Genomic DNA, 72089 nt, shown 5'->3' with positions numbered 1-72089 from the left:
GAAACAATGGGCAATACTATTGAAATATTTGAAATGTGAATGGTTGTCCATGGAGCCCCACATCAACCTACCACTCCGATAGTTTGTAGAAGTAATAGATAGAAAATTAATTGTGGGTAGGTGAGTTTTAAATTTGAAATGAGAGGAAAAATTTTTGAAGCCAGACAAAATGAATGAAGCTCATTTTTTAGCAGATGAAGATAGAGGAGAAGAAGCAGAGTAGAGAGCGGAGAAAGGATGAAGATCAATAGATCAGAGTAGAGGAGAAGGAAATATTTAGAGTTAAGAGGATAGAAGGAAGGTGCTGTTTTAGTGTATGCAATTGCACATGTTCGAATCTCTTTGTCATTTTGTAAGTTTGTTCTTGTTTTTATTGTGAAGCAGTAATTGCTCTAGGCATTATTGTTTATAGCCTTTAGTGTTGTAAGTTTAAGATTAGTTCTATCAGTTGAAGTATTTGGTATTTTTTTGTTGAAGTTAAATGCTCCCAAATTTTGTAATAGTTTTAACCTAGTTGAATAGAAAGAAAACAAGGAGGCATACTAATCGATTGAGTCATGTTGGCTCATTTTTCTCTCCTTTCTATTTGTCATTGCATGGTGTCTAGTATTTGAGAAGTTTATATTTGCAAGTTTCATTATTATCTTCTCTATTCTTTAATGGTGGAAAATCTCAGACTATAAATTTGTAGTTAGCTTACTCAGTTCACTCTTTAACCAATCTCCTCCTCTATCAACTTGGTTGGTGTAAGATGTGTTTTCTATACTGAGGTCACTAGGCATCTATCTTTCATTCTTTTCAAGTTTACTCAATTCCTTTATTGACCGAGTTCACCTAGTCTTAGTGTTGGTTGAGTGTTGACCCTTGTGAGCTCCACCTTCCTTTGGTGACTAAGCTCACTTAGCATCTAGTATGTGAAGCCCCACTACTATTGAGCTCACTCAACACCTTGCCTATCACTCAACACCCCTTGTTGTCAAGAAAAACTACCACTTGAAATCTTCTACTCACAATCAAATTTTTAAAGTTGTGAAGTTAAATTATTTACATGGTATCAGAGCTTTGAGAACCCACATCCACAATGAGTGAGGGCATTTTTTTCTAGGTATTTGACATGGTAGGAGATACATGAAAGATATGGAAGTAGCCATTTTCCTTCAATGGATATAATTATGATACATGGGAAAAGAAGATGAGAACCATAATGGTTGCCAATGATTTGTGAGAATTTGTGATCAATGAGATCAATGATGTAACCAACCCAACACAGTATGCTACCCTCACAAACCCAGATAAGACTTAGTTGAAATAGTTAAGGAGGAAGATGTAAAAGCATTAAGTTTGATTGAGGTAGCAATGACAGAGACTATTTTTTCCAAGATTGCAACAAAAAACTACTCAAAAGAAGCATGAAATATCCTTGAGATGAACTTTAAGGGAACTAATAAGGTTAGAGTAGTAAATCTATAGATGATCGGAAGGGATTTTGAGAACCTTCAAGTGAAGGACAATGAACCTATTGTAGAGTTTAGCTCACAAATCTCCACTTGATAAACCAACTCAAATCAAATGGACAAGAGTTTACCTTAGATATATGACAATCTTGTGATGACCATTGAGGAAGACAAGGACCTCACCACATTGACCATGGATGAATTGATGTGAACTCTTCAAACCCATGAGCACCAAATCATCAAATCAACAACTTCCCAAGAGTAGTCTTTCAAGGCTCAAGAGAATTCAAGAGGTGGGGGATGAGGAAGAAATGGCTCTAGTAGAGGCTCAAGAAGCAGAGGTCATGGAAGGAATGGTCAAAGGAAAGTTAGTACATAAATCTTAGGATGAGTTGGCAAACAAGAGGGAGCAAGCACCTTTCAAAATAGCTCTAGAGGAGGCAAGAAGAATTAAAACTCTAATAAGAGCAATGTAGAATGCTACTTCTTTCATAAGTATGGGCATTATTCTAGTGAATGCTAGAAGAACCAGGGTGATCAGTCAAGACAAAATGTAAATGTGGCTAATGTTAACATGGGAAATGCAAATAATCCCACAACCTTCATCATTTCTAACATTGGTGAAGAAGGTATCCTTGAGATATGGTACTTGGATGGTGGTTGTAGCAATGACATGAGTGGTAATGAAAGTTTATTTTCTTTCCTTAATAGGACTTTCGAGTCTAAAATTAAGATGGGAAATAATGGAACCATTCCCATAGTGGGAAAAGAATCTATCATGGTCTATACCAAGAAAGGTGAGAACAAGGAGCTACAGAATGTATATTTTTCCCTGGGCATGAAGTACAATTTGATGAGTGTCAGACAACTCATTCAAAATGGTTACAAGGTACTAATCTAAAATGACAAGTGTGTCATTCATGAGAAGGATGGGAGTAATAGATCTCTTGTAGTAGTCCAAATAATAAAGAACTAGATGTTCCCTTTAAGGATAGGGACATGTTTCTCTTCTCAAGTCAATGTTGCACCTCGCAAGCATGCATGTACAATAATACATCAACAACTAGCTCTTAGGAGCCTAATTGAAGACCTCTCCAAGCTTTGGCATCTTAGGTATGGACATCTTGGCTTTTCTAGTTTAAATTTTTTGTCCAAGAAAAGAATGGTAGATCTTTTTCCAAGCATTATAGATTCATATGACAAGTGTGAGGCTTGCATTTTGAGTAAGCAACATAAGCTTCCCTTTAATTTTGGTAATTCTAGAAGGATTGGGGCACCATTAGAATTGGTGCATTTTAATTTAGTTGGCCCTATACTAACTAATTCTATTAGGGGGAGTACTTATCTAATTAAATTTATAAATGATTTCAGTCGTAGGACATGGGTGTAATTCTTGAAGAACAAATCTGAACCTTTTGACAAATTTGATGAATTTAAAGCCCTGGCTGAAAAAGAATGTGGATACTATGTAATGGTCCTTAGTTCAGACAAAGGATGGGAATATACCTCCAATTTAATTATAAATTTTTTTACGAAGAATGGAATTAAGATGGAGCTTACAACTAGTTATAGTCCATAGAAAAATGGAGTGGCTAAGAGGAAGAATAGGACCATTGTTGAAATGACAAGAATCATAATAAAAGTGTTGTTGTTGCAGTAAATTGTACAAATATTGTATGGATCAAATAGCTACTCAAAGGTATGAAGTAGGAAATCATTGAACCTATGATACTTTATTGTGGCAATACAAGTGCTATAAATATAACAAAGAACCCTATTATGTATACAAATACTAAACACATTGCAATTAAGTATAATTACTTGAGTGAGTTAGTTCAAGATAAAGAGGTGAAGATGGAAAATGTGAATACAAAAGATTAAATAGCTAATATCTTCACAACAACATTACTTAAGGATGTTCATGAGTATTTAAGAGGTAAGCTAGGGGTGATACCCCTATCCAAGGATATTTAAGAAGCATGAGAAGTGCCCTGCATCAACTGAGATGATTGACATATATTACACATGGATGCAATGGATCTTACTTTAGGAGCTACCTAAAGTAGTCAAAGATTTGGAGCTATAGATTAGTCATAAGCTAAGTGATAGAGGGAGAAAATAAAAATGTTCATATCTACATATTAAGATGGCAAGTCTTTGCCATTATTGTCAAAGAGGGAGAAATACAGAAAGGGAGAAAGACATAATACCAAACACAGTGAGAATAAGGAAGAAACATGGAATATCTACTCAGAGGGAGATAGATAGTGTTGAGGGAGATACAAGAATATAATAGGCAAAGATAGAAACCTAAATATTAAAAAGAGGAAGTGATCAAGAGGGAGTCATAAGGATGAGTTGATTGTCTATTGATTAGAACATAATTTTGTAACCTATATAGAATAGGAAAGCTATTGATAGAGGGAGAGATTTCAATACAAGGAATCATTTTCATTTTGGTATTATTGTTGGTACCAATTTGCCATCAATGCCAAAGAGGGAGATTTTTAAAAATAGATTTATACAAGTATGAGAATGTGTTTTAATCATTGTTTAGTTACTGATGTAAAACCTACTACTCGTTGGTAAGATAATTATTTATTTGATGCAGAGGATTTGATCAAATGAGACAACAAAATCACTAGAGAAAAGGTTGAGTTATGGTATGAAAAAGGAGTACAAATATTGGTTAAGATAGTGATGATATAGTGCGTTGATTATCTACTTAAGGTTGCTATGGTTGGATACACTGACTAAGTCTAGAAGAACAAGTAAGAAGAAATGAGTCTGCCAAGCTTCACTAAGTGAAAAGTAGATGCCAAGAAAAGTTAGTGCAAGTCGAGCATAAAATTAGTTGGAGCTGAGAAAAGTCAAAGTTTAGTGTATGCCAAGTCATACAGTGGAATTCGAGAAAAGTTGAGTTGATGTTGAGCACCAGTAAACTTTAGTGTTTGTTGAGTGATCTAGTTGAAGATGAGTGGAAAAATAGTTTGGAAGTTGAGAGACAACATATTGATGTTGAGTGTCAGTATTCATGTTAAATCATATATTTCACAAATTTGAGCTGACTATTTAATTTTCTTGAATTTTGTGAAGTGTGTGAAAGATAACTATGATGACTTGGTGGCACAGAACTCATGGTAAACTATTTTGTGGTGAATTTAAAGAGGATTGATATATAAGTTTCTAGAAGGGACTAAAATGAAAAGATGGGTAGATTCATTGAATCCTACCTAATCCTACCTAACCCTAAAATGGACGATAGAGGATGAATGACAAAAGATCTTAATTTTCTATTTATAGAGATGGCTAGTTAGAAGCAAGGTTGGCCAATGTTTGAGAACCTAATTTAGACAATAGGTCTAAGGTATTGCTTCATTCAATGACCAAACTGAAGAGACTTCTATTAGCAAGCAAAGCAAGAAGGCTTAAAAGTATGAATTCTTGAAGGGTGAACAAGCTATGAAAGCTAAAGTGTGTGAAAGAAAAGTAGAATGAAGGACTGAAATAGAGATTTTTAATCTACAAGTGAGTTGTAATTTGTTATCAGATCAAGCCTTAATATTACTTCTTAATTGTTGTACCAATCTAGGGTAAATCCTTTGGATTAAGTTTGACCTAATAGTCATTTGTAAATCCTTTAACTGGGTGACATTCCAAGTGAATGGTCTAAAGTCCTATAACAAGGATCAATCCTAACAAGATGATTGAAATCCTCTAACCATGTTACATTTAATAATGTGTATTGTAACCTTTAACAGGGTTGGCCTTTCATAGGGCATCACTTCAAAAGAGTGAGAACGAGTAGCATGTTATTGGTGGTTTTTCCCAAATTCAATTTCAACATAAAATCATTGTGTCAAATGTGTTATTGAATCTATTATGTTTCATGCTTACATTTTTGCAAAGTTGATTTGATAGTAATCTACAAAGTTTAAGTGATTGTATGATCTAATGGATGCATGCATGAATATGCTTTATGAATATGGGTTCACCAAGTTGTGAAAATTTTCCAAAATAAATAGGAAATGCAAGTGAATATAGGGAAAAATCATTCATATGTGTGCTACATATGAAAGGCATAAGATATGATTTGAAATACCATTTTGTAACTGGTTCGAACTTTTGCCTATTAGTCTGGTGGTTAGTGTTGCTTTCATGTTGCCTTGTTGAGAGCCTTGTTTTTATGGTTCATTGGCATCACTCCCAATCTTTATATTGGTTGTGATGTTTTCTGAGTGCTCCATTTTGAGCCAAACTCTAGATTTAAGGGTGACTTGAAATAGGTGTTATTGTGTTTGTGATTAATTATTGTAACAAAATCTTAAAAATGAAAATTTAATTATGTACATAGAATAAATTATCATGTGTTTTACTTTTTAATTTCTTATATATGTACAAATATTTTTTCATTATATTTAATATAAATGCATTGTAAGGTTAATTTTTCCTAAATGTTAGAAGAAATAATAGTGAAACATAAAACTATTAGTTGGAATTGGAATGGTTTGTACAATAGAAGGATGGGAAGTGTTTGGCTTAGAAGTAAAATCCTGCAATAGAAGACTTGTGGTGGACCATTTTTAATGTGCACCAATTTATAGACAATTACGAAGTGATTAAAATACTATTTTCTAGTAGTAAAATAAAATTTCTTGATAATGCAAAAAAAGGTCAATAAAATGTAGGTAAAATATGTGAAAACTATTCATTTTATCTAAGTGATGGAATTGTAGTAATTTGTTAGATATAGTTGGAATGAATTTTAAATAAGTTGGGACACAATAATTTTGTATAGCAGTATGAAAGCATTGTACTTGTTGGTTATTTTGAGTGAAGCAAAATGAAGTTGTGAAAGCTGGAGTTTAATGCATAGAGATATTGCAAAGTGATCTAACCAATATGTAACTAGAACATTGAATTTTGCAGATAGAAGATCAATATTATGGACCAAAAAAATAACCCAATAAACTACCAAACTCCATTGTTGGTTAGTCAGTGAGAAGAGATAATATGTTATCGATGGGTGTACCTAGTGAAATATAAACATTTGCAATGTGAAAAGTATCGTCATGGTGCAAAATATCAATGGTCAAGGATTCTAGACATTTAGTTGCAAAGGTACTAATTTTCAACATTATGGTAGTCTTTGCACACCAAGTCAATAGACCATGAATAGACAACACAGAATAAGAATTGTACATTCCATGTAGCAAGTGAAGGTGTTCATTTGTCTTGTATCTTGTTTCTTGAAAGTATACAATAGTTCCTTTTAGAAAATAGTGGTCATAGACAATTTCTAGTGCGTACAATGTGAAGCTTTGAGTATTCAAAGAGAATATAATGAGATGGTCCTTTGCTACAAAAGAAAGGATATATTTAATTTTCTAGGGTCTATATTTTGTAAATGTTGCATTTCATTTTCTACTTTGTGTGATACTGTAAAGTTTTGGTGTTGCAATTTGTTCATAAAAAAATAATGTTTCAATATTTATTACACAAGATAAAGTAGTGTAGTTCAGACCATGTTGATAGACTTTGGAAGGATCAAAAGAAAGTGTGTCCATTGTTAAGCCTTGTGCTCTATGGATGCTTTCTGCAAATGCTAGTTCAAGAGGAAATTTCTTTCAAGTAATAATTTTTGAAGATATTTTCACTTTCCTAGCTATTTTCATTATTGATGTCTAAGAAGGAAGAATTGAATTTGAATAAAACCTTTGCATTTTGTTACATCATGATTTACCAATTGCATTGTTATTAAATTCAATCAATAATATGTCTTCATGGTTAGTTGTATGCATTTGAAAAAAATGGTCAACAAAATTGACTAGTCCATCTTATGTATCTAGGTTTCCATCTATTAGTTCAACTAGAATTCTAGGTTTTACAAAGATTACAATAGGTAGTGCATTTTTCTCAAATTTGTAATGGATATTGTAAATTTGATATTTGCTTCCATCAACAACTTCAAAGACATAAATTTTACTTGGTAAGAATTCTAACTTTCTTCTATTGTGTTCATCAACAATTGAATTTATGTGAAACAAAAATGACACTTTTGGATCCTTAGGTGGAGTATTATAGCATGTTCTATTCAAGTAAGAAATGTCTTGATCATTTTGTTGTCTTATTATTGTATGGTTTAGGACTGAAATGAAGTGTTGATCTGAGGACACTATGTAATTTGAAGCATACTATGTTTTCAAGTCAAAATGTGTATAGAATTTGTTCACCACATATTTTTGGCTCCTCAAATATCCAAGTATGACAAGCAAGTTGTGCCTCCAATACAAGTCACTAGAAATTATGATGTCAACATTGCCAAATGGTCTTGTTGGTGTATGTTTTATTTGGAAAAGCCTTTTTCCAATATTGTATAGCATTCTAGAACCAATAAGGGAGACCTTGTTAATGAGCAATACTTGTAGCTGATCTAATTTTTTGCTCAAATTGTCAAGTATGTTTGAATCCAAAGCTAGCATCTTAGAAGAGTTACATAGTATGTGGAATATTGAATGTGCAATGATGCCACCTCCATTGAATGTATCTTTCCCTATGGAGGTCATTGTTAGTTTGTGGTGATTGATTAGGGAAGTACTGTACATACTTCATAATTCTTTGGGGTTCAAGATTGTGCCTAATGTATGGCCAACATATGATTCACGTTGTAACCCTAAAGTGGCAAAAATACTTGTATAAAAGGGCTTAGGGTTAGGTATCTTTTTTATAATGTGTGATGCAAAATTTCTTCTTGTGGCGGTATTGAGTTGTAAGGGATTATGGATTGTAATTAGGTTGTAATCACTGAATCGTAATAATATTGTAATTAGGTTGTAAGGTATTATGGATTGTACAAAAACAAAAGAGAGTGAGTTTTTTGAAGAGTGGGAAGGAAAATAAAAGTGAGAGATTAGAGCTTGTGCATATAGATATATGAGGACCAACTCAGGTATCTTTCCTTGGTGGTTTTCATTATTATGTTACAGTTATTGATCATGCAACTATAAAAGTATGAATTTATTTCTTTAGATAGAAATCTAACATATTTCAAACTTTTAAGAAATGGAAAGGCTTTATTGAAAATGAGATTGGTAAGAAATTAAAATGTCTTAGATTTGATAATGGTGGTGAGTATTGCAATCATAAATTTGAAGATTATTACTCCACTAATGGTATTTGTAGATAGAAAATTGTTCCAAGGACTCCATAGGAAAATGGAGTGGTTAAATGCATGAACAAGACTATAGTGCAGTGTACAAGAAGCATGATGTTGCATGGAGGGTTTCCCTTAAACATGTGAGCAGAGGTTGTCAATATTGTTGTATATTTGATTAATAGAAGTCCCTCTATTGCCTTTGGCTATGATATTCTAGAGGAGGCATGGACTGGTAAGAAGCTGAGTTACTATTTTCCCAGAACCTTTGGTTGTGAGGTATTTGTGCATGTTGATTCTAAAAATAGAACCAAGTTGGAAGCTAAGTCAAAGAATTGTATATTTGTTGGATATGGCATTAATGAATTTGGTTATAGTCTTTGGGATTTTGAAAATTGTAAAATTGTAAGAAGGGTTGTCATAGTCCATGATAAAGTGTTATACAAAGATTTGTTGCAAAAACATGAGAAGAAAGAAGATGATTATGTAGTGTTGGATGATACTCCAAAAGATGATGTTCCAAAAATTCCTCATGATCTGCAACAACCGTAACAAAAAATTTCACACACTCTAGTGAATGTTAGACAATCAACAAGGCTAAATACACCTTCAAAAATATTTTCTTCCTCTTTGTATTATATTTTACTTATTGATGTTGGTGAACCAGAATGTTATGATGAACCTATGCAAGTGGATACTAAGATTCAGTTGGAGTCTACAATAACAGACGAAATGGACACCTTACTGAAAAGTAAGACTTGGGATTTATGCAAATTGTCTGCAAGTAAACTAACTTTATAGAATAAATGGGTTTACAAGTTGAAAGAAGAGGATATAGGTAAGAAAATATTTAAAGCTAGTTTAGTTGTAAAAGGATTTTCATAGAAAAAGGGCATTGATTTTGATGAGATATTCTCTCCTGTTGTAAAAATGACTTTTATTCACACTATTTTAAGTATTGTGGCTACTAAATATTTTCATATGGAGTAGCTTGATGTTAAAAAAACCTTCCTTCATGGTAATTTGGATGAAGAGATATATATGGCATAGCCATAGGGATTGGAGGTTAGAGGTAAGGAAAACTTAGTGTGCAGATTGAAGAAAAGTTTATATGGCTTGAAGTAAGCACCTCGGCTATGGTATTTGAAATTTGATAGTTTTATGCATGAGCATGGATATAGTAGGTGTCATTTAGATCAGTTTTATTATTTTAAGAGGTTGGAGTATGACATATACATTATTTTATATTTATATGTTGATAATATGCTTGTAGCTAGGTCTAACATGGATCACATTAAGGGGTTAAAACGCCAGTTAGGACATGCATTTTCTATGAAGGATTTGGAGGTAGAAAAAAAAATCCTTAGTATGAATATTTTTATGAAGAACATAAAATTGACTTTATCTCAAGTTGATTATATTGTGAATTTATTGCAACATTTCTCTATGAAGAATGCTAAAGCTACCAACACACCTTTACCTAGTCGTTTGAAGTTGACTAAGGAGATGTGTCCAAAGACACAAGAAGAGGAGGATAAGATGTCCAAGGTACCTTATACTTCAACTATAGGAAGCTCAATGTATGCTATGGTATGTATAAAGCCAAATATTGCACATGCAATGGGATTTGTTAGTATGTATATGAGTCATCCAAGAATTGAGCAGTGGAATGAAGGCAAATGGATTCTTATATATTTGAGAGGAACATCCATTAAGTGTTCACACTTTGCGGGCTCTACTACTGACTTATAGGGCTATATTGACTCAAATTTGGTAGGGGTAGCTTTGAGCTAGGTTTTTAGGTTACTGAAGGTGTATGCTTTATCCACTATAGAGGTAAAGTATGTTGCTACTATAGAGGTAGCCAAGGAGATGATATGGCTTCATTTCTTCCTAGAAGAATTAGTAAAACCTCAAAAGGATAATTATTTGTTTATAGATAGTTAGAGTGTCATTCATCTTGCGATGAATTAAGCACTGCATTCAAAGACAAAACACATGCAGTTGCAGTACCATTTCATTTGGTCAATTTTGGATTATTGACAATTAAAGCTAGACAAGATACATATAGATGACAATCTAGCAGATATATTTACAAAGGTAATGACAAGGGAGAAGTTAAACTCCTCTTAGCTTTGGTTGGTCTTCTAGACTGAACAAAATAAAAGAACAATGAAGTCTAGGGTGGTTTGATCTAGTAGGAGCCTCATGTGGTAGCAATATTGCTACAAGATCAGTCTCCAAGTGGGAGATTTTTGTTTAGTGTGGAGTTTGGTCAATCTCCAAGTGGAAGATTGTTAGTTTGTGGTGACTGATTAGGGAAGTATTGTACAAGGAGATTGTTAGTTTTTTGTGGCCAACATATGGCCAACATTTTGTAACCCTAAAGTAGAAAAATACTTGTATAAAAGGGCTTAGGGATAGGTATCTTTTAATAATGTGTGATGCAAAATTTCTTCTTGCAGTTGTATTGAGGTGTAAGAGATTATGGATTGTAATCAAGTTGTAAGCACTGGATAAAAATAATATTGGACTTGTTATTTGGTAGATGTAGCCTAGGGTTTGGATGAACCATGTTAAATCTTGGTGTCATGTGTTCTCTTCTGTGCAATTTATTATTTTTTGATATAGTTTATATTTGCATGTTATGTATGTCTATGGTTAATCCTAACAAATATAATAATTATTTTAGGCTTTAAAGGGTCAGTATCTAGTAGCTTGTCATATATTCAAATCATTCCTTGAAAGAGAACTTTTTCTATAAATGTTTTCCCTATGCCAGACCCTCCAAACAAGAATAAATATATTGGTTTGTCAAGTTCAAGTCTCTTTCCCATAAGAACATCTTTGACTATTGATTGTTGCCTTTGTTCAATTATTTGTGCAAACTAAAACATTTTTCATTGTCGAGCAAGAATGGATGTGCTATTTCAAAAAATAGTTTATAGCCAATAGAATAATTATTTTTGGGTTTAATTGTATTTCTTAGGTCATTTATGATGTCATATTTTTTTGTTTCATTTTCCTTTTCATTTTGGGCATGTTCATTGTAAAGGTCTATTGCTGGGTGATTATCATTATTAGCTTCTATTGCAGCTTTGTTAATGTCACCCCGTTTATTATGTGCTTGTGAGTTAAATATTTTTTCAATATTTTGTATATGTTCTTTGTTTGCACTGAATGTTGCACTCCATGTTTCATGTCCTTGTAGCAATGATTTTTCATTGTTTCTAAAGGGGACATAAAGCATAATTTTTTCTCTACAATAATTTTCATGATCAATATCTAAGTTGTATCTTACATAATGAATGATATATGCCTTTTCCCATTTTATTTTGTTTTAAATGGGTTGTTCAAGTAGAAAGCTGCATATTTAGTCAGTGATAATGTGTCTAGAACTTTTGAGTGTTTTATGTATTTTTCTACTATAGAGGCATACATGATATTTTGAGTCATCTTTCTCTCTTACAAAAAGCTGAGGACTTTTCAACATAAGAATTCAATTTTTTGGTGGTGAAGTGTTGATAAATATGGTTCTCGATGAGCATTTGCATAGCGTCAATGAGAGTGCAATATGAACTGCTTGGCAATTGGACATTTGTTGATATTTTAGCAATACATTTCCTAGTTTGCATATGAAATGTATATTATCGTTATAATCATTTGTACATTGTTTTTGTATTTGGTGGAATGCAAGTGACAATGTTCTATCTTATTTTTTCATGTACAAACTACAGTACAATGCAACAACATATGCATCTAATATAAATTGTCTATAATGGCATACCATAGTGTTGGAACTTTTTTTGCAAATATATTTATCCATATATCGATAGGTCATCTTTCTAGCAAGGCAATTTTTTTGCGACAATGTTGCTTGCAAAATGACAATGTAATCATTTTCTAAAGTTGGATTTCATTTAAAAAATCATCAAATGTAACATCTTTTTTGTAGTTCTTCTTTTCCAATTATTTGAAAAAATAAATTACTCTATCCTTTATCATAGGATCAGCATTCAATAAGGGCTCTAAAACTATTGTGGGCCTCATTAGAGGCAAGGGAAAACTAAATCAACAGTTAGATGTTTTGTACTTTTTGCATGTTTTTGTATGATGATGTGTATTCATTTTAGCAATGTTTACATCTAATAGTGTGGAGTCACATGAAATGTACTTTTTGAAAAAGTCCTCAATTTCATTGTTTGTGCATTATCCAAAGATAGGTGCATTTGTTATCCACAACATGAAGTGTACATGTAAATTTCCTTGGTTTTGAAATTCTGTAACAATTTTTTGTTTTGTTACTTTTCTAAAGATTTCTTAGTTTGTAAGCATCATCTTTCTAAAAGAATTTATCCTATGATTAAAATAATGGCTACAAAGTATTGGATTTTTCCTGATTTCAAAGTCCAAGTCTTTGTCTTCTATAGTTTCATTTCCTCTACTCGGTTGTGTGTTTGATATATGTTGCAATACTTTACATAATGGTTACCAAAACTACTAAGCATTTGTTAGTGTTACAAAGAAAGTTGGGGGCCCCAAATGTTGTATCATTGAAAATATATTTTTTATTGTGTTTTCTAAATAATTAGGGGATGTTCGTATACTCTTCAATGATCTGAACCCTATTGGATATTTCAATATTTTTTCTACGTTTGTCAGATTGTGAATATATTTTGCATATAGTTTTTCACCTTTAATTTCATCTTTTCTTATACAGGCCCATTCCAATGAGGATATTTGATGGATAATTATTTTTATAGCTTTGAAAAACATATTTGTTATATGTGTTGAGAAGTCATTGTCTCTATGCATGAGCTCCCACTTTACTATTTCATGGTAGGTAAAAAAATTTCTAATTTCTTCTAGTCATGGGAATCCATAAAACAATATGGGGAAATTCATTTATTCTAAGTAAATGTCCCTAAATATGCCAAGAGGTTTAAAACCTTCAGATTGTGCAATTTCAATAATCATCGTACTAAGGTTGTTGATTGAATGTGATTCATTAAACCAATGAATAAATGATTTAGATATAGTTTCTTGATCATGGTTAGGTAGGACATCATTCATATTTGTATCAGTGTCTATATCATTCTCTGTGTGTATTTTTTTTAATTTTCCTAGAAGAAGATCTTTCCAATCCTTATTTATTGTAATATTTTTCTTTAAATACAATGGTGTTTTTTGATAAGATTGTTAAAGCATTCATCACATGGGAAGGTCTCACATTTTCATTAGTAGCTTACATTTAATTTGACTGCAATTATTTGTGTCTCATCTATATGTCTAGGAAATGCATGTTGCACTCTATCAAAATTGATAGGGACATTGATGATTGCTCCATTCAATCCATATTGTGCTCTTTTGTATCTCAATTATTTGATTTGCGCAAAAGAAATATGCAAAGATTCAAGCCTTTCTTTAAGGCTAGTCAATCCATGGACAACATTTATTCTCTTATTGCATCTTATATTGCATGGTGCAGCAAACATGAGGACTTTTCCAAGGACAGTGGCATATATACATTGTTTGCAAATCAATTGACCAACTATAAGTGTTTTCTTATGGTTGGCAATAGGAAGAAAAGAGAAGGCATGGAAAAATGAAATATTGACTTTGTAGACATCTTTTTGGAAGCATAACATTTCACAAATAGTACATGCTTGAGTAGGTGTGTCACTAATTTGTTGTAGATATTGCATAATAGATTTATGATTTTCATTATTTAGTAGAGTTACATGTGCATGACTTGTTCATTGGTGTGTTGTATGTGCCTTGCGAAACCCATACCTTGTCCTTGGTTGGTTTGGTATATTGTTAGTTTCATTTTTTTAATCTTTCGCCATATTTTCTTATAACTTTTCTTTATTGTGTATTATTTTTTTTAAGTCGTTACAATGAACAATCAAAATTGAGACTTTTCACTAGAATAGTTATTATTTTTGTTTATTTTGAGCTTTGTTTAGAGCAAGCTAATAACATGTTGTTAGCTTCAATTTTTTTTCTTTGGTCATGTTTGCTAAGATCTTTTCTTTATTGTGTACTGTTTGTTTTAGATGTCGTAATGAACGATCATTATTGAAACTTTTTCCAAAAATAGTTATTTTTTATTGATTTTGATTTTTGTTCATAGCAAGGTATTGGCATGTTTGTTGCAAATTCAATTTCACTAGATTTTTGTAAATTGTGATTGTTTCTTTGTATTTTAGTAAATATTTGTTGTTGGTGTAGCGGCTCATAATGACAGTGCCCTAAGCTAATTTTGCAACAAATTAAGTTAATGTTTCTTATTTGTTGTGTGCAATTGCAATACATTTCAAATTGATTCAAAGGAATTGGTTTCCATACATATATAGCTATGTGAAATATGTATGAAATCCAAAGAAAGAAAAATTCAGAGTCTTCTACCTTGCTTTCAACATATGGTATTCCAATTCTAGAAACCAACATTCATATTTGTGACATTGATTCATTAATTAACATTATAGATTGCTCAAACATACTGAAGAAATTCAATGAATTTTTTTTCTTACTATCAGTACATTGGCTAATGATTGTGCAATTTGAATAGGTGTAAGACAATTGTATCAAATTGATTATCAGTCAAGAATGCAATAGAAACGAACATACTTTTGACACATATATATAGTAGCTTTGTCTAATTTTCTTTTTAAAAAAGAATTAGAACTTACCTAGAGTAGTATAGAAGAGATAGTCCTTGGATATATTGTGTGTTGTTGAGGTCCTGAAAGAAAGAAAAAGAAAATTAGCAATGAGCTTTACTAAGTTATTTTGAAGCTTTAATGACAAGACAAACTAATTACGAATAAATAACATGAGGTTATTTTACACACTACATTTTGTAGGTATAAGATAATAACTACTAAAATTTTAATTTTGGTAATAATGTTTATAATTTTTTATTGATTCAAAGGTGAAAACAATACAAAACATTTTAATGTACATATGTATTTACATCATGCCTCTAACTAAGTTTAATATTTAGTAACAATGTAACACTCAACTTCTATATTTGAAGGAAAACGTAGATTTAAAAAATTACATTAAATTAATATAAAAATGCATATCTTTAATACTTTTAAATTTGATGAAACATTGGCACAATCATATTTTATTATTAAAAAACCATATTAAGGCTATTCCACAATTTCAGTGGGAATAAATCTTAACCCTAATCTGCTCTATTCTCCATTCAAAATCATTATAATATGAAGTGTTGTCATTATTCAATTTGAAATTCTCTTATGTTGCTAGTGTTTTAGCAACTACAATTCCTATATTCAATTCTTGCACCAAACTGTATGAGTTTGTCTTATCATACTTATTCTTCCCTTCACACCATAATACTTACATTATATGTTGGCAGGGTGAGAATTATTAGAAGACATTTTGCTTAGTCAGCATACAACATATTGCATAACATACACATCGAGGAGATTGGCTTGTGGAAAAGGTGGTAATTGCATGTGCAAGAGTGTTGTGATTGTATAATTATTATGTAGTTGTGTGTGAACAAATGGAAGATAATACCCAATCCAATTACTATAGTTCATTCTTCCAATTCCTTAACAGATACCAAATCATAGAAGAAAATTTCACAATTGAAAACTAAACAGTCACTAAGATTACTAACAAGTTTATTCTATATTTCATATGTTTGTTCTTCTGAATAGATCATTGCTTTATGCCTCATTATATTTATATAAGATAATGCGTACAATTTTTAAAAAAATATATTTTTATCATATTAAAAAGTTAGTCTGGCCTAACTTTAGGTTATGTGGAACTTGACTTAAAATTTCTATCCAATATGAAAATCGTGCCCAGTAAGGAGGGTTTCCTCTATGGACGGGTTTCTCATTAATTCTTCCTATAAACTTTGTTAAACCATTTCCGTCATTCATCACATAGTTGGGCATTCGAAACAGTTCACTGTGTGAGAGACATAGAGACCTCTTATCATGTTCACAAATATAACCAACAACTGTATCTAATGGAACATATTAGAAATTCACAGTTCATGCCAAACATTTTCTTGAAATACATTAAGAATTGATTAGCTTGGAGTTCTTACAAATTAGTCAATAAATGAGAAAATTAGTGTGTATTGGTAGATTGTGAGCTGTAAACCTTAAGTTTAACCAATGCTCATGTTGCAATCAACAAATTATAATTTAGGAAGAATATTATTTGATTATGTATTTGATGTTACTCCTTATGCTATCTTTATTCCATGGGTGAAAAATAGATTTGATTAGCTATAATCGTGTGTGTTGGTAAGTGTTGTGACTTCTACTTGGACCATATCAAATATGGTTAACCTATTTATTTCAATTACCCTTACAATAGTTTGTTTACTAAGTTATAGAGAAAACACAATCACCTATATACTAAGCTATTGTACAATTAAATAATCATTTTCTTACATATCATCTTTTAATCTAGTGTTAGTGCCTTGATTAGTTTGTCCATGCTTATATGAATTTCACTTGGGCATGTGTTATTCATTCGAGCTATTTATTAATTCAGTCAGTAGAGTTTTGGCAAGGTTTTAATTTTAATATAGCTCAATGTTTTAATATCTTTTCCAGTAAAATAGAATATTTATTTTGTGTTGTACCCTAAAAGTATTTCTACAACATACCACAATATCTTATATACCTATTAAATGATCTGGTCCATCAGTGATTTGGTTTAGTCACAGTTACACATAATAATCACTACCAAATAGTGAGTTTAAACTATTTTAGAACAAAATGGTTATTAGATTATATTATTAAAATCTGAATATGTAGACAAAGTCTAAAATTCCAATCAGATATATAAAAATATTCTAATATAAACAATTTTGACCTTTTCAGGGGAGCCAATTCCAACTTCACATTCAACTAAGAACATGGAAACAAAATGCAGTGAAAACCACTTTCGTCCTCTTACCTGAAATTTCAGTATTTTTCACAATCATATGCCAATTGTAGTTACAAATTCTATACTTAAACCATGAACTAAAAATGTTTACAATAAAATGATTTATGTTTGATTGTTAGCAAGTTTTTATGTCTAATTTTTAATGTTTTATGGATAAAGATTGGATTTCTTCTGACGTTTTGTCTACATGCATCTAACCATTCCATGTATTGTTATTTTTACCTATAATTAGTTCTCCATTAATGTTAACTCTAAGGCATTTCATTTTCATGAAACAAACTTCTAAAAAAATTGATATTTGTAAGGCTCAAAGCTATATATTATAATGACTATGGGAAAAAACTATATATTATAATGATTTCAGAAAGATAAGTAAAAATCATCAATAAGACGTTAAAAAAATATGTAGCAATGTTTTAATTTGTGTAACAACAAGTTGTAACAATTGGAACTCACCTTGACTAGTACAAAAGAGAGAGTTCTTGGATGTAGTGTGTGTTGTCAAGCCCCTCCAAGAGAAATGAAAAGGTATTTACATACAATGTCAATACATATGATACTTTCTAATTAAAAATAAAAGTTTGTAAAAAATTATTGAAAGAATGAGCAAAGTTGACAATGTGATTCCTATATTTCTCTTCTAGTTGTCTGTCCAAAATTTAGGACCAAATGTCTTTCTGATTCAAATAAAACATCACTTAAGATATTAATTCAATAATTATTTGATCTTTTAAATATTTCAAAGTTGCATTCAAAAGAAATGAACTTCTAGACTTCTGTTGTCAAAAAAATTTGAAAAAGTTTTGCAAAAATATCTTTAAAAAATTATTTCAAATGTAACCTATGAAGGTTCTAGGTTAAGTATCTGATAATATTTTTCTTCATTAATATTAATGGTTCGCTACTATATTTTTTTACAAACTTTGAAACATTAGCAAAGTTTTCTAGTAACAAAAGAGAAGAAAGAAATGGATCTCTATCTATCTGCTATACAAAGCTATAAATACTAAAATGTGACCACGTGTCTTGCAGTTATAGTTGTTTCATTGTCTACTGCTAGTACCAATTCTTGTTCTAATTGTTATCATTCATTACCTTTCTTGTTACTCAAGAATAAATGGCTTGGCATCATTTTGTCTTGTAACCAATTTTAAAACGGTCAATTATGAAATATCATTGAGTGGGATGCAGGTGTTCAAAATGGGAGGGCTCCATTAAAGAGGTATAGATCCAAACACAATGATTCTAATGCCCTAGGAAGCTTGTAGAGGGAAATATCAGATGAAAATTCACAAAATATATTATTAATGATCCTCATTAGACAATTGACAAGTGTGAGTTTGTTAGGAATCAAATTAGATACAACAAAGAAATAGTCTTCAGCTTCTTGCCTCGCAATCTTTTTGACCATTTTCACTAGGTTGCTTATATCTATTTCCTTTTGCTTATTGTATCCAATCAACTTCTATCACTAGAACTTTTGGCAAAATCTCTTCTTTTCTTTCACTTACATTTATTTTTCTTGTTAATAATGTCAAAGATAGATACCAAGATTAGTGCAAGCAAAAAAATATTTATAATTACTGTATGATTTTCAAATTTTGAAAAATAAAAATCACTCCTCATGTCTGTGAACTATGAAATAGTTCATTTATATGGTATATCTTCAATATGAATGTAAATTTGTAAATTGGGAAACTGAAAACCTAGCACAAAAAGAAAAAGAAAAAGGAAAACCAACAAATCTATAAATTGGAAACTAAGAAGCTTTCGCTAGTGAAGCAACAAGAAAAAATAAGTTTCTTTCAAAAAAATATACATAGTTGCTTGCAAAATATAACTATAAATCAAGACCACCATACATGAGGTAGTTTTTTTAAGCTTCTAATTGGCGAAAAAATAGGGAGAGACAGTTGCTACCATTTTGGAGATCATGCAACAAAGGAAGACATGTACCATTTTGGAGATCATGCAACAAAGGAAGACACGTTTGTATTGGCTCAACATTAATGTCTAGGTTGTTATGGTTTCAAATATTCTTATATATTCTTATTAAAATCAATTAAAATCACTAGAAAAAAATAAACAACCAATAAAAAATAGTATTGAATAATACGAAATTTTGTACTGGCTCAACATTAATGTCTAGGTTATTATGGTTTCAAATATTCTTATATATTCTTATTAAAATCAATTAAAACCACTAGCAAAAAAATAAATAACCAACCAAAAATAGTATTGAATGATACAAATTTTAATTAAATTAATGAATTTTAGTTAATGCTATAGTTAAAGCTATAGATTCACAATTTTTGAAAATAAAATAATAGGCATAAATGAGGTCGAAACATAAGTCTTCTTATAAGGCAGGGACTAATAAAAAGTGATATGCAATATGAAGAGGTTAGAGAAGCATGTGAAAAAAAGGGATATTTATTGAAGAGTAAGTGATGCATATAAAAGAGAGGCGAATTGAAAAGTTGAAAACATTTTAGAAAAAATATTTTGGGATGTTTTAAGTCTAATATCTATATTTGTATAAAGATGTTAAAAAAAAGAAGAAGAAAATATATAAGTCACAAATATGTATTTTCAGGTTGAAATAAAAGAAAAATAAGAAGGGTGTGTGTAAGAAGATATTAAATAGATCATAAGTATCATATTGAAGAAGAAAAGATTGTACACTTACAGTATCCATCATCAATTGAGTTAGCAACACTATTTAGGTGGAAAAGAATGTTTGTGTGCAATGGGTTTGTGCTCACGAAGATAGAAGTGGGTGTTGGTGCTTCTAGTAGGTCAAAGCCTATGAAGTGTGGGATTTGGAGCTTCCAATGAGTTGGTGCTCATAAACATAGAGGTTGTAGCCTTTAGTAGGTTAGAGCCTACAAACCATTTTGTAAAAGAATGAGTTTATATATAAAGTAATTATTTGTCATGGTTTTCTCATGTATTGGGCTTCCACATAAACATTACGTTATTGTGTTCATGTGCATATTATTTGATTTCATCATTTAATGTAATTAAGGAAATTGTTGGTATAAAAGTTTTAAAATGCAAAAGTTGGTATTTTATTGTTTCAACACCTGCCCCCCACCCCCCGCTCTCCCCCCCCCCTCAATTGGTATTAGAGCTAGTTCCTTCTATAAAGCCTAATTGCTTGAAGATAGATCTATTGAGCACACATGGGAAAAAGGAAAGGAAATTCAAAGAAGAACATATTAACAATGCACCAACTGCTAGAGTTGAAGTGACCAATAATGAATTCTTTGAAAAATTAGATGAATCTATATATAGTGATGTTTGTATTAATAATATAGAAGAAAATACAACTGATAAAATGGAATTGAATATATGTGATGAAGTGACCCTTGGAATGCATGAATAAATAGACAATGATAATGTAACAGATCAAGACAATATTGTGAATGATGGAAAAGAGATGATAGAAGAAGATAATGAATTAGACACAAAAGAAGTCCTTGATGATGGAAAACTCAAAGGAGAATCCACTACAAAAGATGAAGAAGATACAAACAATGAGGAAGAAGATGTTAACATCATGGAAGAACTCTACTATGCTTATGAAAAAAATGGAAACCTTAAGAAAAATAATGAAAAACCGAAAACACAAATTCAAGAATTATATGAATCCCAAAAGAAATCAAGCAAAGTAATTGAAACTTTGAAAAAATAGTTAGAGGAAACCAAGCAATTTCAATATGAAATGATGAGAAATTTAAATGTAAGACAAGAGGATTATGTCAGATTAAAGGAAGAAGTCATCATGTTGAAAAGTGATTTGGAGAAAACTAATATAAAATTGAATACCAGTCTTAAGTTTAAAAATATTTTTGAAATCTTAACTAATATCAGTGATAGCCAAAGGCCATCTTCCAGCAAGATAGGAGTAGGATGTGAAAGAAGTTTAAAGCATCATGATTGTACATTCAAAGGCTTCATCAAAGAAGGAAGTAGTATGACATATTCATTTATGAAAGAAGAAGAACTTGAAAGATACATTGAAGTGTTGATAAATCCTTTTAGAGATGAAGATAGAGAGAAATATCAAAAGTCAAGCACATCTTCAAAGGAGAAGAAGAACAAGACTAGAAAATGTTTTACATTTGAACTCCGATATAACTTATATGGATATTGCCAATTATGCAATTATTTTGGTCATAGAGCGAGAGAATGTAGAACATAAAATGGATGCAAAAAAAAAAATTGTCATGGGCACTTAGCACAAAATTACAGATATGGGAAGAGGAAATCATATGAAGGATACAAAAGAAATCATACAAAGATCAAACAAAAAGAACCTGTGTTTGTTTGGAGAAAGAAACTTGGAAAAGTAAGAGAAGATAATAAAATGTTATTGATTTTGAGGCAAAATAATCATATGGGAAGAACTAAAAATGTATGGAGAAAAAATATTACTAAAGAAGAAGATGAAATCATTACAAGTATATCTTGCAATTTATACACCTAGTCCATAGGAGAAGTATGAGTCCAGGGGGAGATTCAAATGAGATATTTTTTAGTTCCTTGATTAAAAGTGTGAGATGGTCATTGTGTTGAAAATTACGTTTAGGAAATTTCTTACATTAATGTCAAATTTTTGAAGAGGAATATTCAAGGAGTTGGATGCATTAAGAATAATGCTAGAGCATGTAGGAGCATTTAAGAATCCTTCTCAGGTGGGGGGTATGAGAGAAATTCCATAGGGAGAGGATTTAATGACTAGATTATAGGTGGAAGCCAAATAATTATCCATTTTCCATTTATGTCAAAAGGGGAGAGAGTTTGAAAGGATGAGATTCACAAAATTTTTTATTGCCACCAATGACAAAGGGGGAGATTTTTGAGATATTGCCAGTGATGTCAAGGGAATAATAAGAAACATTGTCATTGATGCCAAAGTTAGAGCATGAGATTATTACAATCTAATCAGTGCAACATTGGTCTAGAAAATTATTATTACTACCAAAGATATATAAATACCCAGATGAGGATACAAAAGGAAAAGTTGATAGTGAGTTTGTATAAATAAGAAAAGAAGAAAGATAATGTATTTTCATTTAATAAGATGGAAAAATAATAATTATTCATCAGTAATGATGTGTATTGAAAAAGTATACAAAAAAATTATCAACGACAACATACAGGGCCAAGGTCAAAGACTAGACAACATACACTTACCTGGCAACATTTTTAGTAAATTATATATTACAAAGATATCTTGTCAAAATTAAGTAAAAGATATTGGGTGAGATAACATGAATAAGGTTTGATATGTTATGATCATGCACACCCACTGACAATAGCATGCTACTTCAAAGATTTGGAGTGTGGAGTAGACTTTTTGCAGTGTCCATAGTAACCATTATCATAGGATGATTCATCTTCCAAGATAGCAATTAAAATTAAATAAAAATAATGTGTGTGTTGAGGAAAAGATAGTATTTGTGCAAATATTCAGCAATAAGTCACGGTGAAGTTTGAATATTTAAAACATTGGAATAAAGCTCAAATAGAATGGAATATGATTGTGGAACAAGGGCCCGATTGTGAAAAAAATTTCAATTTTTTTTCTTTGCAATCAAGTGAATAGTGAGTTTTGAGATGCTTAGAACCTTAAGTATCCAAGCGATAGGAAGTGTCAAGTTTCTTAGCAACAATGGGACCTAAGTGACTCAGTTTCCAAAGGAAAGAGCTCATAAATAATGGGCTCAGACAACACTACACCGAGTAAGATCGGCTGACTAAAGAACTGAGTGCGCTCGATCAGCTTAAATAGGGAGGGGATTGAGTGAGCTTGAATAATATAGTTACTGAGTGAGTTTGGTCGGCATTAATACCAAATAGTTTGGTAAATACGGGAAGAAATCAATCACCACTATAACTAAGTTGGAGCAGAGAAATTGGTTAATAGGGATATTGAGTTACTTGGTGACTGACCTATAGTCTAGTTTCTTCCACCATTAAAACAAAAAGAAAACAACAAGAACTTGCAACCTTTTTCTTTCACATATACTAAACACAATTTGAAATGGATAGAAAGGAGACAACAATAAGACAAATGACTAGATCCACTAATATGCCTATTTGTTTGCTTTCTATTCAAAAAAATGATTCAAATATTACAAATCTAGGAGCATATGGCTTTAACCAGAATCAAAATACTTTAACCTAAAACTTCTATTTGTAATAAAAAATTACAACATTAGAAGGTTGCATACAATAAAGCCTGGAGCAATCACTACTTCAACAGGATAAACAAAATGAACATACAAAGAAAAAAAGATCAAGACCTATGTTGTTGTAACCTCTGATCTTATTGCTGATTTCTTGAACCTTCCTTCTTCTATCTGAAAGATTTTCTCTCTTCAACTAATCTATATACCCGTATGGAATGAATGAACATTCTTTCCTTTTAGCTTGTCTCAAAAACTTTTCCTCTTATTTTGATGCAAGGTGCTCCCCTTAATACCATAAACTCATAATAGAAACAAAGAAACAACAACAAATGTGAGAACAAAATGTGGACTTCTTATTTGTGCCACAAATGTGGAATTAAAAAATTTCATAAGTACAATATGCTAACCAACATGGGTACCTTCATGATAATAATTTGCAAGACAAGCTACAAACTATCACCCAGAGCTGTCCTAGTCAATGTTTGAGCCTTTCTTAAATAGGCAATTTTATGCTTCCTAGAAAGGTTTTTGACATTAAAACTTAATACCTAAGGCCAATAGACCCTAACAATACATATAGAGTCAACCAAATACACCTTTGACAATTATTGTAGACATTTTAGGTAGCCCAACTTTGAAAGGCCATAACTCAAAAACCGTTGCTCTGATTTGCTATTATAACCACTTTTCAGAAATGTTGGCTCTTGATCTATAGAAGCAGAATGGTGCTAGTGCCCTTCTGTTGAGTTTTCAGACCTCATCTGGGAACTCTAAAGCCTCCAATGGTGAGCCTAGAGATTTTTCTACAAGAAGTTCTCTGAAAATCCATAATAACTTCTCCAATGCTTATGCTTGAGCAATGAGATTTTTTTATGGTAGGCTTACAAATCTAAAATGAACCTTCCTATAGAAAATGAGAACATTTTGAGCTCATATGAAAAATTTACTAAAAATATTAGGTTTCCATAAATAGTAACCACCCTATCTACTAGTCCTTATTAAAATAGAAAAGACTGAAAATAAAATTATTTTGGGTGATGCAAGAGTGCCCTTTCACCTAGGATGCTCCTGCATCAAACACCCAGGGTAATTTGAGAAGTGACCCCACCACATCTCAAGTGTTCAAAGGAAAACCAAGATGGTTAACCTTCTCCTTTGCTAGCCATGATGAATCCTCAACTAGTCTCCCTTTCCATTTGACTAGATATTCCACATAAGTTCTATTTCTAGTACTTTTTCCAACATGATTGTCTAGTATCTCCTCAATCTCCTTTGCAACTGAACTAGCTGTTGAATGCTCCACCGCACTTCTACAACTTCATCACCATCACCTCCTTCATAATACTCTGTCAATTCTAAAATGTTAAATACTTGAGAAATATTCAATTCAATAGGAAACTCCACTTCATATGTATTTCTAGAATCATGACTCTTCACTATCTTCCACGATCCAGACTTCTTCATCTTCAACTTATTATATGTACCCACTAGAAAATGCTCCTTTCTGAAATGAACCATGACTTCATCTCTAATCTAAAATTCCTTATATCTTATTTTCACATTTTCCTTAGCCTTATACTATGTATTCATCTTTATGATGTGCTTCCTCACCTCCTCATGGATGTTCTTCAAATGTTCAACAAAATCTTCCGCTTCAACACTACTTATCTCTCCTTTATCCAAATGCCTCAATTCAGAAGCATTTCTGGAAATACTCCCATATACAATCTAGAATGGTGATTTACTAGTACTCCTATTGCTAGAATTATTATATGCAAATTCTACCTATGGTAAAATCTATCCCATCCTTTTGGTTTATCTCCAACAAGCATCTCGGCAAATTTCCCAAACTGGGATTCACAGCTTCTGTCTGCCCATCAGTTTGTGGATGATGTGATGAACTAAACTTCAAATCTATCTTCAACTTCTTCCACAATGTATGCCAGAAATATCCAACAAATTTGGTATCTCGATCTAAAACTATACTCTTTGGCAGACCATGTAATCTCACCACTTCTTTGAAAAACAACTCTACTACATGAACAACATCACTAGTCTTCTTGCAAGGAATAAAATGTGTCATCTTTGAACACCTATCAACCACCACAAAAATAGAATCATGCTCGCGATGTGTCCTCGATAATACAAGAACAAAATCCATGTTGATATCCTCCCATGGTTTCTTTGGTAAAGGTAATGGTTGATACAATCCTATATTCTGCTTCAATCCTTTCACCATTTGACATACTCTGCAACTTTGTACAAATTTCACCACATCTTGCTGCAACTATGGCCAGTAGTAATTTTTAGCAACCAAAACTATGGTTTTATCTCTTCCAAAATGTCCAACCAATCCTCTACTATGCTTCTCCTTAATGAGATTCTCTCTCATCGAACTTCTAGGAATGCACAGCTAGCTTCCTTTGAACAACATATTATATTGGATCATGAAATCCAACCATTTGTCCTATCAAGTGTAATAGGTTTTGTACAAGCCTTCCATGCTTCACCAAAATTAGGATCATCTAGATACAATGTACTGAGTTCCTTGAACCCAACCACCTCTATCTGCATTTTTGTTAGCAAAATTTGTCTTCTACTAAGAGCATCTGCAACTTTGTTAGACTTCCGCACTCCTATGTTTCAAAACAAATGTATAACTTTGCAAAAAATCAACCCACTTTAAATGCCTTTGGTTCAATTTTCCTTGACTATTTAAATATTGCAAAGCTTGATTATCAGTATACAAAAAAACTCCTTAGGAAGAAGATAGTGTCTTCAGTTCTTCAATGCTTGAACTATAGCATAAAATTTATGACCATAAATAGAATATTTTATTTTTGCATCATTCAACTTCTCACTAAAATAAGCAAAAAGTCTACCTTCTTGGGCCATAATAGCTCCTCTTGTAGTACCTCTAGCATCACAGCCTACTTGAAACACCTTTTTAAAATCGGGAAGTACTAAAACAAGTTGCTCAGTAATTTTTTGTTTCAACAAATTAAAACTCTTATCTACTCCTACAGTCCACTGAAACTCTTTCTTATCCCCTCTCATTGTTTCAGTCAAGGGTCCACAAGTATTGCTTAAACTTCTTATAAAATTTCTATAAAATATAGCTAGTCCATGAAAAGATCTTACCTTTATCACACTCCTTGGAGTAGGCCATTCAAGGATAGCCTTCACTTTCTCTGGATCCATTTTTAGACCTTCTCCTGAGACGACAAATCCCAAGTACACCAACTCTTTCTTTACAAATATGCACTTCTTTAGGTTTATCAACAACTTTTCTTCCCTCAACTTATCAAACATCTTGCAAATATGAATCAAATGCTCCTCTAATGTCTTACTAAAGATCAATATATCATCTAGGTAAACAATGACAAACTTACCTAGAAACTCTTTCAGTACCTCATTCATGAGCCTCATGAAAGTGCTTGGTGCATTGGTTAGCCCAAAAGGCATGACTAACCACTCATATAGTCCTTCCCTTATCTTGAAAGTAGTCTTCCACTCATCACCTTCTCTAATACAAATCTAATGGTACCCACTCTTTAGATCTATCTTTGTGAAATACTTAGCTCCACTCAAATAGTCCATAATATCATCTAGCCTTGGCAATAGAAATCTATACTTTATTGTGATCTTATTGATAGTGCAAGAAACTGTGCACATCCTCCATTCTCTATTCTTATTTGGTGCTAATACTACTGGTGCAACACATGGACTTAGACTCTCTCAAATCAACCTCTTCTGTAACAACTCATGAACTTACGTGTTCAACTCTTCACTTTCCGTCGGTGTCATTCTATGCGTTGCCTTGTTTGGCAAACTGGCTCATAGAACCAGATCCATCTGGTGACTAATCTTCCTCATTGAGTGCAATCCATTAGGTACATTATCTAATACAAGTAGAAGCTCTTCAAGTAGAAGCTCTTTGTATGTAATCTCTTGTAAGGAAGTTCAAGAAATGGAAGTTCTTGCGTTGTAAGCTCTTCAAATGTAATCTCTTCTAATGGATTTCAAGTATTAATGAATGCTTTATGAAGCATTTTTGTCATCTCTCTATCTCCATATTGTTGCATATTTGGTTGTGAGTTGGTAAGGGTGGTGTTGGCCCTTCATCAGATTGGTAAGGGTGGTGTTGGCCCTTCATCAGTGGTATCAGAGCATACCTTTGTTAGTGGTAGGAGAGCGTACCTTCATCACTAACTCCTACAAATGAAGAAAATATATGAAATAAAATCCAAAAATAATGATAATATCATAATGAGAAAATGCATTCAACATCACCATGACTCTCTCTTTCTTCTCTCTTATTTGTGTTGTTGGTCGCACATTTTCTCTTTGTATTGATAGCACAAAGAGTCAAGAAATACAATAAACCAAATTACAAAGAACGAACTTCATTTTATTGATCAATTCAAATCAAATGAGACTAATTGGAAATAAGAGGACATGATTATTTAAAATTGAATTGATTAAAGAAAAATGACTTTAAAGATCTATTGGTAGATGATTGGGTGCATGATAGAAATAACTAATGAGTTAGTAGATCTCATTGATAGATGACTAGATTGAAGGAATAGAATACTAAATAGATTGAATAGTAAGTGGATTGATTGGGGAGATGACCAAATAGATTGAATAGTTAGATTGGAAGTCATTGACAATTTTTGAAGGTAAGATAGGAATAATAAATAGCATTAAATAATTGAAAATTTATTTAGTTGTGCACATATGGAATAAATAAAAATAATTATTATATTATTTGTTTAAGAAGAATATTCCTTTTTGGAAAGGGATAATAATTAAACAAATCAAATAATTTATTTAATTATTAGAAGAATTTTTACTGAATTGATTAATTAGAATAATTATTTGGTCATAATGGTTGAAGAATTAGGAAGAAGATTCTATTAAATAATGAGCTATCATTTATTGAAAATTTAAAAATAAGAATTACTCAAATAGAAAAAATTGTTTGATTAATATAATTAGAAGAAAAAATAGATAGATTAAAAGAAGGGTTGGTAAAAGCCAATTTGTGTAGGAATATAAGGGGGGATTAGGGCATGGATGTGTAAGTTTTTATGTATGGGGGTTCTTTGATGTAGTGAGTTACTGTTGAAAGTTTAGCAATTTTTGGATTAAGTAGAGGTGGCATATAGACCACATTTTACAATGTCTACGAGCATTTGATTTTACTTATCTTATTAGTAAAATATAATATTTTACAAAGAAAAAATATTATTAGATAAGTTAAATAATTTCAAACTATTTAATTAGAAAAAAAAAGGGAAAACGATGATTTTTGAATTTTGAATTAGAAGAATGACTCAGATTAGTTAGATAATAGAGATTATTTAACTAACAAGGAAGAATCTAGTAAAATATTTCTCACTGGCGATGGGACAATCGTAAAAATCTGTACACAAAAGTAAAGATTAGAATTTTAAATTTAACACTTTTTAAAAGGCTCACACTTGCATTGGCTACAACTTGGGGAATTTTGGTAAGAAATGGTTGTTGGATGCCCCAATCTCACCAATGCAAGGCCTCAAAAAGTGAGATGTGAGTGACTATACTTTCGATGTTAGGTCTAGCCCTAATTTAAGCACAATAGTTAAATTGCAAAATTAATTATTAAATTATATGTTAGGATATGGCCTAAATAGACTTGAAATGATCTAAGAAAAAGAATACTAAATTAGGTGCCTAATAAAGTACAAATTTGCAAAGGATTATTTTAACTATGTACACCACCAATAGAGCCCTGTTAACAAAGTTCTACTCATGAATATATACATGATGGATATATTGGTCAAATTATTTGAAACACAATATATGCAATGATTAAGACACAACTCCAAAATTATCCTAAGTAAAACTCATTGGAATAGCAATCACTTGAAATCCAAAGAGAAATGTATTATTGAGATAAGCCAATACCCATAAGTGGGGCATTGTATTTTAATTGTAAGCATGGATGAGGTTTTATAAAACTTGAGGTACACAAATAAGGACAAAAATTAACATTTGGAACATATTTCTTCTTTCAAAAGTTTTTCTTTGCAAAAGGCATTACCTAATTAAAGGGGTTATAAGAATTCTTATGTCCTTAGAAAAATTTCCTTTCCTCGTGCAAATCCACCACCATAATGTTTGTTGTTATTGTCATGGATATTATAAAACGTTATACATTTTTGTAAATAGATGATGCAATCATAAATGTATGATCTAATTAAAAATGACCCAATCATGTAGCTTAACACAAACACCCACAAATATCATATAACAAACTTCACATCCTCCATTTTCCAACGTCATATAAAAACTATCCTTGAGATGCTAAGTTTTATTGATTTGAAATCTAAATATGCTTATTATATACTTTATTAGGAGATAACATACCATCTGAGAAAAGACTTGTGTTTTAAATTGCAATTGCAAGTAAACACAAAGAGTGGAAGAATGGATGAATGGAAGATGCTAATAATGTCCACAAGACTAAACAAAAAAGACTAAACAAACTATGTAGTCGAGAAAGAAAGCACCCTTAGCTCATCTCCGTACTCTTTTCCATATCATAAATCCTACGATTGATTTTAGAAGGAATATGTTTGTCTGAATAATCCTTTCTTCTTTAAACAGATGATGCTATCAGCTTTTAAGCCCTCTTTGTACTGAGTACATATATCCTCATATGGTATGCATTCCATGGTGAAGTGTTGCTTCATTTTTATAACTTCCTTATTGCATAATATATACAAGTTCATATTGGTTCATAGTTAAGATGATATCATCATGTCATCAATTGTGTGACAGACAACCTCACGACTAAGATGATGTGATCATGTCCTTAAACTTTGCACACAAGCATGCTTGAGTTGGATTTGTCCTAGGATGGGCGACTTCACGGGAAGTCTTGGTGCTTTGCTCTGCGAGCATCACCTAGATGCAATGAGAAACTACACAGTTGAATTTGATAACAATACGGGAACCTCACTTCTCTTTCAATGGAAACCACTAAATATGTTTAGCGATGTCTATACAGAAAAAAAATTGCACTCGATTTGACAATTTATGTAATTTATTAATTAATTTTAAAACCACAAAACCATTATCTGTGATTTTAAAATTAATTCATTAATTGTATAAACTGTCAAATCGGGTGCATATATTCGACTGTTTAGCCAAGGGCAATATGTTTTTCCCTATGTTTCTTTATTGAGAAAATTCTTTGACCTCATGGTGTCAAAGTCATGCACTAAACAAAACTAATCCTCATAGACTCATTCATAACCATTCAACTTCACTAACCAAGAGCCTATTGACCATTATGAATTTTTCAATCACATAAATGTTTTATTACTTCTTTACTAGGGGAGAGGACCCAGTACTTGAACACCCTAACTTTGCGCTTATCAAAACCCTACGTAAAATTTTCAAATCGCTCTTAGTTTTTTACAATAGCTTACTTGGCGAGTCGCCTACTTATAACTAAGGTTTCAAGTCCACGTCACCTGTTATGATGCCACATCAGTATGCTTTTTGCCAAATTGTCCAAAACAGCCCAAAAAAAAAGTGAGACCAATGGTCATGCATAAAAGGTACCCATAGTTGAATAGCTGATGTGGCATCACATCATTAGTTAATTTTTATAATTAAAGGTACATTTTATTTAATTTTACGTAGTTAGCATTGTACTAACAACTTTAAAGTCACAAGTATTGGTACAATGTTGTCAAAAAAAATTGGACATTAAATCAATAAGTGTAGGTATCAAGTGAACAACTCCATTCACAACTATTAGAATGCATTCAAGTACCGGATCCTCTCCCCTATACGAAATCATATTTATGAATAATATTCTAATATTAATTGAATAAAAACCATTCCTATTGGATATAAACTATCCACAAATCTCTTCCCTATAAAGCATATGTGAACTTTAAAAAAACCATATTATATTCTCAAGTACAATACGACCCTATGGAGTTTGAAAAAAGATCATGGGTGGTGCAATATTTTAAGTAACAACTTCCATCGATATGTGTACCAACAAAACAAAGTAGCCAAATGAATGAGGAGTAGATTAAAAAAGTTAAAGCGCATGAAGTGTGAAGGACAAAGCTGACATCCGTGCATGTTAAAACCCCACCTTTCCCTTCATCGTAGCGCTATGTTCCTGATGAGGGGGAAACCATCAAGTCCAAGAAGGAATGATGAGTAATGAAATCCGTGCAGGCCATGCGTACACTTGTCAAAGCTTACTTCAATGTCACTGGCGAGCACTACGAGTAGGCCGACAAATGGAGCCTAATGCCTGGCTCCTCCTCCTCGCTCTCCCCACCCACTCTCTTCGTAAAACACATCTTTTGTCTCTTCCAATCTGCGACTCACAAGTGTCTCGCAACGCCCAATTCCCACTTCCCCCCAACTCACAATAATGTGCTCGATTTTCCCGCCTTTCCATTCATGACCCAATGGGGAGGATTATTTCGGATTTGCAGACTCACTCTTTGCTGAGAAGCTTTCAATTCCTGAGGATACCTCGTGTTTGCTGAGGATGCCGAGACCCGGAGGCAGACCATATGAATGTATTCGCAGAGCATGGCATGGCGATGACCACCTCACCCTCAGAGGCACCTTGATTCAGGAGATTTTCAGGTTTTTTCCCTTTCCTTTTTCCCTTAAATCCCACCAAATAGATTTTTGCCCTCAACCTCTGGGCCTTATCTTTTACTTCTAAGTTGAGCTCTGGAGATGGCGCTTTTGATGCCAGTCTTGTCTTAAGAGTTTTTGTTGCTATGGCATTCATAATATCAGTTGCACATCTTTACTTGTAATTTGAGCTTTAATGGCGGTGCATTTAGTGTCTGCTCATGATTCCTAGCTTTCTTTTATACATTGTTAGGGGTGTTTGTTGAAGTATGATATTGGTTTGAGATGGGACTTGAGACTGTTTAAACATCACATACTAAGAATTGATTCTTTAAGTTAAAATGTTAAAGATTCATTCTTTTCAAGTTTAATTTAATTTATTGCTCCATATGTAATGTTTAAGAATGATCATGTGTAATTCACCCGCCTGTTATAATATTATCATCAGATCTTGTCACTGAAGATTTTATTGGTCTGAAATGAGATTTGAGGTGTAGAATACCTATGTCGGATATAGTTAATTGCACCTTGGCTTGGTCGACATTTCAAGGATTTGAATGAGTGACAAACTGTCACTGAAACAAGTGGTTGATGGTCTTAGCTCTTGCTCAATGGTTAATAACTGTGTGATAGACTTGTGATGACAAGGGTTTGTCATCGGAGCAGTATTTTAGAACTATATTTAGGTTAGTAAGGTTGATTTTTAAGAAAAGTTAATTAGAGCAGGAGTATGTTAATAACATGTTAAAATTTAGTGATAAAAAAGGGGTTAAAATTTAGGTATAATATAATCTAAGATGTAAACATTATATTAACATACACAATTTTCTAAATAAATTTTAGAGACATAATGTTTTTGAAATATTTTTTAGTTTATAATATTAATGTTAAGTTTTTGAATTTTATTTTGTAAATTTTTTTTATCAATAATTTAAATCAGATGAAGAAAATTACAGAAGACAAAAATACAATCGGCTTGAAAACTTAAGACTTAAATGTGTCTGTATAAAATTAATACTAACATGATCAAATCTTTAAAAAGTTCAACTAATTAAGAACTAGATTTCTACCATCTATCAAACTTCTGAGTTTGATTGCATGAACAATTTTTTTAACCAATGTTTTAAATCACTCTATAATCCATCATAACAAAGTGAGTTGCAAATAGCAAGAAAGCATAAATTACAAACCAAGACTCACCCACTAGGGGTGAGATAACTAGTGTTATCCGAAGTTCCACCCTTTAATACACACATTTCAAAAATAGAAATGGTTAAGAGGAGTGATGGGAACTCCAATGAAGCATTTTGAAAACTCAATTACAAATAACAAGAGTTTTGAAAACCTTTAACAACCTTTGACCATACCTAGGATGATTGGGCCCTACAGTTCGAGGAAATCGATATGTAATTAATAATATCAAATCTAAAGCATATGATAAAAATATCAAATTGTGTATTCAGATTGTAAGTTGCATATAGATTGGCCCTAGTCAATACAGTTATGTCCGAGTAATAATCATCTCTTTTTCGTTCTGTTTTTAGAAATGTGAACATATATATCTTAATTCTACAAGTTTTGGATGAAAGCCTGCAGATTGAGAATGTAAATATAAGCAATATTCAACTTTCTCAGACCAAATCTTATGAGCAGCAACATACTATCTTTGTTTTCATTTTGACTTTGAAGTTTGAAACTTTGAGTCTTTTGATATTATATAATGTAGATGCACAATGATAATTGAATCTTTATATATAAGTCTTTAACTTTTCATTTTGTTGAAACTTTCAGCATTTGTGCATTTTAATATATAATATGATACTTTTCATTGTTTCAATAAATTATTTCCATGAATGTATAAAATGGAAATTTGAACTCTCATTTGATTCATTTAATGCTATGTTCTATGATAATATATATCATTGATTTTAAATCTATAAATGTTTTTATGTTTTTATGATGAATGTTACAATATCATATTATTTATGATTATATTTAAAATTTCAGATTGGTTGTCTCATACTGTGCCCATGCCTTAAGAAGAAAAAGTTCTTAGAAATCAATTTCTCCATTCTAAAAATTCAAGATTGTATAGAAGATAACAGAAAATCCAGACACAAAACAAGTTGAAAAGGAAGCTTTGAATTAAAAAACACTTTCAACCAGAAAAGAGTTAAAAAAATAAACAAATGTATAAAAATAAAAACATAAATATAAATAAATAGAAAGGATTCTATATATAAATGCATGTAAATATGCATAAGAAACTATGTGAGTATTTCACATAACAGGCATACAAACATTACTGAACTAATATACAATCATTTTTAAAAGTGTGTGCTTTGGTAAACTAAAGCTCATTTTCTTTGCAAACATATGTTTGTAAAATATAAATTTTAAAGTAGTTTCCCCCGTTGCCTTTGTGGCTATGTCCTGCAAGGTTGTCAATGAGATTCATTGTCCAACAACAAGAAAAAAGAAAGAATAAATTACAAAAGTGAGTTGCCAAAAAGAAAGAATAAATCACCCTACAATCCATCATAACAAAGTGAGTTGCAAAATAGAAAGAAAGCATAAATTACAAACCAAGACTCACCCACTAGGGGTGAGATAACTAGTGTTATCCGAAATTCCACCCTTTAATGCACACATTTCAAAAATAGAAATGGTTATGAGGAGTGATGGGAACTCCAATGAAGCATTTTGAAAACTCAATTACAAACAAGAGTTTTGAAAACCTTTAACAACTGTTGACCATCCCTAGATTGGGCCCTATAGTTCAAGGAAATCTATATGTAATTAATAACATCAAATCTAAAGTATGATAAAAATATCAAATTGTGTATTCAGATTGCAAGTTGCATATAGATTGGCCCTAGTCAATACAATTATGTCCGAGTAATAATCATCTTTTTTTCTTTTTCTTTTTAGAAATGTTAACATATTTATCTTTGAATTCTATGAGTTTTTGATGAAAGCCTGCAGATTGAGAATGTAAATCTAAGCAATATTCAGCTTTCTCAGACCAAATCTTATGAGCAGCAACATACTATCTTTGCTTTTATTTTGATTTTGAAGTTTGAAACTTTGAGTCTTTTGATATTATATAATGTAGATGCACAATGATAATTGAATCTTTATATATAAGTCTTTAACTTTTCATTTTGTTGAAACTTTCAACATTTGTGCATTTTAATATATAATATGATACTTTTCATTGTTTCAATAAATTATTTTCATGAATGTATAAAATGGAAGTTTGAACTCTCATTTGATTCATTTAATGCTATGTTTATGATAATACATATCATTGATTTTAAATTTATAAATGTTTTTATGTTTTTATGATGAATGTTACAATGTCATATTATTTATGATTATATTTAAAATTTCAGATTGGTTGTCTCATACTGTGCCTGTGCCTTAAGAAGAAAAAGTCCTTAGAAATCAGTTTCTCCATTCTAAAAACTCAAGATTATATAGAAGATAACAGAAAATCCAGACACAAAACAAGTTGAAAAGGAAGCTTTGAATTAAAAAATACTTTCAACCAGAAAATAGTTAAAAAATAAACAAATTTATAAAAATAAAAACATAATGATAAATAAATAAAAAGAATTCTATGTATAAATGCATGTAAATATGAATAAGAAACTGTGTGAGTATTTCACATAACAGGCATACAAACATTACTGAACTGATATACAATCATTTTTAAAGGTGCGTGCTTTGGTAAACTAAAGCTCATTTTCTTTGCAAACATATGCTTACTTGTAAAATATAAATTTTAAAGTAGTTTCCCCCGTTGTCTTTGTGGCTATGTCCTGCAGGGTTGTCAATGAGATTCATTGTCCAACAACAAGGAAAAAGAAAGAATGGCAAGAGAAGTTGCCTATGGTGGTTCTAAGGGCTGAGGATATTCTCTACTCCAAAGCAAATTCAGAGGTACATATGTAACCGTTTCAATTTAGAATATAGCCTCTTCGTAACGATGCTATATTAAAGTAAATACAAATTGTTATGCTTCGTTTTCAATATGATCAATAAGTAAATACAATTTGTTATGGAAGCATGTTATTTTGGCAGGCAGAATACATGGACCTTAAAACTTTACGCTCGCGTCTAAATGATTCCATAAACACAATGATAAGGAGAGATGTTAGTACTGAAGGTGGTCAATATTTGGAACCCTGCGTGGAAGGTTAGTAGTGCCGTTGGAAGTCTAGATTATTTAACATTATTATTAAGTGAAATTAGTTATTATTAAGTGTTAAAGTTTTATCTTTCAAATAAGAGATTCATAATTTATCTTTGTAGGCTCTTGTTTATTAATTTCCATTTCTGTATCAGTCTGTTGAAATGCTTTATTGCTTGCAGCGGCTTTATCACTAGGATGCCTGCCTAAAAAGGGCAGCCGAGCTCAAAGGCATAGTTCGCGTTCCTCTGAAGGTGGCAATCAGAAACCAACAATGGCTTTCTCAACACCTGCCATGGGCAACTCTAATAATCACAGAAGTTATTGTTCTGAGGACAAAAGTAGGCTACAAAGGAATGGTGTTCATAATCTTCGTGCAATAACTCCTCCATACCATTTCCTAGATTCTCAACACTATATTTTGACCCCTATTCCTGCCCCTCTTGTCCTCTGTTCTCCTTCTACTAGTGTTGTCAATGTTCCTTCCACAATTGAGTCATACCTCTTCAACCCAACTCCACATAACACAAATCACACTGAGACATTGCTGAATTTCAACCAACAATCTACTCCACCCATTTGTATGCCCCTCTGCTGTCCCCAACATTCTACTTCTACAATTACAAGAGGCATTCCTTCATCATATATGATGAATATTGCTTCAGTTGCTCCAATATCCCCTGGTGAAGGCACATCAATCTCTGCTATATCTGGTCCTTGTTTTGTCCATCCAGATTTTGATTCACAAAATCAAGCCCCTCATTTCAGCTCACAGACAAGATGCCTCCCACAAACAGGCCCCCTCACCTTGAATGAACAACAAAAACCCAATATGCATCCTCCAAGCAGACACCTCCAAACTGTAAGAGGGCATACACCTACAGAAGGAATGTGTTCAGCACAAGGAGTGAATAATATCCATGATCTGCAATTACGTCTCGGACCTCCTGGAAACAGTCATCCTTAAACATCACACAAATTAAGTTTGGAAAAAGTTAGTCAACTTTGACTATTTAGCACTTTTAACCTAGAAATCAAGCCTTAATGTGTGATGTTTAGACCATTCACCTTAAAACAGAAACAATTTCTCCACCATTGCTGCAACTATGTGTTCCACCAATGTGTGGATCCAGAGAGCAATCTAAAACACCACTAAACAAGAAAAATCATAGGAAGTGACAAATTTAGTAATTTGACCATTCTTAAACATCACATACTAAAGAAAAATTAAGCTTACAAAAAGTAAGTCAACTTTAACTATTTAACACTTTTACTCTAAAAAGAAACGTTAGTATCTGATCTTTAAGCCTTCCCATCCAACTCTGCTGAGAAAGGGAGTTCAATTAGAGGAGTCGTACAACAAGTAAAGGTCAACCGCCTTGAGCCAAGCAATTTTGAAATGGTCTGATAGAGAACTTCTTTCAAGTGGCAAGTGGACATACGTACACTGGATTGTTATGCATACGTAAGAAATGGTAAAACCAGCTGTACCTTCTCTGTAAATACTTAAAAAGGGTGATATTACAGTCCAATATTTGTGAGATCCTGAGTTCAGCTACTCCTAAAAATATTATATATATTGGCAGATAAGCTATTGACATTAGTTCGCATTGATAAGTTCTCTGGTCCTGAGCTCTTAACAGTCTTTATGAGTTTGGCAGGTTATTATGTAGATTCTCCCAAAGCGGCTTACAGATTTGACGCTTCAGGCTGCTGGGGTGTTTTCTGTTTTTAGTCATTGATTAACATTTCAACTTTTATCAATGTATAATTCATTTACAGTTTAAGGCATTGAAACTGTGCAACTGTTGGAAAATCTGTACTATTTTTACCATTGCATGATATATGATAATATTAATTTCAGTGTACCTTAATTTTTTTTAAAAGTTTATAAGGGTACAATTACTATAGAAGAGAATATTATTAATTTCGGTAATATTTAGTTTTTTTTTTTAATAGCAGGGTAGAATGTAATGTTATTAATATTATAGATGTATGTGAGATTATTATTTTCATATAAACATATTATATAGTTTCATGATTTTTTTTTATGTAATATATCTAATTATAATATTAGTTTAGTATATGTTTTTTATCAATATAATGTAGTTTCTTAATCCATCTTCTAAAAACACGCAGAAGAAAATGAATTATGGACCTAGCTCTGAGAAAAGGTTATACGACAAAATGAAACCAACCAATTAAATTGGTGGAAAATAATGTTTAGTATATATAAATTCATAAATAAATTAATAAACTTTATAAATCTTTCAAGTATGAAAAAATAGTTGTTGGTGATAGGTGAAAAATAATTCAATTTTCAGAACAAGTGAATGCAATAGTACATTACATATGACAAGTACAATAATATTTATTTAAGTCAAGGTGTGAGCATATTTAAATATAAAAGACTAGAATGTGAACACTTGTATATTACCAATAAAATAGAAGAATATGATGGTTTGACAATTTTGTCTATGTGTTTGGACATATTGCTTGTAAGGTTACAAATAATTTGTAATATAATTTACTATATTTTTAAATGTAAGTTTTAGTTGCTATTAATAACATCATCTTGTCTCTTATAAAATATGAGAAGAATGGTAAATGTTTATTCTTTTAGTCTTTGACTCAGTTTCATAGATTCCAATGTACAAATGATATATATAGAATATATTTAAAATAATTACTCACAAGGTACTTGTGAACACAAATTCAGAGTTTTTTTAAAATTTAACATTCACGTTATATTTGATGTATATTTCTTATGTTGAGCCAAAGTAAAAGTACAAAGAGTCGTAACTAGAATAACTACCTACAAGATAATTACATTACACTTGAAAATATATTAATGAATCAAACTGTCATAAGTACTATAGACAACTATGACAACATCCTCTAATAATAACACATATATGTCATGGATCAGATTGGTGCATATATTAGAGGATCAAGTCATAAAAGCACTTTGAACTAAAATGACTTAAATATATGATAGATTTATGCATAAAACTAGTACTTCCATTTGAGTGAAATGTAGAAGTTATGCCCATAGAAAACCATATATAAGTAGTGGACTTGTGAAGTAAGTTGCTATGAAAAAATCAAGAGTGATTTAAAATTTGTTCTAGTTTTGTTGTTTATTTAATTAATTCCATTAGTGTGGGGACACAAGTAGCTCAAAGAACTATGTGAAAATGTGATCAAAGGCAGATTGACATATAACAAAATTGAGAGGGTAGGGGTCTAATTTCTTTTTCCCTCAAACCCATTCAACTCCTTTGAATGGACTCAATGCTCCTATCGAGAAATGGGTTTAAAATGGTATTAAAAGGACATAGGTTGACCATAAATTTTCATCCTCAAATTTCAAATTGATCCACTCTTCTTTAATAAGTGGGTTTAGGGTTGGGACCCTAGCTATGTCCAAATGAAGATCATCACAATGGCAGGATCAAAGAAAGTTCAAATGTAAACAAATGGGTGAAAATCCTCTTCTCCACAATCATGTTGAGGTATCAAATAATAATATTTGTAGGAATGGAAAACTTTGGGTGATACCCACCCAAATTTTGTCGATGGCTATAGGGGTTGATGTGGTCCCTCTTAGATCAAGATCTGGGAGTAATAATCTCTTAGCCCCCCAATTGAACGAAAAAAGAAAAAACCCTAATGACATTAAAGGGAAAATCACTTATAAGAGAGATATTCAAAACCCTCCTCTGGAGAACCCTAGGGAGGAGTATCAAACCATCATCATCAACAACCTGCACTTGGAGTAATTATGGAAAACTTGTAATTTATGGGGCATCTTTGCAAAATGGTGTGGCTCTAATCCCAACCCATCCTACTTCCTTGAGAGCAAGGATTCGATCTTGAAGCATTAGGTAAGTATCACTAACCTTCTTAATAATACATTATTTCTAGATTGTAAGTCATTAGAATTAAAAGACAAATTACTAGTTGGAAAACCATGTTTCCTTTTGGGTCAAAATTTTAAATTCATGGAATGGAACCCTAATTTCAACCTAGAAACTATTAACAATCAAATGATTCCCAAATGGGTATCGTTTAAATTTTTTTCCTATGGAACTCCTTAATGTGAAATTCCTAAAACAAATTAGAGATTCACTAGGTAGATTTTGGGGGTGTCTAAGTGACTTTGCCTCTTCATCAAATGTAAAGATAAGTGAAACCACTTGGAATCCCACCCAAATTATAACTAATCAATCCATATATTACCGTAACATGATAATATTCTGTGTATGGAAGTTTGCAATGGCTCCCATCGATGAAAATCCCATTCATAGATATGGAAACAATTAACTTCTTTGAGCAGTGCTAGAATAAGGAAGGGTATCCATCTCCTTGGGAAACCTCTATCGATAAACAATCCCAAGTGGATAATGTTAAGGACACAACATCTCGTCATCTTCTTTCGATCTTTCTAACCTCTCTATTAGATTAGTGATCTCAATGCATCTCTCTGAATTTCACTTAATTCAAGGTAAGGCTTTACTATTTTGGATGGATCATCTTCCCCTATAGGAGATATGGTAGACAATAACCTTAAGCTACTAAAGGAGGAGATGGATAAGGACATTAGTCTTCAAGAAATTAACTATAATGAAAATTTGGAAGCTTCTCTTGAAGGCCCTTTTATCTCCCATCCTATGAGATTAAGGTATATTATCATATATCCTCCAAGTTTTATGGAGCAGGAAGCTCCATCCCAAGGTACAAAATCTTCCTTATCCTCCAGATTGAGTGAACATGAAAAGGATAATGTTTTTGACAAGCTCACTGAACAACTTATTAATATGTGTACTAAGGAGGTAGTCCTTGAAGGCTTAACTATAGAAAAAAGAAATTTTTTATTAATGAACTCCTAGCTTTAGGAGGCGAAAGCTATACATATGAAGATCTCAGGAATGATCTCTCGAGAATGGAACAAGAGGATAACCTAAACATAATGGAATAATTCTAGGAACAAAGGTCTTCTCCTAATCTATACAAGATTTCAAAAAAGAGAGGAAGAAAATCTTTGAATGAATTGAGGTCTCGGGATGCTAAAGCTAATGGTCAAACTAAATTAACTACTCTTTTGATGTAGAGAAGGGGGAGGTCCTTCACATGGCCAAATCAAGGTCATTACCTGGTGTTAGGGGCCTAGATGCCCCTAACAAGAAACACTTAGTTAAGTGTTGCATCTATAACTACAAACCTGGTGTTCTAATAATCCAAGAAACTAAATCAATCAAGATAAGATAAGTTCTTTTGGAATGAAATTAGGCCCTAGGAAAATTTATAGGGGCTTGACTATAGGAGCCTTAGGGAGTCTAGTTGTAATTTGGAACCCTTAGCTTATTGACCTAGATATAGATAAAATTAAAAGCCATTGGATGAGGGTCCTTATAAAATTTCATAATATGCAATTCTCTTTATTTGACATTTATGAGTGAATCCAGATAGTTGACAGAAGGAACCTATTAGCCCTAGTTTTTACTCCCCATTATTTCAAAAGAAATCTAAAATATTCCTAAAAAATATAACGATTGTATCCTTTATCAGGGTGGGAGATCAAAATTAAACCTAAATACTAAAGTGAAATATTTTTCAAAACTCTAGTAATAATCTACAATTTTATTTGGTAAGGTTTAATTTTTTGTTAATTTTGAAATCTTTCATGAAATGGGGTTTTTTCCCCCTAACTTGTGTCTCTTCTCAACCAGTGGTTTTGTTGTGGTTAACCCGTGTCCCATAAATTTCCCATTCTTAACACTCGTGGTGAGTTATTATTATAACAATCAATCTCCTTGAAAATCTAAGATGTCACATTCTCGTAGTTTAAAGATGAAATGTTTTTAACCAAAGTAGGAAAGTGAGGAGTTGACACCTATCCTGTGGGACCAAAGAAATGTAGGAATCAATAGTTTAAAAAAAGCCCTAGGATCTTGCCAAGATCGATGATTCACGTGTTCTCACAAAATAAAGATGTTCAAACTTTACCTAAAGTGACATAGCAAGAATTTAATGCATGTACAGTATAGGCCCATAAGGGATTTCTTCAAAGTGCTTTGATATTGTGTGTTAGCTATCATGTTATGATTGGCTCTTAAGTCAAACTACACTTTTCTCTCTATTATTTCTAGATCATGGATTTAAATCACAATCAATGACTATTGCATCATCACAAAATGGAAGTGATCGGTGTTTAAAGAAAGAAAGAATGTGAGGTAACATCACGTGTCCCCATAGGTCCCCAAACGATTGGAATAACATGCAAGTTTTACAAACGTTGATTAAAGTAGATCAACGATCCTCATATTATCTCATAGTGAAGGTTTAAAAGGTGCAAAAATATGTGAAATTGACAAGTGTCCCACTGGGCCCCTATTACATTAACAAGTCAAGAAAATTGATGCTTTTCTTAGTCATCAAATTGAAAGAAGATCTATGATTCTCACATCCTCGCAAAGAAAAGTTGTTCAAGGTTTAAGGAAAGAGAGAATATGAGGTAGTGTCACGTGTCCTTGTGGGACATCCTATTACTAAATCAATGAGAAAATATTCTAATCGTCTAGTATCAGAGGATCTATGGTTCTCACTTTCTCACAAAAGTAAAATAAAGGTTGTTTAATCAAAGAGAGAATCTGAGAATATGACATGTATCTCAGTGGGCCCATTTCCTAAGAAGAATGTAAAGAAAACATGGATATTTTAACAATCATCAGATGCAAGGTGATCAAGAGTTGTTGTGATGTCACAAAATGAAAGTGTTTAGGTTTTAACCAAAGCAACAAAGTAAGAACTTGACACATTTTCCACTAGGTAAAAGGTGACATAGTTCCAAATTTGAATCATATCCATTGGATTTTGCCTAGATCAATGACTAGTTTTCAACTTCTTTGCCTACCATGCAAAATTTAACTATTGAAGCATTAATGGTGCTTCAAAAAAACTTCATGTGAATGAATTTTTCTTAAAATCTATAATTCATCCCATGATCTGGTACAAAGAAAAACAAATTTGAATAAGAGTATACATAACTCAAGTTTTCAACCTCCATTTTGTAAAGTTTGGTGAACAAATTGCCTTGTTGGATCATAAGATTTGTGAGTAAGTGTCATGACATTATTGGGATTAGTTTTTAATTTTCAAAAAATTATCTGAATTAAAATGATGCCTCCTTGAAGAGATTTTTCTAGAAAGAAGTATTACTAGCATAGAAATGTACATGATGAATTCCTCGAACAATGTCCCCTTTCTATAAATGAGATATAAAAAGGAAAGGAATTGGTCCCTAAAAACCAGCTGAGAATTGATGAGGATTTTTATGACAAAGGAAATTGTTTGAAAGATGCCAAGACATCTATGGGTGGTTTGGAGTTAATTAGGAAGTGGTTTTCATAGAGAAAACATGATACATCATTGAGAAATATTTGGGAGTTTTATATAAGGGAGTTGGTTGTGCCTGATGTTTGCATGGACAAGGAATTATTGACAATGTTGGCGAAGAGATATGATCCTATATTGCAGGCTATAAGGAAGCACACTAGAGACAACCTTTTTAGGGTAACTACTAAGGTAATTAGAGAAATTTTTATGCTAAACCCTAACCTTGCTCTTCATGAAAAGATCAATTTGGATGATCTACAGTCAAGGTATGATTCTTAGAGAATATCTTCGACGAGGACCAATACAAGAACATTTTGCAAAGGTAGGGCATATTACACTTGTGACATCTCACACCCCAAAGACCTTGTTAAAAAAGTATTTCAATCCTAGGACAAAGGCCCTCTATATTTCCCTTTTCAAAAATTGTGGTATGGATGAGCAGGATCACATCCCAGGATCTATAATTTTTATGATGGCTCAAACCCTACAATATGGAATAAGTTCTATTTTTTATTTTTCATCTCATTTAGCTAAAGAGATACACAATGGGTTAACTGGCATCAACAAGGGTAAGGTTGATAAACCCTTTGTTGGTATTCCTTTTTTATGTACATGTACTTATATAGTGGTTTCTCTATCTTTTCTAAAGTTGTGAAGCTAGAAAGAGAGAAGGATGGAGAGAAATTACATGTTCAACTCTAGAGTTCAAATATGACTTGGGAAGTCATAGATGCCACTGTTGTCCAATTTGTTAGGTATTTTGCATCAAAGATGAGGATTTTGTTGAGTGGATACAACCCTTAAATTCCCCAACCCTTATTGGACCTGATCAGGCCTAAAGATCAAGCTAAGTGTTTGAAGGTTAGTCACAATAGGGGGGACATTATTCTTTATTTAGTTTGAACTATATCTAGAGTGTACGGTTTCCAAGGGAAACCTCTTGTGTTGCCATACCAAGTGCCTCTTAAAGTAGGAATTATTGATTTCTTATGGAAGATTGGAGGACTAGAGGAAAGAGAATTGGTAGGTAGATCTAGAGGAACCATCTTTCGAAATTGTATTGTCATTCATAATTTTGTGCTCACCAAAGGAGGATGGAGACATTTGGGTAAGTTTCTTGAGAAGTATCAAATGGCCCAATTCCACCCTTGCTTTGTTGATTTAGAAGGGTTTTATGAAATGTTTAAAGAAAGATCTAAGGAAAAATCGTATGAACATATTTTTTTACTTTCCTAAAGATATAATTAGGAATGAATCCTCTTTATAAGAATATTATGTAAGGAAAGAAAAGTGGAGAGGGTCTTGGAATTTGTTAACATGTTAGATAGAAAACATGACCATTTAGCTAATATAAAGGTTTGGGGGGTAAGGTGAATAAACCGATGGCACATTTTGTTGGGATTATGTAAACCCTAAATGAAAAGAAAGAAGCATTGACAAAGGCATACCCAAATCATGCCAAGGAGATTGAGAGGAGAATGACAATAGGATTGTTATCAATCTAAAGCAATATACTACTCAAAGAAAGGTTGAGTATGTAGTTGCAAGGAATGTGGAGGCATATCCTTTGCCAATTTATAAAAGACAACATTCAGAGAGCCTGCCCTCAATGCCAACTACAAAAGGATAGAAACTGGAGGAAGTATCCTCATCATGGGTAGAAGAATATTCTCCATCCCAAATCCCTATCCATTTCGACAATGAGGACTCCTTGCGAGATAAATTGAAATAGATAGGGGTTCAAGATGATGTTTTAATAAAAACATCAGAAGTAGAGGAGGGGATGCCTGAAGAATCCCCAATGCCACTCTTAACCCTCAATGTTGAAGACTTCAAAGGGAAAGAGATGGATCTTGTTGTAGAATAGGATGCCAAGATATTTTTGGATGATGATGATTTTGTGAAACAAAGGCTAGTGTAATGTTAATATATAGAAATGATGAAAATGGGTATATATATATATATATATATATATATATATATAATTTATTTATTTATTTATTTTTTTTAAAAAATACATTCATAAATACATCAATTTTGAATTACCATTATCAAGAGGATATCAAGAGGTGCAATGGTTTTCAATAATTTTAAAAAATTTAATAAGAAAATGTTTATTTATTTAATAATATTAAATATTTAAATAATTAAAATTAAAGAAAAAAAAATTTTAAATGATGTAGATGCAAAAAAACATGTTATAATGTTCATTAATGGGTCTTACTGAATTAAATGATTTGATTAGATAGTGGATTATGTGGAGTGCACCAGAGGTTGTCTAGTAAGAATATTTTTGGCAATACCTCCAAAGGGAATTTTGAGTTGTTTGAAGCAAGATATGTTCATCTAGGATCACAAGGGGACATTCTAGCAATTAACACCTTGAGGTTGGGAGCAAGAACCAATAATGAAATATAGGCTCATGAACTCTCATAGTTGTTCAGATAGTAAAAGATTTATCAATCTCCAAACTCCATGTCGAAGGTGATTTGTCACAACGTAATATTGCTATTAGACTCTGAATATTTAGGACATATTAGCAACATTTTATGACTTTTTTTAAATTTTGTCAGGCACTCTTTGACTCAAATTATATTTCAAAAATTGATGATGAAAATGGGTATAAATTTCAAACATGGATGATATATGGATGAAACTTCTTGCATCTCATGTATCCATGGTCTATCTAGCAGGACATTATATGTTAATTTGAGATCTAGGAATTGGGAAACTATGTCTTTCACAATAGGACCCACACAAATAGGTAGAACTACTAATAGACCCTTGGAAGGCTTTTCTTCATCATCATAAGCCTTAATTGTTATCCTTTCTCTTTGGATCAACTACTACTTCTAAAATTCCAAAGACTTTTATAATTCTCAAAGAGAAAATGTTTAGGCAATCCCCTCCATCAATGAGGATTGTGTTGACTCCATGGTTATGGATTATAACTTCAATATGAAATAGAAAGTTTTGTGGGTGTGTAATACCCCTCCTTTACTATAATTGTAGACTTCATTGTTAAAGTTCTATCTAACTCTTTTGTGGACATGTTAGCCCTTAACTAATATTTTAAATATGATACTTTGATATATAGGATAGTTGATTATACCATATGGTAATGGTTACTTACTTGCAATGATGACACTTTCAAGTGTGTATTCGATGATTATGATTACTTTTGTAATGACGATGCTTTAATTACTTTTAATTAGTAAATTTAATTAATTCCATAATAATTTCATATGATATGCCTTCAAATGATGATGATGAGTTGTTTATATTAGAATATAATTTTATTTATACTTGTGATTTATTAATTATACAGTTTAGTCACCAACTAGATATTATTACTTTATTTAAACCATGCATAACAAAGCAATAAAGTAATGTTGAATAGTAACAATAGCAATGAGCAAAGATAACACATAACACCATTTTTTTTTGACTAGGGAAACCTTGGCTAAGGGAAAACCCTGGTGGGGATGATACCCATTAGATAATATATCGATATATAAGTTCCTTGTTAGAGGATGGACCTTGTTAGGAGTCAATGAGAAAAATCAGTATAAGCAATCCCTATTAGGAGACTTTGAATCCCTGTTAGGAGATTCCAACCCTGTTAGGAGTTGTGGTATAAAGTATGCAAGAAGAACCCACTACCCAACCATGCAATTTTAACTACAAGAAGAGCTCACTACTCAAACAAGTAAATTGTTGTTATTTGTCTTCCTTGTTTGATCTTTGATCTTCAGCTCAATCTTGAATCACTAGATAGCTCATATAAAACTTTGCATATACTGCTTTCACACAAGTTTGTTCACTTTGCATAACTTCACAAGCACATACAAGGACACTTCTCATCACATGAATTCATTTGCATAAATACCATGCCTTTATATAAATTATTGTTGGGTCAGCTAGGACCACAATTCACTTTTCCAAGTTAGAGTAAACATTTAGAATGTCATCCCTAATTGCACAAGTGATTGTTTTGTAAACAAAACAATTCTTTCCTTCAATTATATTGTCCTACATCATCAAAACATGATTATATTTTTTCTATACAATCTATACAAACTTTTGAAGTTATACACATCATCACCAACATGCATACTAGCTCCATGTAACTTCTCTTGTCATAATATGACATCTGCAACATTTTATAAACAAAATAATACACTACTGTAAATAGATTCTATACTTAGACAATTTCCTAATTACCAAACACTAAGTATCTTTATTTCTAAGGTTTCCTGTCAACATGTACATCATGTGTTTCCATTAATGACAACAATTATATGTCACAATTAGCCAATTTTCAACAATCTCCCCCTTTGTCATTGATGAGAACAAAATTAGGAAAATTGGCTAAGTGACAAAACTTAACTATCAAAATAGACATTACATCTATTATAACTTGTTCAACTTTACATTTATGCTCTCCCTTACAATATACTTTATACTTTTACAATCTTCACATGTATTTCTCCCAACAGTCTCTACTTTTGTCATGTATACAATTTTCACATCTCTCCCCCTTTGACATCAATGACAAAGGTCAAAATGTCAAGATTCTATCCAAAAACTATCAAAACTATTATCCTTCCTTATGTTGATATTATCTTCATACAATCATAAAAAATGGTCTTTAGATTGTCCATATCTTTGTTCCATGTTTCTTTGGTGGACTCAGCTGATGCGAGAATTGTACATAAATCATATGATGTAATCTCAACTACATTGATATCTAAATACAAAAAGTTTGTATATGTGTCCTCGGCCTTGACACATTCCTCTAGCTGCTTCTCAACAAAAGATAACTTTAGAGCAATAGATTCTCTAAAATCAGATGTTCTCTTCAAAATCTTCTCTTTTCAAAGTTCCAGTTTCCTAATTTCGCTATGAACATTGGCAACTTGACTCTCAAAATCATCAACTTTGCTAGATGGATGCTAGGTTTGGCTGCATAGAACCTCTACCTCACTCGTCTTAGTCTCTAACTGATGTCTAAATCTATAGTCAATTTGTATGATAAGGTACACTTAACATACAAGCTGGCTTTCCCTTCTTGGTGACATTTCCAAAGTTCTTTTATGCATGTATCAATATTGAATAAGTCATTCTTGATATTTTGGCAGATGGTGCTAAACAAGTTAGCATGATGGGAAATTTGAGCCTTCGCCTCTACAATGTTCAACAAATTAGCGAGCTCTTCATCAAAGGATTTTAGTATTGTCTGTGCTCTTTGTTCAGGGTCTGACTCAATATGTTGTACTGCCAAAGTACTGTGCAATCTATTATTTACTTCTATTAATGATCTCTACAAACTTCTCACCATTTTATTCTTCTATAAAAGTTTAGATAAGGATGAAATTAGATCAGTCTTATCATCATCATTGGTAGCTAAACTAGAAAGAGAGAGTGTAGTAGATGAACTAGATGGTTTAGTCTCATCCTCCCTTTGTTTCTTTGCTACTTCTTGTGCTCTTTTTTCTTCCTCTTCTTTCTTGTCTTTTTCTTCTTTCTCTCTCCCCTCTTCTAATATTTTCCTCTCTTCTTCCTTAGTTTTATTTTTCTTCTCTTCTTCTACAATTTTTCTTTTTTTCTTCATCTTACTTTCTTTTCCTTTCTTCCTCAAGCAATTGTTGCTTGACTTCCTCTATCTTCTGCTTTTCTTCTTCTAGTAAATTCTTCTCTTCCTTTTTTTCTTTCAACTTTTCCTTAATATCTTTAGTATTAGGTACATTTGGTTTGGAACTAAATGTAGGTATCATCAATGTTAAGAGTAACATTGGTTTGATCAATCTTCATGGTGTCACTACTTACTGATACTTCTGAGGTTATAGGAGTTGGAGGAGATGTTTCCTATGACTCTAACATCATCTTATTGATAGTTGTTTTAGTCTCCTTTCTTAACTTATCCTTCTCACCAACTATAAAGAAGAATGGCCTCAACTTATTCCTCAAATATGTTGTGAGGTTATTAAACAATCTCTTAATTTCATCTTCACCGTCAGTCTTGTAGATAGTCCTAAGCATAGACTTCTAAAGTTCAAGGTCTTCTTCCCTTGCAAGAGTCTTCTTATCTATAAGTCTCTCACAGACTTTCTAGTTCACTACTCCTTTGATATCTTTCATACTAAGATCATTTTCTATAATATATCTCATAGTTGATATATCAATCTAATCCTTCTCAAAATTATTGTATAAGTCATAAAACTTGTTCATCTGCACAAAGTTTCCCTCATTGGCAATTACTATGTTAATCTTCTCAATCTTTGACTTCCAAGGTTGACAAGCTTTTCCTATTGCTTGCTTAGGTGAAGTCACCTTTTTAGCTTGTTTGGTTTCCCGTTTCTTCTCTTCCTCATCACTTGACTCAGTTGTCAACAATGTTTTCTACCTCTTAGTAGGTCCTATGGCCATTTGTTTGATTCTCTTTGCCTTTGAAGATATTGCTTCAACTAATCTTACTGATTTTCTTTTTTGCTCACTATGTTGAACATCGAATACTATTGCATATGGTATGTTTTTCTCTAAAGATGTCTCACCAACTAAAATTGGCAAGGGTTGTATGTTTAATACACCTTGCTTCAATGTCTATCTCATGGCCTCAAATTTATCTCTGACATTTTGACCAGGGATAGTGCCTTCTTCATTATAGATTCAACCTTCTTGTGTGATGCCTTCTCTAAGGTTGCTTGATGAGCATATTGAGTAATCTCATCATAGGTACCAAATCTATATTCTACTTTGTCTTCGTCTAAATTCAATGACAAATCAATGTAGCTAACTACAACATCATCACTCAACTCATAGCTCAAGGGGTCTAAAAATGTCTCCTGAGGTTCCACTACTTAAATATAAGTATGATTTTTATCAACCAATATACATATATCCTCCTTGAATCTATCCACACTTGTTGGTGAAATCCTAAATCTCTATTTCATCTCATTCTGAAAGGTCCTCATAATTAAGTTTCCACTATCCAATATCTTGTCTGCAGGGTGCCTTATGCATACCTCTATGATCTTCTCCATAGTGCATCTATCACTACTCATTATATTTTTTACTGATAAGTAGGGAAATCTCTTCAATACATGGAAGAATATGTGATTTATTAATGACTGGAATCTAAACACACCATTCTTTGTTCTCTTAATCTTTTCTAGGTTTTCTAAGAGTTGCATCCTTAGTATTTCACTCAGATTTACTTGCTCTTTCTCTACACATCTTATAAGATGCATATATAAAGCCAACTAAGAGTTCATCTATCTTAGAACTTGCACAAACTAAATAAGCAATAATTCTGCTAAGAAATCTCACATATCCTACTTGATGGAGTTGATTACCATAGCCTTTCCATTGTAAATTTCCTTAGTATAAATTTCTACTTTCTTCTTTACCAATTTTTCACCTATGGGTACACTACCTTCTTTGCTAAGACTAGTTACCTCATGTATAAGGTAGGCTGATATGTCTACTACATTATCATACATCCATAGTTTTCCATCATGTACCCTACTCAATATGATTTAAGTCCATTCATCTGTATCTAGCTCATGGTAGAAATGATATTTAAACAAGTCTAATTATTTTAAGCATTCAAATCTAGGCTTCATAGTCATGTTGAGATTAAAGACTAGGTCCATATCCTTATTCATATAATCACTCTTTCCAAAAATCGGGTTTGCTTCAAAATCGCTCTGACAAGTCACTTCAGAATGCTCTTTGCTTCAAATGTGTTCACAACGAAGTAAAATAAATTTTGTGCTCTATTTATCCCTCAACTTGAACTTACATTAATTACATACTCTCACAAATATGAAAAAGTTGTTACTTGTTTTCTACAATCAGTTAACTGCTCAAGATCTATTGGAAATATAAGAGGAGTAACTAAGAGGGGAGGGGTGAATCAGTTACTACTAAAATAAATCTTAGATCCCTTAGATGTCAAGTATACATACTAATAAAGCTGATTACTGTTGATACTTGGTAAGCATATAGAAATTGTTGTAACTTGATAAATGTGGAATGTGTTTAACTTAGTAGATCTTAAGATATAGTTAGTAATTTACTTGTAAGCATGAAAGAAATAACATGAACACATATGACACTAGAATTTAACATGGAAATCTAGTTTGGGAAAAATAACCACTTGTAACTAGTTATTATTTTTCACTCTTCTGAAGTGAGCCTTATTAGGAGCCAACCCTATTAAAGGTTACAAAACACATTGTTAGGTGTGACCCTATTAAAGGATTTAATCACCTTGTTAAGAGTGGCCTTGTAAGAGGTCTTGAAAAAATTCAATGGAATTGCCACTTTTTTAGAGGATTTACAAATGGTTGTTAAACCAAATCTTGTTAAGAGATTTTAGATCACTACTACAATGGTTAGAGAGTAACAATGAAATGACCTGATTGAGATGCAACTAAATTGCTGATTACAGATCTCTGTTCTAGCTTATACTTGATCCTTCCTAATCAAATAACACTTTTCTGCTCCACAAGGATACCTACTTATCCTTCAAGTTCGCTTCGTCTCTTCTTATCTCTTCCAATTCATTCAGCTTTCATACATTGAAATCACAAATTGACCTTTTACTTATACCTTCTAGATTGTCAAGTCAGCTCAAATTAAAAATTAGAATAACCAATTCATTACCATAGTTGGCTAGAATCAATAGGTAAAATAATTAATCTTTACATGCCAAAATAAGAAAATCCTTGGTAGTCGACCCAGCTTGGTAGAAACTAATTCTGAAGTGATTTCTTGTGTTAACCAATAGGAGCTAGATTAATACTTGTGAACTTACAAAATTCCTTTGGTAACTGAGTGAACTTGGTTAACACTAGCTCTGTTCAATTTTCCTTTGTTAATTGAGTGAGCTCGGTTAACACTCTTTTCTGCATAAATTCCTTCGATGCCTAAGTGAGCTCGGTAGATATTGCCTTCTATATAGAGAAAACTCATGAATGCTCAGTAGACAAAGAAAACTATCTTCACTAACCAAGTGAGCTTAGCATGTACTGACTGTCGAATGATATGACATTTGTGTAACATCAAATATAGTACACAATTAATCAATTGTATCCAACAATCTCCCTCTTTGGCATTGATGGAAACATAATATGTCATAACACAATGAAATTTTGAGAGCAAGACTCCCTCTATTAGAAAGTTTCTCCATCTTTGATTTTACATAGAAAACTTTGCCTATAGTATTCTCCATCTATGAAGGAACTACTTAACTTCTCCTTCTTGGAATTAAAAAATTTCAGAAAGATATTACAATAAAATAATCCCTCTTTGACAACACATGCCAAAGACAATTCTTATTAGTGTCAATGTACCTTGAGTACAAATTCAACTACAATATGTTTTTATCAATGTTGCATCAACTGATTGATCTTCAACTTAGTTCCTATTGATGCATCACTAAACTTTACTTAGTGAGCTTTAGATAGGGGAATGACCCCTAGCTTACTTCTTAGATACAAGAATGCATCTTTAGGTAATGGCTTGGTGAATATATCTACAATTAGTTCTTTTGTATGCACATATTCCAACCCGATTTCTTTGTCTAGCTTATACTAACTCTCTTACAAAGTGATATTTTATAGCAATGTGCTTTGTTTTGGAATGCATCACTAGATTCTTTGATATGTTGATTGCATTGGTGTTATCACAATACATGACTATTGGCTCTTTGATTTCAACCTTTATTCCTTCCAACACTTATTTGAACCAAACAATGTTAGAGCAATTTACTATTGTAGCCACATATTCTACTTCTATTGTGGATTAAGATGTGTAGTTTTTCTTTTTGCTTGTCCAAGATACCAGCCTTTTACCAAGAAAGAATGCTCCACCACTAGTATTTTTTCTATCATCAAGATTTCTTACCCAATCAGTATCAGTTAATACTTTTAAGTCAAGATTGCCTCCAAGTTCGTACCATAAGCCATAGCCTTCATTACCTTTTAGATATCTCAAGATTCTTTTTATTGGAATCATGTGGTTTTCTCTGAGTTTTGCTGAGAATCTTGCCACTATCCCAACTGCTAAGGCAACATTAGGCCTTGTATGTACTACATACTATAATTTCCCAATCATTGATCTGTATAAGGTCTAATCTACTTCTTTGGAGTCATAATCTTTGGTAAGCTTAAGTTCAATACACATGTAGGTTCCAACTGGTTTTGAATCATCCATTCTAAAATTCTTGAGTATCTCTTTGATATACTTAGATTGAGCGATATAGATACCATTTTTTTTCTATTGTATCTACAATCCAACAAAGAATTTTATTTCACCAAACATGGACATCTCAAATTCTTTATTCATTTGTACTAAAGATGCTTTGCATAAGTCATCATTTCCTGTAAATAGAGTATCATCCATAAAAAAATTTGTCAACACAATCTTCTTATCTAGTCCTTGATATATAGACTACTATTATCATTTGTTCTTTGAAAACCAATCTGTATCAAATAGTTATGTAATCTTTCATACTAGGCTCTAGGGGCATGTTTGAGACCATATAGTGCTTTGTGTAGTTTTTAGACCATGTCCTTTTTGTCAAGATCAAAAAAACCTTCTAGCTGTTCAATGTAGACTTCCTCATCAAGAATTCCATTCAAGAATGTAGATTTAACATCCACCTGATGTACTTTGAATCCTCTGTGGGCTACATATGCTAGTAAAGTCTTAACACCTTCTAATCTTACAACATGGGAAAAAGTCTCATCATAATCAATACCTTCTTCTTGAGAATAGCCTTTACATACCAACCTTGCTTTATTTCTTAACACTTTTCCATCTTCATTCATGTAAGACCCACACTCATATCCTATTATAAATCTTAAGGAATGAATGTGATTAGGAGATAAATTAAGTCATGATTGACATTTTCACTATTAATAATGATTTATGAGATTCTTTTGGAGAATGATCTAGATTTTAGATTATCATAATGTTGATACCCTATCCAATAACAATAGGTCAATAAGATAATACCACATGAAAATGAGATTCAAAATGTTCAAGCTAAGAACCTAGCCACAAGATACTAGGGATCATCTACCAGGAAATTAGGAAAGATAAAATAACATTCATTCTACTAAGAACAACTATGAGCATAGGTTATGATGCAATAAGACATATGGATATGTTTGGAAATTGGTTCTAAATTATTATGACATAATTATTGAAACATTCTATCAGTTTGAGGAGTTAACCCTAGAAAATCACACAAACCCTTCATAATGTGATAAAGGGATATTGCTAGGAATGTCACTATACCTAAGTTGATTGAAAGGTACTAGTTAACTAGTTTGCACATTAGAGATTTTCACTTAGGACATATATGTTAAGATTCATTTTATATGTTTTCATGATTTACAAAAGAGGACTTAGAGTTTCATTGTTATGTTAGAAAGAGTTGTGATAATATTCATAATGATAATGAGTTATATTAAGAAAGATTATTGTTGATACACATATTTGATATTTCAATGTTTTGAATATTTTATGAGGATCATTAGATGGAAGTTAATTGTATATGTTATGCAAATTATGTGATATTAGATTATTTTTCATTTATCTATATTTTTTTAAAAATTATTTTATTGAGCTACTGATTTTTAAGTTGAGTGTGCAGGAAGAGGAACCATGTAAATTTAATGAGGAAACAAGGTATAGACACAAGTTTAAATGACTCTACCAAGGTGAATCTCTGTAAGATTCGTAAACCTCGTTGTGATGTGCTTATTTTGTAAACGTGAGATATATGTGTGTGGTATGTGTTCATGTGTAGATCTTGAATGTGTCATGTGTGATGTTTAGTGCAATTTGTGTGTCACTTGACACTTGTGCTTGTTGTGTGAAATAACATGTTCATTGGTGATGGATCATTTGGCCACCTCATTTTGAGTTAAATGCTTTAATTGAGAAATCTGATTTGTAACTCTAAATTAGTAAGAGATTAAGGTTAGAACCCCTAAAGTGCCTAGTAAGCCTAGGAGACCTCATACAAGTTGCATTCTTTATGGAATCCAAAAATGAGAGGTTATATAGGGAGGTATGGCTAAATTGGAAGCTCACTTGGCCACTCTCTACCTTTAGAGACTAATAGGGTTTGAAGAAAGAGGGGAGAGCTCTACTACAACTATTCATTTCCTTGCTTGGAGGAAGGTTGGTACCATGATCCATGAAGTTTCTCTATTTTTCATGTAGATTAGTAATGGTGTTCTTCATTTCATGATGGGATTTTGGTGTATTGTGGTGTGTTGTGAGTAAAGATCTTTGTAGTGTGTTTCATGTGATTAGCTTTGTGTGAATCTTTCCTTGATCTTGCCTTATTTCTTGTTATGTGTTTTAGTGAAATGGGTGTGAAGCATCCCTCACCCTTGGGAGGGAAGATATGCTTGGGTGAAGGGGTTAGTTGGGCTCACACATGTAGTTGAGGAAACAATCCCATGTATGGAGATGGATGTATATGTGCAATGGAATGTGGTATCTTGTTCACTTGCACTTTAGGAGGTATAAGGAGGTGTGTGGAAGGGAAGATATTGTATGCCCCGAAAGGGCATGTTGATAATGTGAAGAATATGTATATATTGTGAAAATTGGCTTTGGAAATCCTCCTCATGGTGAGAGCCCACCTTCACCCATTATTTGATTCATGTGATGAATCTTTGTGCAAGCCTTTGGAAGGGTTGTGATGTAATTATTTGGGTAAATCTATCATTTTGTTGTAGTTATGCATGGCATGTGAAAGTGTAGCATGGAACCATTTATGCCTTGTTTCCCCAAGCTCGGTGGGTGGCCTCCTTGAGGCCTAGGTTGGGAGGTGAGCCTCCATGGTTCCCATTTTGTCTTTCTTTTGCAGGTTTTCACTTGAAGAGTTTGAAAGTTGATGGTCATGAAGTTCATTACTTGCATAGAAGAAGACCCCCTTTTATGGTTGTTGTTGAAATGGAGAAGTGAACTCCATCTTATGAAAAAAATTCTTTGTGTAGCAATGTGTTGTCATTGGTCTCATGTAGAGAGATTTTGAGACATCTTGTTGTGTGATTCTCCATGGTGTATTTTGAGTAATGTGTCCACCACCTTGTGTTTATTTGATATGGTGTTGATGTTGTTTTATCATTGCTTAAATTTGGTATGTGTTGAGAAAAGAAATTGTATCATGTTATATCATGGAGAATGGACTGAGCATTATTATTTGATATCTTTATCTTTTCAGAAATGCATGAAAATCAATTAGTTGTAGATGTTCAATATTGAAAGTAAAATTAATTGTAAGATATGCATTGGATAGAATGGAATTTTTGATAGTATATTTGTTGAGATTAGATTATATTAAAATTTTCTTGATGTATATTTGATGTTCTGAAAATTAGTTTCAAGGAATCTTGAGTTCTTTATTGCAAATTTGTTTATTTGATAACAACATAATGGTTGCTTCATGATAAATTGCTAATTAAACTAGAAGATGATAAGGTGTAATGCAATATTAGACCATCACAAATTTATTCTTAATATTCATTAAGAATGTTTAAAGGGAACTAATTGATTAGTAAACTTAAAAGAGGCCTGTAGATGCAGATTTTCATTCTAGAAAATGTACGGGCAGACCCAAGAAAACTCATTGTCATAGGCAAATAAAATAATGGACTTGAAATAAAATAATAAATCATGGGTTGACAAGTTAAAATTAAATCAACTTAAAATCCTCCTTAATAAATAAAATGTTCATGATAAGAAGCACATTAAATGAGAGTATATATTTGATTAAATAGTCAATGAATGTGACCACTAGTAAACTAATTTCCACCTACCCAGTCGACCACCCTATGTGCATGTATATATTGGTCAGCAAAGGAAATAAATTAGACTTTATAAAATAATTCAAAAAAATCACCCATACCACCTATCTTGGAGTAATAAATAATATAGGTGACTTTTTAATAGACAAAAGATGTAACTTGTGGAACAAATCCATGAGAACTTTGGATTCACTGACTTAATTTAGACTTTAACATTCAAATGGACAGCACATTTAAGGGGTAAGGGGGTTGTCACATCGACCTTACCCATGTTCTCCAACCACCTTGCTAATGGGGACATGTGAGCAGCAAGGATATGAATAAATGATGGAGGGCAACCAGCAAGGAGTAAGAATGTTTGGAAAAAAAATTTAAAAAAAGCATGTAATCATAACTAGGGCCCACCTTCACCTTAGGCTTGTCGAGGCGCCATTAATACCAACTTTCTTGGGAAGGAGTACTTGTTCTTAGCACCACCATTTACCCACGCCTAGTACAGGAGAAGGTACACATGGGCAGGAATTTAGAGGCTGACTCCACTCACAAATATGTGCATTGTATAATTCAAGGAATGCTTAGGTAGTAGGGTAGTGACAAGAAAGTATTAGGATGGGGTTTGAAAAATATATAATTGTTTATGTTTTAGCATTAAGATGGTGTTTGAAAGCAATATATATAATTGTTGATGTTTTATTAATTAGATAGGATTCAACTTACTTTAATTTTAGAATGAGTTAGTTGACCACTTTAAGTACATAACTATATATATGTAGAATAATTTGGATACAATAGTTTCCAATTTAGATAAATTTTTTTAAAAAGAAGAAGGTAAAAGTAGTATATATTTAGATTGTTGTTAAAGTTTAATGGTTAAGAGTAGAATAGTTAGAAATAAAATTGACGTTAGTTTATTTGATGATAAATCAAATATTATATACAATGTAATAGTCATAGTTCATGTTATGGATTAATGAACACATACTTAAATAAGTGGATAAAGATATATCCAAATTATAATGATAATTGAATTTTAATTAAGAGGGATTTTTTTTTTAACTCAATATTAATGGAACAAAATGATGAAAGGATGAAACTTCTTTGTATGGCAATCCTAAATCTTTCCATTGATCCGACAAGACAAGTTATACTCTCACATCATAATGCTTCACTTGGAGGGCTCTTACCCATAACATTTCCAATTAGAAAATAAAATTAGTTGTGTTTTTACCTCGTAGAATTATGGCATGACAATTCAGCTTATTTTTGAATACCCATTTTGTACTAATCACATTTTTATCTTTGGGCCTAGGAACAAGAGTCCAAGTTTTGTTCTTTTCTATTTTTTATATTTCTTCATTTATAGCCTCAATCCAACTTTCATTTTCTAATTCATCTTAACACTTCTAGGTTCAAATTCAACAAGTAAACATGTACCTTTTAGTTTGCTTCTTGTCATTGTTCCATATGATTTGTCTCCAATTATCTGATTAGGTGCATGATGCCTTCTGACATATTTAGCCAATATAGGTTCTTTTAATTTTGAATGAATTGCACTATCTTCATTTTGAATCTCAACTTCTAGCTTAGGTCCTTTAGTCTCAGTATGCACTAATTCGATAGCCTCTAAATGTGACTTGGGTCCATGTGACTCGGTTTGCATTTCCTGCAACTCGGTAACTATTGGAGATTTGGAGAGCTCAAGAGATGAAGTCTCATTTTTGCCAAATATGTTTGGAAATGCATTAGGTTTTTAGTAAAAAAATCTTCTATAATATTTTGGCTCCTTTTTGCTTTTTTCTTCACTCTTTTCTACAAACTCATCAATTCTCACATGTGCACTTTCTATGATTTTGTGAGTGGACAAATTCAGACATTTGTATGCTTTACTTCTGCAAGAATATTCTAGAAATATACCTTCATCACCTTTTACATCAAATTTTCCTTTTCTAGATTCCTTCAAATTATAACATTTGTTGCCAAATACTTTCAAGTAACTTACATTGGGTTTGGAGCCATACCATAGTTCATAGGGGGTTTTGTTTGATTCCTTCTTCAACTGAACTTGGGTCAAAGTATGAACTACAATGCTAATAACTTCCTTCCAATATTTGATAGCAATATTCATTTCAATCATTAGTGTCCTTGCACAATCCATGATGGATCTATTTCTTCTTTCAACTATTCTATTCTGCTCAGGAGCACCGGGCCTGATACTTGTCTTTTGATTCCTCTTTCAATTCAAAAATTGTTGAATTCATTTGAAATAATTCACCACCTCTATCTAATCTTAGGCATTTCAATCTTTTTCTAGTTTCTTTTTCTACTCTTGCCAGATACCATTTGAATTTCTCAAAAGCTTCTGATTTTTCTTTTAGATACATAACAATCATCATTCTAGAATAGTCATCAACAAAGAGAATGAAATTTTTTTCTCCACTATAACTTTCTATTCCAATGGGTCCACATAAATCAATATGCACAATTTCCAAGACATCTTCTGACTAATAGTTTTTTCTCTTAAAACTAGTCTTTCCCATTTAACCATTTTGGCAATTTTTACATAATCCAACATTAGGTTTATTCAAACTAGGGATACCTCTTACTCTTCTAAGTTTTCTTATCTTTACCATGTTATCAAATTTTACATGACATAGTCTTCTTTGTCATAACCAACTTTCTTCTACTTGAGCAATAAAACATGAGCAATCACCAAGATCAAGATAAAATATGTTACCTTTTGTTTGCTTACTTAATCCAATCAAATTTCCTTTGTTATCTAGTAGTCTTGCCTTGCCATTCATGAACTCCACCTTGAATCCAATATTGTTCAACTATGCCACACTCAGTAAGTTATGTTTTAGTCCTTCAACCCAATAGGCATTGTCACATACAAGTTCATTGGTTAATGAGATATGACCTTTTCCTTTTATCCAACAAGGTTCATTGTAACCAAACCTTACACTACCTCCATCATAGTGTTCAAAGTGTTCAAATTTGTTTTATATCCAGTCATATGGTGAGAACATCCACTATCTATGATCCAAGTATCATTTTTACTAACATGAGAGACAAGTGTCATCTTATCTCCTTCATCATCAGATTCATCTTTTACAACAATATACACTATTTCATCTTCACTATTATTAGAATATTTAGCCATAAAACAAGTTTTCTTACCTTTTTCTTTGGAGGATTTATGACCTTTGAATTCCTTATTCCCTTTGTACTTGTGGCTTTTCATCTCTTCCTTTCTTTCTTTGTTTGGACACCTAGTAGCAATAGGACCAATTTCTTCACAAGAAAAATAGATTAGAGGAATTTTACCTTTATATTTCCCTCTGCTCCTAGAATATTTCTTTGCAAGTAGGGCTTCAACAATTTCAAGATCACTATCAGAACTTTCTTCAATTTCTTCCTCATTTCCTTATTGATTGTCTTTTATTTTCTTGCCCTTTTCTTTGAGTGAGAGTTTAGCTTCAAATGCAGACTCAATATTCTTGGAAGTAGGAACATAGTTGTCAAAGTTGTCTAGTTCAAAAGCTATCAATCTTCCTACTAGGGCATCCAAGCCTATCTTTTTTATTTGGATCACATCTCTTTTCTTGAATAGTAGACACTCTGATTACATAAATGGGAAGCAGAGTTTTGAGTATTTTGCTTACAATAATTTCCTTTTTTATTTCTCCTCTAAATGCTCTGATTGCACTAACACTGACCTTAATTCTTTCCACATATTTTGCAACATTTTCATCTTCTTTCATTCTCATTTGATCAAATTGTCCTCTAAGGCTTTCTACTTTGGCTCTTCTTACATTGTCATCTCCTCCATAGATTTCTTTCAGTTTGTTCCACATATCAAAAGCAATTTTATAGTCTTTGACTTCATCAAATTCAACATAATTGAGAGTAGATGCAATATCAATCATCATGATGTTATGGTTCTTTTTCTCAACAATATCTTCAACTAATAATGTTCTAGTAGGAGTTTTGTATTCTTCATCAAGATATTTGTAGCCTAAATCACTAATGGTAGCCAAATGAAGCCTCATAAGTCCTTTCAATATAGAAAAGTTGTCTCTATTCAACTTTGGAATCTCTCTTTTATAAGACATCCTAATCTTTAGCTTAGGTCCTTGAAACCTTCTCTACAACCACCAAAAGATCTAATACCAATTGTTGGAAATATAAGATGAGTAACTGAGAGGGGAGGGGTGAATCAATTGCTACTAAAATAAATCCTAGATCCCTTAGATGTCAAATATAAAATTTAGACTAATAAAATTGATTACTGTTGATACTTGGTAAGCATACATAAATTTTTGTAACTCGATAAATGCAGAATGTGTTTAACTTAGCAGATCTTAAGATATAGTTAGTAATTTACTTGCAAGAATAAAAGAAATAACATGAACACATATGCCACCAAGATTTAATTTGGAAACCCCATTTGGGAAAAACCACCAATTGTAACTAGTTTCTATTTTTCACTCTTCTTAAGTGAGCCCTGTTAGGAGCCAACCCTGTTAAAGGTTACAAAATAGACTGTTAGGTGTGACCTTGTTAAAGGATTTAATCACCCTATTAGGAGTGGCCTTGTAAGAGGTCTTGAGACAATTCAATGGAATTGTCACTTTGTAAGAAGATTCACAAATGGTTGTTAAACCAACTCTTGTTAAGAGATTTTACATCACTGCTACAATGGTTAGAGAGTAATAATGAAATGACCTAATTGAGATGCAACTAAATTGCTGATTACAGATCTTTTTTCTAGCTTATACTTGATCTTTCCTAATCAAATAACACTTTTTTTCTCCACAAGGATACCTGTTTATCCTTCAAGTTCACTTCCTCTCTTCTTATCTCTTCCAATTCATTCAACTTTCATACTTTGAAATCAAAAATTGACCTTTTACTTATACCTTCCAGATTGTCAAGTCATCTCAAATACAAATTAGAATAACCAATATTCATTACCATAGTTGGCTAGAATCAATAGGTAAAATAATTAAGTTTTACATGCCAAAATAAGAAAATCCTTTGATAGCCAACCTAGCTTGGTAGAAACTAATTTTGAAGTGATTTATTGTGTTAACCAACAGGAGCTCAGTCAACACTTATGAACTTAAAAACTTCCTTTGGTAATCAAGTGAACTCAGTGCATAAATTCCTTTGATGCCTGAGTGATCTTGATAGATACTACCTTTTGTACAGAGTAGACTCAGGAACACTCGGTAGACAAGGAAAACTATCTTCATGACCAAGTGAGCTTAGCATGCACTGACTGTCAATTGATATGGCATTTGTGTAACATCAAATACAAGACACAATTAATTAATTATATCCAACAAGATCATTTATCTAATCTCTATATGTCACTTGGGGTTTACTGTAGCCTCCATCCATTATGAGAGATATCCTCAAAACTTCGCATCACAAAGTTCTCTACAGAAAGTTACTTTTCATCTTTTGTTATAGAATCAATTCTTACTATAATGCCAGTAACTCTAAATTTTGTCATAACTTCTTTAAATGAGCTCCAAATCACAAGAAAGCTTAGATACCATCTAAACATAACTGAATACACCTTTTCCAAACTTCACTACCTCTAATTCAATCTTTGAATGAAGTTCTCAAATACTAATTTTGTAAAAAAACTTAATTCAACTTAATTGAATCAAACTCGATGACTAACTTTGATCTTCCTATCTCATCATCATCTAACCTTTTTTTTGAGATGTTTGTTCCTTTCACAAATGCTTTATTAAGTTCTTCTCAAAGTTCACTTACAATGTTTCTTTGTTCTTCATTATCTTTGATAGTTCCAGAGTTCCTTTCATGGTTCCTTATATCATTTCTTCTATTCTTAAAGTTTCTTCCATTGTTTCTTCTATCTTCAAAGTTTCTATCCATTTTGTAGTGCTTCATTGTGTGTTCAAAGTTGTTTCATAACTAACATATAAGTGCTCTACTTCTAGGATTCTGTTGATTATCAGGTGCATGACAATTCTGAGCAATGTGTCCTAAGTTGTTACACTTATAACACATAATCTATCTTTTGTCTTCATAAAATCTTCCTTCTTTCAATGTCTTTTCATTAGATCTTCTTCTATCTATAGGATTAGTATATCTAGACATTCTACTATTTCTCCTATCATTATCATACTTATGTTTCCTACAATCAATTGCATTATGACCCATACTATGAAAATTATGACAATAAATATCCTTAACATAATTGAATGACTTATTAGTACAATCTCTTTTTATATGATCTTTTTCATTACATAAAAAACACTTACCTCTAAATTCATACTTGGTTTCCTTAGGAGTTCCCACATTCTTAGGTTCATTTAAGATTTCAACTTCCTTGTTTTGCTCAGCTTCTTTAGGTTTCTTAGAAGATTGACTAGATTCAATCTTGTCATCAGATTTTCCTTTTTCTTTTGGATCTAGTCTAATCTCAGGTTTCTTTGTAGACATGTTAATTAGACAGCCGAGACTAGTCTTGTCATAAGAAGGTCTCTATATAGACATTGAATCATCAATATTTTCTCTGCTAGAATAAAGTTTCTCAAGCTATTGTTTACACTGTGCCAATTCACCTTTCACAATAGTATTGTACTTAAGGAGTTCTTCATGATCTTCTTTCAATGATTCAAGTTTGGATGTTTTCTTTCCTAGACTTTCTCTTAGATCTACATTTTTAGTCTTCAAATTAGATTCAATTTTGCTAGGATCATTTCTTTGAGTTAACTTTAGATTTGTAATTTTCAAACTCATGCTTCAAGATCTTGTATTTTGTCTTCAACTTTGAATAGTCATCGTCAATAGTTCCAAATTTAGTAGATTTAGGCTTGGATTTTAGATGTTCAATCTTTTCCTTCAATTAACCAATGTATACTTTGGAATCTTCATATCTATCCTTCAACTTATCTCTTTCATCAGTAAGGACATCAATTTGTTCAATAGCTTCTTCAAGGTTCTTCTTCAACAGTTCCATATCCATGCGAATCTCACTTAATTTGTTAAGCCTCTTCAAAGTAACTGTGCTTTGATACCAATTGTTAGAAATGGGGATTACTAAGAGGGGCATGAATCATTAATCTACAAAATTTAGTTGCCAACTAGATATTATTACTGACTTTAAACCATGCATAAAAAAGCAATAAGGTAATGTTGAACAATAACAATATCAATGCACAAAGATAACTCATAACACCATATTTTGTTAACTAGGGAAACCCTGGCCAAGGGAAAGCCTCAGTGGGGATAATACCCGATAGATAATATACTGACATATAAGTTCCTTGTTAGAGGATGGACCCTATTAGGAGTCAATGAGAAAATTCAGTATAAGCAGTCCCTATTAGGAGAGTTTGAATCCCTGTTAGGAGATTCCAACCTTGTTAGGAGTTGTGGTATAATGTATGCAAGAAGAGCCCACTACCCAACCATGCAATTTTAACTACAAGAAGAGCTCACTGCTCAAACAAGTAATTCATTGTTATTTGTCTTCCTTTTCTGATCTCTGATCTTTAGCTTGATCTTAGATCACCAGATAGCGCATACAAAACTTTGCATATACCACTTTCACAAAAGTTTGTTCACTTTGCATAACTTCACAAGCACATACAAGAACACTTCTCATTGCAAGAAGTCCTTTTCATAAATACCATGCCTTTACATAAATTATTGTTGGGTTAGCTAGGACTACAATTCACTTTTCCAAGTTAAAGTAAACATTTAGGATGTCAGCCCTAATTGGACAAGTAATTGTTTTGTAAACAAAACAATTCTTTCCTTCAATTCCGCTATCGTGCATCATCAAAACATGATTATATCTATTCCCTATAGTTTGTACAAACTTTTGAGGTTATACAGATCAACACCAACATGTATACTATCTCCATGTAACTTTTCTTGTCATAATATGAAGTCTACAACATGTTATAAAATAAACAATACATTGCTGTAAATAGATTCTATAATTAGACAATTTTCTAATTACCAAACATTGAGTATCTTTATTTCTAAAGTTTCCTGTCAACATGGACATCATTTGTTTCCATTAATGAAAAAAATTACATATCACAATTAGCCAATTTTCAACATGGATGTGTATTGTGTGTGTTTTAAATTAATGTTTGATGTGCTTGATACGATTAAGGGAGGGAGTTGTACTCACTTATGAGTTTGTATCTACGTGATGTGCGACTACACACCACTACATGTTTAGCTTAGATATATGCAGATGTACATGCTCATCTATTATGTAGGTTTCCAATTTCAAGCATCAACTTCCTTGGATTTCCATGATGAGTGTGTGATATCACAATTACTCAATGGTAAGAATGGGGAGATAATATTCAAGTCTAATCCCAACTAAAGTCCATTTACTTGTCCTGAGAAGGACATGTACCTAAGTCCTACCCTTTTTAAATTAGTGATTTTTTCTGTGTGTGTTGTTTGATTTTTACTTTGGTTGGTTTTACTTATGTTTTTGAATTTAAAAAAGCCAAAAACTAGGGGGCTAGCCCATTAAACAATCAAACTAGTGGACCACCAATAGATTACCACCATCCAAAATTACCCCTACCACTTAAAACACAAAAACATAGTTTTGGAACTTAACTAAAAGAGTTTCAACATACATAACATAAATATTGCCTGCACTAGAACTAATAAAGCTAAGGAAATATAAAAAAAAAGGCATAACCACCTTAAACCTAGCCAAGTTCAACAACTAATAGAAAATAATATGAAAAACCAAAAGGAGAGAGCCTCCTTCCTCCCTAGGAGGATGTTAGCCCAATCTTCCACAAGGAAGTCAAACAACATTTTGGAGTCCTCCTTTGTTAGATCACCTTCCTAGTCTTTAAGTAAGTGTAGCATGGTTGTAGCCACATGTGTTACCTTGATAGAAATTTTTTTCAAGAGGTACATTCTTTCTTCTAGAGCATGGATTATTTTCCATACATCATTTCCAGCCATCTTCTTGATCTCCACGGTGACCTCCTACCAATCACAAAGATAGTCATTCGCCTGCACCTTAGTAACATCTTGCATAATTGGGGGGTTAGCATTATTCTTGGAAGAAACCCTAAAACGAGAGGATATCATTATAGGGGAGGGCACTCTATCCAAATTTTTTTGGAACTAGTCTCGAGTTAAGTCCATACACCCCAACCCAATGGTGGTTTTTGGGAACTAGTCTCGAGTTAAGTCCATACACCCCAACCCAATGGTGGCCAAAACATACATCATCTCCTTCTTCTCCTTAATCCCACCTCCTAAGCTAGACCATGAGGAATTTGAAACCTCCATTTCCTCCTCCTCCATGTTCCCCTCACCAAAATTTGAAGCCTTCTCTTTCATTCTTTGTTTAGGAAGGCCCATATCCTTCAAATATGACTCCTCCTCCTATGAGGCCCTAGATCTTAGTTTTCTTTTAGCATTGGATTTCACAATCCTCCCCGACCTCCTTCTACCACCTTTCTCCTCATCCTCCAACTCCTTTGGTTCCTTCTCTTTCCCTTTATCCAACTTTCCTTTTTTACCTGAGGGGGTGGGTTTCAACTCAACGGAGGACCCACTAGGTGAAGGTTGTGGGGTAGGGGTTCTAGGACTTGCGATCCTAAAGGGGACCTATTGGGGCCAGGGGTTAGGATGGGCAGGAATATCAATCTCAACAATCCTAGGGGGGACCAAAGCTAGGTGAAATTGATATAGCTAGAACATCAACCCTTAGTGTAGAATGGTAAAATTAACACCCTTTCTCATTTTTTCTTTAACATTAGTAACTATATCCCCTAAATCATGTAACAAAAAGAATGGAATGGAAATAAAGTCACAATGGTGAAAATGGTTTAGGGGAGGGAAGTGATAGTAATAATAGACACCATACCTCCCTTCCAAAGTTAGGTACTTCATCAACATTAGAAAAACCTCATTCCATGGCTCAAGGAGCTTCTCCTGCATAAATCCTCCTTTATGTGGAATAGGTTCCTCCACTTCCAAGAAGAAGTGTTGCAGAATCACTTTGTTAGACACCCTTGTCACTTTTTTCCATTTCCTTCCCCTCATAGCCATACCCATTGCCATAGAGATGATTTCCTCAGAGATATGAAATGAGATGCCATTGATCATAACTCTTTGGTCCTCCCAAAAATTGACAAACTATAGGGAACAATTTGCATCGTACCCATTTAATGCCTCCATAAATGTGATGAAACCACTTTCCTTTAGCATGTACCACACCAACGGCTTCCTAGAATTCTCCTCTATCATGGAAGGCTCAATTCGTAAAAGATTGCCACCCATCTTTGTAATTTTCCCTAGAACTCTTTTCTCCTTCCAAACCTAGAGGAAATTACTAAAAATGAAGTCACACTTAGGCAAAAATAATAATAGCCCTTAAGCGGACATAAAGGCCTTTATTGTTAATAATGGAAATGTCCCTTCTAGACACTAATGCCATGTGTTGACCTCCTAATGTCCAGTGTATGAGAACATCCACAGAAAAATCATTAAAAAACATTTCATCTCAAACTTCAAAATTCTTTCCTTTTCAGGCCATGAAAATTTATTATCATAAGTACCTTTTCCACCACTCCTTGCCATCTATCCATCATGACTTTTTCCTATCTACCTACTCAGCAATAGGTCACAAAAATTTAAAATATTTCTCCAACTAGGATTTATCATGCTTGATCTCTTTATTCACTAAATCTCTTACCCAATTTGTCAAGGCATTAAATTCCCTCCAACATCTTAATCCCTTCACATTTAGGCCTATAGCCACCTTTCCATAAGCCACCCTATTTCCCTCTCAAAAAATATTATTCAAATCAAATCTGTTTAAAAATAACTAATAAGTGTTTGATGTCTTCTATCACATGTTTAATAGACCACCCTTCATGATGTCTTTAATAGTCTCTATAATTATTTTTGAATCACCTTCAATCTCTAGATTTATCCATCCCACACTTATCACCAAATTTAGACCTCAATAAAGAGTCATTGCTTATTCTATATTATTGAACAATATTCCCAACTATCTAGCATATGCCAATAGCATCCTACCCTTTCTATCTCTAACTATACCTCCTCCCATCGAACCCTCCTTTTTGGTAGCACCATCAAAATTGACCTTAACCCATTTCTCTAGCCAGGGTTTCCAACCTGTCCTTTTCCTTGCCAACAAATTGGAATTATCAATCTCTATTATCCCCTCCTCCAAATTCCAGCCCTTGGCAATTCTAATATCCAGTTGATTAGGGGGGAATGCTGGTTTTCTCCACTTGTTGTATCTCATATTCTCAACCATAAGTTTTCAAATCTTGTCCACAACAACCTCATTTTTCTTTCTTCATTCCTAAATACCCTATTATTTCTCTCCTTCCAAATACCCAAGTAGACATAGGGGAGGGGGATAACCTTCCACACACTAACAAGGAGGGGGTGAGCAAAAGGACCTCTCTAACTTACCACAAATTGCTCAAATCCCTTATTAAACACCCAAGTCACCTCCAACTTCTATAATATCCTCCCCCAAACATTAGAAGCATAATTACAATGAAGGAACAAATGGGTAATATTCTCCTCTACTTTCTTACACAAATAGCATCTATTGGATAATTGAAAACCCATTTTCATAAGATTATCAATAGTGATTACTTTACCATGAATGGTGGTCCACCAAAAAATATTAATCTTTGGGATTAAATGATTAAACCATATATTCTCTTAGTAATTAGGTTCCAATTTTTTGTCAAAAATTAACCTATAGGCATATTTAATAGAGAATTCCCTCGTCAAAGTGTCATTTCAAATGAACACATCATTTTGATCCATTCTCAGGATTCTATACCCTTCAAGAAGACCATTTAGCTCTTCAATCAGCTCCCCTCCATCTAATGTATTCTATTGCAACTCAACCTTTTTCCACTTCCTCCACCGGCTAATAAAACATGCAACCTTACTCCCTCTCTGCTCCTAGAGGTTATCTTGAAGGGACCCATAGTTCGTTCTTGTTAAAGGTTTATCAATAATCCACAGATCCCCCTAGAAGTTGTCTAATTACCATTACCTACTAGCCACCTTACTCCTTTTTTTAAGAGAGTTCTATTTTTCACAATATTTCCCCAAATCTTAGATCCCATAGGGAGATCATTTCTCCAGGTGTAGTGAGATAATTTCAAATTCCCCAAGTACTCGGCTTTTAGAATTTTGTACCAATTGGCTTCCTCCTTCATCAAGATCCACCCCACCTTGGTGAGAAGCACATTATTCAAATCAGATATTTTTCTAACTCTCAAGCCTCCTCTACTCTTAGGTTTACAAACTGTTTCTCATTCACCAAGCTTAACCTATTCTTCTCACTTCCTCTTGACCAAAGGAAGTTACATGTATTTTCTCCAATTTATCCACCATACACTAAGTAATTTTGAATAGCAATAAGAAATACACAGGTAAACCTTGAAGGGATGAATTCAAAAGTTGAAGCTTACCCGCACTACTCAAATTTTTACCTTTCCACCCAATCAACTTCTTTTCCATTTTCTCCAAGATGGTATTCCAAAAGTTGTTACTTACATCTTTCACCATCAAGGGGAGGCCCAGATACATGTTAGGTAACACAACAATATTACACCGCAAAATATTTATGATCCTTCATTGGATATTAGGAGGAGTGTTGAAGAAGAACACCTTACTTTTATCTATATTAATTTTCTGTCCTGCATTGACTACATAAATCTCTAGGAAAAAATTCAAAGCTCTAGCTTTTCCCATAGAGGATTCCCCACTTAGGAAGGTGCCATCCACAAACTACTAGATCACCTCTGGTGGAAGTGTGGATGTAGGCTTAATACCTTTAATCACCCCCCCTTCCATCTTTCCCAAGAATACCCTCCCCAACACTTCAACAACCATGATAAATCAGTAGGGGGAGATAGGGTCTCCCTATCTTAGTCCCCTCTCCCCACCAAAGTTCTCCCAAGGGAAACCATTCACCATCACCAAGTAATTAACAGTTTCAACCATCGATTTTACTCACCTTTTGACTAAAATCAATTTTAACCATAACTTATACAAAAAAGTCCAATTGATCCTATCATAATCTTTAGAAATGTCAAGTTTCAAAGCCATACCCAAATTACCACTCTTCTCCATAGAGTGAAGAACCTCATGAGTGGTTATGGCTACATCAAGGATTTGGCATCTTTGGAAAAACCCATGCTAGGTCTTCCCTATGAATTTATGCAACAATAGTTTTAACCTGTTCACCATAATTTTAGAGAAAATCTTAAAAGTAGTGTTACAGAGGCTAATTTGATTTAAATTAGAGAAGGCCCCTGGGTCTTTAACCTTCGAGATCAGGATAATAAACATTTTATTAAGTTGCTTGAGAAGATTCCCTATTCTAAAAAAGTCACAAGCAACCCAGAGTAGATCCAATTTAACTGTATCCCAAAAGTGTTGGAAGAAAGCTGGGGGGAAACCATCAGGGCCCATGGATTTGTAGGCTTTCATAGAGAAGATAGCTCTACAGACTTCCTCCTTAGTGACCAACTATGTTAGTTCCTCATTCTCTTCTACCGAGATCACAATGGGCATGGAATTAATTGGCCATTATCTGTCCTCCTCCTTGATATTTACTTGCTCCTCCACATAAGAGTTCTTGAATTAAGTAGTCACCTTGTTTCCTATTTCTTTACTTTTAGTGAGCTTCATGTTGTTATCATCTTTGACATTGTCAATCATGTTTCTTCTTTTATGGATTGAGGCCAATCTATGAAAAAAAACTAGTATTTCTATCACCCACCTTAAGCCATAACACCTTGGATCTCTGCTTCCAAAAAGGTCTCCTCTCTGATTATTGTTTCCTTCCAAACCTTTCTATAGTTGTCCTCCTCCTGGATCATATCTTTTGAGGCTAGGCCTTCCCCTATTTCCTCCTGGAGCTCCTCTAGCTTTTCTTATACATCCACCCTAGTCTTAAAGATATCTCCAAAAAATATTTTCTGTGAGGGGCACACATTCCTTCTAACATTCTCTAGTTTAGCACAAAGTTTGTACATAGCAGTTCCTTCCGCACCAGTCCCCCACCACTCCACCACCCTAGTACTAAAATCAAGATAATATTACCACATAAATTTATATCTAAATGGTCTTGGCACCCCCAGGGAATCTTCTTTCCAATTAAAAGAGACGGGAGCATGATCCGAGACT

The 72089-nt window shown here is 32.6% G+C and overlaps 1 protein-coding gene across 1 annotated transcript; it reads left to right on the top strand.

The window, feature by feature from the left end:
• The first annotated feature begins 32261 nt into the window (after positions 1-32261).
• Positions 32262-38483, top strand: LOC149552541 (uncharacterized). The gene is made up of 4 exons (XM_089789800.1): positions 32262-32432; positions 36257-36371; positions 36513-36627; positions 36804-38483. Exons 1-4 carry the CDS (start codon positions 32332-32334, stop codon positions 37586-37588), a joined length of 1116 nt encoding a protein of 371 aa, XP_089645926.1. The 5' UTR covers positions 32262-32331; the 3' UTR covers positions 37589-38483.
• The last annotated feature ends 33606 nt before the right edge of the window (positions 38484-72089 follow it).

The sequence above is a fragment of the Cupressus sempervirens genome, chromosome 6 (genome assembly GCF_028749045.1).
Source record: "Cupressus sempervirens isolate cs-2001-9-10 chromosome 6, ASM2874904v1, whole genome shotgun sequence".
NCBI lineage: Eukaryota > Viridiplantae > Streptophyta > Pinopsida > Cupressales > Cupressaceae > Cupressus > Cupressus sempervirens.
Note: the sequence above shows the minus strand (reverse complement) of the source record. Positions and strands in the feature narration are given on the sequence as shown.

Excerpts from the sequence above, each read along its gene's own strand:
- LOC149552541 (XM_089789800.1), top strand. The coding sequence starts at position 32,332 with ATGCCGAGACCCGGAGGCAGACCATATGAATGTATTCGCAGAGCATGG. Across the intron at positions 32,433-36,256 it reads TTGATTCAGGAGATTTTCAG|GGTTGTCAATGAGATTCATT; the intron begins GTTTTTTCCCTT and ends TATGTCCTGCAG. Across the intron at positions 36,628-36,803 it reads TTTGGAACCCTGCGTGGAAG|CGGCTTTATCACTAGGATGC; the intron begins GTTAGTAGTGCC and ends TATTGCTTGCAG.